At 56.5% G+C, this 68,806-nt stretch overlaps 3 protein-coding genes across 3 annotated transcripts in view; 1 reads left to right on the forward strand and 2 right to left on the reverse strand.

Annotated features, from left to right (window-relative positions):
• The first annotated feature begins 355 nt into the window (after positions 1-355).
• Positions 356-25,828, forward strand: PDXK (pyridoxal kinase). The gene is made up of 11 exons (XM_084873698.1): positions 356-615; positions 11,213-11,267; positions 16,409-16,513; positions 17,070-17,153; positions 18,096-18,142; positions 18,865-18,950; positions 20,454-20,499; positions 22,168-22,279; positions 23,906-24,042; positions 25,347-25,413; positions 25,606-25,828. The coding sequence occupies exons 1-11, from the start codon at positions 529-531 to the stop codon at positions 25,716-25,718; spliced, it is 939 nt and encodes a 312-aa protein (XP_084729824.1). The 5' UTR covers positions 356-528; the 3' UTR covers positions 25,719-25,828.
• A 9,047-nt stretch (positions 25,829-34,875) lies between these two features.
• On the reverse strand, positions 34,876-39,743 carry LOC311617291 (cystatin-B-like). The gene is made up of 3 exons (XM_084873731.1): positions 39,558-39,743; positions 35,796-35,897; positions 34,876-35,226 (listed from the first exon to the last, which is right to left on the reverse strand). Exons 1-3 carry the CDS (start codon positions 39,621-39,623, stop codon positions 35,098-35,100), a joined length of 297 nt encoding a protein of 98 aa, XP_084729857.1. The 5' UTR covers positions 39,624-39,743; the 3' UTR covers positions 34,876-35,097.
• A 16,796-nt stretch (positions 39,744-56,539) lies between these two features.
• Positions 56,540-68,806, reverse strand: part of LOC311617497 (uncharacterized protein) — an 18,125-nt gene continuing 5,858 nt past the window's right edge. The window contains exons 3-7 of the mRNA XM_084873839.1: positions 68,756-68,806; positions 68,061-68,070; positions 64,353-64,526; positions 60,854-60,955; positions 56,540-56,890 (exon numbers count right to left, since the gene is read on the reverse strand). The exon at positions 68,756-68,806 is cut by the window's right edge and continues 77 nt beyond it. Of these exons, the coding sequence (XP_084729965.1) occupies positions 56,762-56,890; positions 60,854-60,955; positions 64,353-64,526; positions 68,061-68,070; positions 68,756-68,806 (466 nt within the window). The 3' untranslated portion in view covers positions 56,540-56,761. The remainder of the gene's footprint in view (positions 56,891-60,853; positions 60,956-64,352; positions 64,527-68,060; positions 68,071-68,755) is intronic.

A 68,806-nucleotide genomic window follows, 5' to 3' on the forward strand; every position in this document is an offset into this window, starting at 1 on the left:
GCCGCTGCAGTGCCCTTCCTGGTGAAATTAAAGGGCAAACCCAGCCTTTTTTTTTGGGGGGGGGAGAGTAGTTGCCCCCCTCTAAGAGGCAGGAGCGCAGAGTGACGTCGGTCGCCCAGATCCGGAGCGGGGAGTAGGAAATAGGGAATGGCTGGGGGCAGCGTGGGAGTGTGCGTGTGCGGTTTCGCTTTTTCTGGTCCCGAGGGCGGGGCCTGAGGGACGGAAGGGGCGGGGCGTGTTCTTAGCCACGCCCCATATCACCCCTGAGCATTCTTGGCCCCGCCCCACCCCTCCCGGCGCGCTCTTAGCCACGCCCCCTCTCACCCAGACGCGCTCTTAGCCCCGCCCCGCCCCGCCCCGGCGCAGCGCGGCGCAGGACCCGCGGGTTTCCAGCCGCGCTGAGGTCACAGGCAGGCGGCCTGGCGGCGTCCGAGCCGAAAGCCTGCGCCGAGCGGGGCCAGAGCGGAGCCCGAGCCGAAGCGGAGCCCGAGCCCCTCCAGCAGCGAGAGGCCGACCCTGCAGGCCGGCATGGAGGAGGAATGCCGGGTGCTCTCCATCCAGAGCCACGTCGTCCGCGGCTACGTGGGGAACCGGGCGGCCACGTTCCCGCTGCAGGTAGGCTTACGTAACCCGCGGGGTCCCCGTGGCCCCCGCCGCCCGCGTGACCTTGGCCTGCCCGCGTCTGGCCAGGAGCACCTGGCGGGTGCCTGCGGGGAGACAGACGGGCTGGGGGGCGCCGGGTTTGGCGGAAGCCTCCGTGCTAGCCTCGCGCACCCGGCGGACCCCACCCCTTCCCGCTGCCTGACCCCTCCCCGTGGGCGAGGCGATGCCCCGCCGTGGCCCGGACCGTGCCCCAGAGCGAACGAGGCAGGATGGGCAGGTGCTTGCAGTGCTCACCTGCCGGGCGCAGTGCTCTGCCCTTGTCCGCTGTGGGTCAGGCTGCCGGACCGAGGAGGTGGAGGAAGAGGAGGAGGAGGAGGAGGAGGAGGAGGAGGAGGAGGAGGAGGAGGAGGAAGAAAAAAGGAAGCTCACGATGAGGTCCCGCCTGCTAGGATGCCCGTCCCCCCCACCCCCATGTGGGCCCCCACACTGCCGCTGACCATTCCGGGAGGTGTCGCTGGAGGGAGATGGGCAGAGAAGGTCAGCCTGCTGGGGCTGGCTCTGGAGAAGAGCCTACAGACCAGTTCAGGCCCCTGCAGGGTTTGGCAAAGAAGCTGCTCTTTCAACCTGTCAGTCTTTCCGTCTGGCCTCCCCCCTGGGTTGCCCTCCTGCTTCATATGGAGGGGCTCACCATCTCCTGTGGCTCGCTGGGCATGCACTGTTTCATATCGCAGCCCTCGGAGGGGCAGGAGGAGGCCTGGGGGCAGTGAGGTGGGCCGCTGGACAACAGGCAGCACCACAGGGCCGGGCACCTTGGCAAGGTGGTGATCCTCCTGGACTGCCCGCCTTTGGTTTGATGTTTGAGCAAGGAACAGGTATGGCAGGCCCCAGGGCTGGCCCCATAGGGCATGAAGGTATGGCAGCGGTGCAGGCTGCCATACCCAAAGCCGGAAGACGAAATAGTGGAGCAAACACTTGCAGGTGGACAGGTACAAAGGTTCAGGTTCAGTGATCAGCAGGCCGTGTCCTGTGAGCAGCTCCACAGGTCTGGTCCTCATCCCTCCTGTTCTGGCCAGCAGAGGGCAGACTCGTGGAGTAGTCACCCTGCAAACTTGGGGTATCCCACAGTCCCCACTCCTGGTCACTACTCTGGAACTCCCCCTCCCTCCTAGCATGTGGGGGGTGGGGGTGGGGTGGAGACTTGGCAGGTAGGTGGCTGTCGGAGTAGGGCCATTGGAGTGGGACTGTGGGGAGGGGAGGAGGGGGGGAAGGTGAAGCTGCAGGGTCCCTGGGGCAGAGCAGGGGCAGCCCAGGGAGGTGGAAGCAGGAGGGCTTTGAGAACAGGTTCTGCTCGCTGCCAAGGGCAGCAGCAGCAAAAGCCTGCACTTGGCAGAAAGTGTGCTGTTAGTTCCCCGCGGCTTCTTTGTGCCCTCTGCCCAGGCCCCCTCCCTTTCTCTGTCCACGGGGCACACTGTGCCCTCCCTCTGCTCACAGGGTCCTGCAGTGATGTCCCTGTTCTTGAACTCCCAGACACATGCCTGCAACTCCCACACCAAAACCGCCCTTTTCCAATCATCCAAGGGAGGCTGCCCTGCAGGCCCCAACCTGGAGAGGTGCCTCTTAAAGACAGAGCTGCGGGGGGGGGGGGGGGGGGGGGGTTGTTTTTAAATATATATTTTATTGATTTTTTTACAGAGAGGAAGAGAGAGAGAGTCAGAAACATCCATGAGAGAGAATCATCGATCAGCTGCCTCTTGCACACCCCCCACTGGGGATGTGCCTGCAACCAAGGTACATGCCCTTCACCGGAATCAAACCTGGGACCTTTCAGTCTGCAGGCCGATGCTCTATCCACTGAGCCAAACCGGTTTTGGCTATTTTTTTGTTTTGTTTTGTTTTTAATATATTTTATTGATTTTTTACAGAGAGGAAGAGAGAGGGATAGAAAGTTAGTAACATTGATGAGAGAAAAACATCGATTAACTGCCTCTTGCACAACCCCTACTGGGGATGTGCCCACAACCAAGGTACATGCCCTTGACTGGAATCGAACCTGGGACCTTTCAGTCTGCAGGCTGACGCTCTATCCATTGAGCCAAACCAGTTTCCCCAGGGCCTACCATCTTTACTTAGGGACACGTGTGCTGGGGCTTATGGGACATAGGCTGGGGGACAAGGGTCATGTCATTTCCTTCCTCCTGTCACGGGCAGGGGTTGGTGACACATATTCCCAGCCTTGCATTCCCCCCGCCCCCTTAAGGTTTCTGGGGCATAGGGGGAGCGTGGCAGGATGGGGGTCATGGAAAGCAGGGACCATTAGGTTAGTGACCTTGAAGAGCCACTTTCTCCATTGAGCCCTCTGGTGTTCAGTTGCCTCATGTACGAATGGGCCTGACGCTTTAGTCGCACTGGTGTTGGGGGCGATGGGGAGTGAGCACAGTTCCCTGAGGCGCCCCCTGTGGAGTGAGGTGGAGCAGCAGCGCCAGGGGGTGTTTTCTTCCCCTCTCCCCAGGCAGACAGTCACGCAGGCCTGAGGCACCACTGTCTGGAGTGGATGTGGGTTGGGGCCCTACTTCCTGGTGTCCTTTGCCCTAATTACTTTCTCTTCCTGATGACAGAAATAAGACCTAGTGAGGAGGGAGGGGAAGGGGAGAGGGATAAGGAAAGGGAGAAAGCCAGGGTGGGTCTCAAAATATGCTTCCTTGTTTCTCCTGGGTTAGAGTACCAGCGCATGCACCCAAGGGTCGCAGGTGTGATTCCCAGTCAAAGGCAAAGGCATGTACCTGGATCGCAGGTTCCATCCCGGCCCTGTGCAGGAGGCAACCAACAATGTGTCTCTCTCATTGATGTTTCTCTATCTCTCTCTCTTCCTCCCTCCCTTCCACTCTCTCTAAAAAAAAAAATCAATGGAAAAAAGTACCTCCGATTGAGGATTAACAACAACAAAAAATAAAAAACATACGCCCTGCAAAGCTGGAACTCAAACAGAACTGCATTAGTCAGTTCAAGTGGCAACAGATACCACAGTCAGGGAGCTCAGAGACAGATGTCTTTTCTTGCCCAGTCCTGGAGGCTGGAAGTCTGAGATCAGTGTGGGAAGGGCTGGTTTCTCTCCAGGCCTCTCTCCTTGGTGTGTGGAGGGAGCCTTCTTCCTGTGTCCTCACATGGTTGTCCCTCTATGTGTGTGTGTCCTAATCTCTTCCTCTTATGAGCGTACCAATCATGCTGGATCTGGGCCGATCCTAGTGGCTTTGTTTAACCGCAGTCACCTCTGTAATGGCTCCATCTGCACTAATAAAAGAGTTAGATGCAAAGTGACCTTACCTTCATGATGCCCACCAGCCAATCAGGAGGGGGTATGCAAATTAACCCAACAAAGCTGGTGGGTTAATTTGCGTACAGGTGCTGAGTAGCTGGGGTGGGGTGGTCCACACTGCCCCAGCTGCTCAGGGCCTCTGGGCAGCATGAGAAGGTGGAGAAGTGGTTCCGGCTGGAGCGAAGGCAGGGCCAGCAGCCAGGGAAAGGAAGGCCCATTCTTGCACAGATCTTCGTGCATCGGGCCTCTAGTCTTTAAATTTCATTCTGAGATGCTAGGGGTCAGGGCTTCCACATATGGATTTTTGGGGGGGACACAGTTCAGAGCATGACAAGAACAGTTTCCAGAAATATCGTAGCTCATTGGACTCTTTCTGCACTTGCCCACTTAGAGTTTCTTTGAGCAGAGCCTGTGCAGGCTTGTTTTGGCCTCGACTTAGTTCCTGTGACGTGATCTGTTAGTACTATGGGGTGCTCCCCACCCCCACGTCTGAGCACCGCTGGAGCAGGGAGAAGCAGGGAGATGGGTGGGATGGCCTACTGATGGGGCTTGAACCAGCCTTTGCCACCACAGGGCAGAGGCATCTCCTAATACTGACCCGGGGCAGCTAGAGACCGCAAAGGCAGGCCCTTTCACAGCGGACTGTGGAAAGAGAACTTGGAAATGACTGGACAGGGTCGGCTCCGGCTGGGCCACACAGATTTGCCCTCTTGCCTCTCAGAGACGGGGACGTGGGTGTGAGGGGGGCTGGGGAGGCTGCCTGTGGGGACTGATTTGTGTCCCCAGTCTCGGGTTTCCGGCCCTCTGAGCCTTCCCAAGCCTCATCTGCAAAGTGATGCCAACAGAACCTTTTGGCTTTGAGCAAAGAGTTTTCACTTGGGCCCAACCGAGGACGGGGAAAGAGGGCTGTGCACAGCAGTGTCGGGGAGTTGCATACACCAAGGACTCAGTGTTTCATCCGGTGGGAGAATGTTCGGACACCACAGGGGCATCCAGCTCCTGGAACTGGGAGTCCTGGCAGGGTCTGGAAGCAGTCGTCAGTTCTACAGATTTACCGGGATGTGGAGAGAGCAGGTATCGCCTTCTCTAACCACTATCTTTTCGTTGGAAATGCTGGGAATATACGTGGCCCGCCCCACGGAAGATGGCGGTTAGGAGCTGACTGTGCTCCCTGGTTACTGGTCAAGTTGAGGCAGCTTAGACACCTTTTCCTTTTTCCATGAGAACAGTCCTCGTGGTGCTCAGCGGGTGCCTGGCTCCCAGGGTGCCATCTGGCCGGAGCTCGGCCCAGGAGCTCCTCAGCCGGCGCTCAGCCTGGTGCCGATCTGTGCCGGCTGGATGTCTGTGAGTCTGCAGGGCGGAGGCTCCCAGACCGTTTTGGCCAGGTCCTGAAGCACACCTTCCACAGCCTGGGGCAGGCCGGCCCGTGGGCTCCACCTTCCCTTCCACAGGCAGAGAAGAACGTTATCCAAGAGAGAGAAGGGCCCTGGCTCGTTTGGCTCAGTGGCTAGTTGGCTCTTGGACCAAGGGTCTTGGGTTTGATTCCCAGTCAAGGGCACATACATGGGGTGCAGGTTTGCTCCTCAGCCCCCATAGGGGTGCGGTAGAGGTGTGTATAGGTCCTATACTATAGGAGGCAACCAGTTGATATATCTCTCATGTGTCTCTCTCTTCCTCTCTTCCCCTCCTTCCCTCCCTCCCTCCCTCCCCCCCTCACTCCCACTCTTTCTGAAAAAGCAATGGAAAAAGTGTCCTCTGGTGAGGATGAACAACAACAAAAAATGTGGGGGGAGCGGGAGAGAGATCCTGCTTTTGGATTCATTTCTGTGCTCCGGTGCAGCGGATCCATAGTACATTTTAATATTGAAGGGAACGTATTAGCCTTAGCAGAAAATCCGTTTAAATATGGTGTCACCAAAACAGGACAGACCACCAGAGGCCCCAAAGACACTTCCTTTTAAAAATATATATATATATATATATTTTTTGATTTCAGAGAGGAAGGGAGAGATAGGAACATCAATGATGAGAGAAGCATTGATTGGCTGCCTCCTGTACGCCCCCTACTGGGGTAAGGGGGATTGAGCCTGCAACCCAGGCATGTGTCCTTGGCTGCAATGGAACTGGGCTCCCTTTAGTACACAGGTCGACGCTCTATCCACTGAGAAAAACCAGCTAGGGCCCCAAAGACCCGCCGGGGGTGGGGGTGACTCAGTTTGGGGCCTGCAGAAAGCAGCCCCGTTCTCTGGCTCTTCGGGCCGATCTGTGCAGGAGAGGTCCGCAGCAGGCGTGTTGAGAGGCCCCGAGGGGAAATCTGGATTCCAGCTCCTTTGGCCGCAGTAGCTGGAGCAGAGGCTGGAGGCCCCTGTGGAAGCTCCAGGGACCTGGGCATGTGAGCCCGCGTGTGCCTGTGGGCGGCTCCCTCCAGCTTCTCCTGGAGGCACCCCTGGGTCCCCAGGGGCCACTGCAGAGCCACAGGGAGCCATTTCCACCTCTTACCTTTGAGAACCCCCTGAGCCCAGGGTGAACTTCTTCAGATGGTCTCTGGTCAGTCCATTAAAGATCTTTACATTTTTTCCCTTAGAGTTCCCAGGATAGAAGGGATTTTCTCTAGCAGAGTTGCATTTGGAAGATGCTGGAAGAATGGCATCCTATCCTTAAAAACAAACAAACAAACAAAACAAAAAAACCAGTTGGTTTTAGAGAGAGAGGAAAGGAGAGAGAGGGAGAGAAACATCGATCGCCTGCTTCCCATACCCGCCCCGACCAGGGATCGAGTCGGCAACCTAGGTAGGTGCCCTGACCAGGAACTGAGCCTGCAACCTTTTTGATAGACGAGAGGACTTTCCAACCAACTGAATGGGGCACCCTGCCCTTTAGTAGACGTAGTTTCTGTCTTAACTGTTTTCATGGTGACTCATCCTTAGCCAACAGTACAAGAGCTGCCATCGAGAAGCACGCCTCCCCCCCACCCCACCCTCCCCTCACAGCCACCATCCTGTCCTGGAGTGACCCGCCGGGTCTGAGACCTCCCGAGTGTCCTCCAGCCGTCCCCGCGTGCTGTCCAGGCCGCACTGACCTGCTCCTCTCCTCTGTGCTGTGTGACTCCCCCATTTCCTTCTGGAATCCCCCGGTCTGATCCAGACGGGCTCCAGGCCTGGAAATTTCGCCAGGAAAGTCCAGAATTGCTTAATATCGTGATTTCTAACTTCTTTCGTAGTTTGGGGTTGAAGTTTCTGCTTCTCTTGGCTGGTCATTAGAGAAAAGCAAGAATTTAATTGGTTCCATTTTCTGACCTTTCCCCCACCGTGTGTGTGTGTGTGTGTGTGTGTGTGTGTGTGTGTGTGGTGTGAGTACGCATGTGCTGTGGGCATAGTTGTGCGTCTGTGTACATATGGGTGCATACGTGCTTGGACATGTGCACGTGCCGTTTTGTTGTGTGGTGTTGCTGTTGTCAGCGTGGGATCCTGTCTTCTGCTTAAGTGACCGCCTCACGGGGAAGGAGAGGGAGCCTCCGCCAGCCGGCGGCTTCCCTGTTGTGGGGCCGATTGTCTCTGCAGCTCATGGGCTTGGCGGCCCCCTTTGCACACCCCACGGAGCTTTTGATCTGGAACCAGCCAGTTCCATTCAGAGTGATCTGGAAGAGGGACGCTGTGGGACAGAGTCAGGGGACTTTCTCAAGGAGAAAGGAAGGCGGCATGGGGACATGGGCCGCCCAGAGCAGACGCCCTGTTAACCATCTGGACGCAGGTGCCACCGGGAGCTTGGTGAGACCCCCTCTCTTGGGGCTTTGCAGTGCCACCCAGCAGACCCTGACCCTGTGCAGGGCCTGGCGGGAGATGGAAGCCAGGGAGCGGGGAGGGGATGGGGTCCAGGCTGTGACAGCTGAGGCAAGGGCGCACACGGGGGACAGCAGTGGCTGAGGCGGACCCAGGAGGCTGCTTCGTGGAAGACGGGGCTGTTTCCAGTAGGAGTTCCCGTTGGAGACCAGAGGATGGGGGGTGGGGGGACCAGCTGAATTGTAAGACTGACCGGTAACCAGTGGTGGGAGGGACAAGGCCGATCAGGATGACAACAGACACGTGACACTCATGTACCCTCTTGACTAATTCTTTTTTTTTTTTTTAAAGGAGAGAGAGAGAGATATCAATGATGAGAATCATCCATTGGCTGCCTCTTGCACACCCTCTACTGGGGATCGAGCCTGCAGCCCGAGAGAGAGAGAGAGAGAGAGAGAGAGAGAGAGAGAGAGAGAGAGAGAGGGAGATATCAATGAGAATCACCCATCAGCCGCCTCCTGCACACCCTCTACTGGGGATCGAGCCTGCAACCCAGGCATGTGCTCTTGGCCAGAATCAAACCTGGGACCCTTCAGTATGCAGGCTGATGCTCTATCCACTGAGCCAAACGGGCTAGGGCTCCTCTTGCCCAATTCTGACTTTCTATGCACGTGGCTAAACGTTTTGCAAACAAGCCACAGTGAGCGTTCTTGAAGGCAGACACGCCTCCTGGTGCCCAACAGGAACTCCCCCCCTAGAGGAACCAGGCGGTCTGGATGGGGTGAGGAGCTGCCCTGGAACATTCCGGCGTTTCTGGGGCCGCTGTGATGAAGGCGGATCGCAGAGCTGCGCCTGCCTCGCAGTTAGCACGGTGCATGGGTGATTCAGCCGCCAAGTGGGTGTGCAGCCGCTGGGGCCTGGATCCCACAGAGGCTGAGAGAAAGAGAAAGAGAAACATCAGCTTGCTGTTTCAGTGAATGTGTGTACTCATTGGTTGATTGGGTGCCCTGACCCAGGTTCAAGCCCACAGCCTTGGTATGGGATAACACTTGCATCTGGGATTTCTCTTTTGTCTTTTCCTTTTTTAAAATTCAAACATAGTATCTTTAAAAAAAAATTTTTTTTTTATTGTTTAAAGCAGTGTTTTTCAACCTTTTTTGGGCAAAGGCACACTTGTTTCATGAAAAAAATCACGAGGCACACCACCATTAGAAAATGTTAAAAAATTTAACTCTGTGCCTATACTGACTATATATAAAGTAATTCTCTTGAATAGGAATCAAATAAACACAAAGAAAGTATTTTATAATTACTTTATTATGAAATATTAAGTAAACAAAATAGTGAAAAATTATAAAATTCTTGTCTTGTCTGCACCTACGGCACACCAGGCAACATCTCGCGGTACACTAGTGTGCCGAGGAACAGCGGTTGAAAAACGCTGGTTTAAAGTATTACATAAGTCTCCATCCCCCCCACCGCATCCCCCATTGATCTCTCCCGGCCGCCCTCACCCCCTTCCTCTTTTTTCTTAAAATGACAGTTTATATCTTTTTACTGTGTGCTGGCAACTATTAATAAACTGGCTTGGGCCCTAGCTGGTTTGGCTCAGTGGATAGAGCGTGAGCCTGTGGACTGAAGGATCCTCAGTTTGATTCTGGTCAAGGGCACGTACCTCAGTTGCAGGCTCGATCCCCAGCCCCAGTTGGGGGCCGTGCGAGAAGCAATCAATTGACGCGTTTCTCTCTCTCTTCCTCTCTCTCTAAAAATCATGGAAAAATATCCTCGGGTGAGGATTAACAGCAGCAGGAAACTGGCTTGAGGTGGGGAGGGTGTGTGCCAGTGTCTGTGGTGTAAGTACTGCCCCTGGCTGAGCCCAGCCCCACAGTGACGTGGTGAGGTGAGGTGAGGTAGTCACCACGTTTGCATTTAACGTGGTTCCCTGTGCGTGTGCTGACTCTGCTGTCAGTGCGGCGGATGCTGCCTGAAGCACAGCTGTGTGGCTCAGCACGCGGCCTCGGTCTTCGAAGCCAGGACGTGCGTGGAGTCCTCTGATCCAGATCGCTCTCTTTCCTGCCCATCAGCCAGAACCCCTGCTCTGAAGGGCGTGTAATTAGACAGACGCGCGTGGACACGCTGCCTTTTGCTGCGAAACAGTCACCTCCTCGGGCTCCCCCGCACTCAGACGGGGTTGTACACGGTGCGCAGGCCCAGGGGGCCCAGGGCGCTGCTTCCTAGGAGCCCGGCGGTAGCTCGGCTCTGCTACAGAGCAACCTGAGCTCACCCCGGGGACCGGCAGTCTGTCCTGCCAGCTGCTCTCCTGTGGGGTGGTCTTGTCAGCCAGCAGGGCGCACCGGCATCTTGGTCTGTTCCCATGTCCTGTGACTTATGTGCAGGCTGTCAAGGGGCATGGAGGGGTGGAGGTTGTTGGTGCCCAGAAGGGGGCGTTGCTGGAGCAGAATGGCAGACGGAGAGGCGGGAGGCCCAGGGCCAGCACGTGCCTGCATTTCTGTCCTCTCCGTTGTTTCTTCCTTATACACTTTCTGCTGCTGCTTGTCTGTCTCACACTGTCTGTCTCTCAGTCTCTGTTTTTTTTAAATATATTTTTATACAGTTCAGAGAGAGAGAAACATCAATGATGAGAGAGAATCATTGATTGGCTGTCTCCTGCACGCCCTGTACTGGGGCTCGAGCCCCCAACCTGACATGTGCCCTGACTGGGAATAGAACCGTGACCTCCTGGTTCATAGGTCGATGCTCACACCCTGAGCCACACTGGCCGGGCTCTCAGTCTCTGTGTTTTTACGTGGTCGCTCTCACTCGCTCTCTCTTGCCCTGTCTCTCTGGGAGACTGTACAGAGGATGGACCCACTTCTGCCCTGTGCCCCCTGTAGGCACTGAGATCTTCAGTTAAAGGCATGGGAAGTGTCTGTTTCAGCTCCTCCACAGTCTGCTGAAGTCTCTCGTCTGCTCCCTTCCGTTGTCTTGTGGGTCAGTGTTACAGAAAGATCCTGTTCTCCGTTGAGCTCGGGAAGGGGAGGTGTGGAGTCCGTGGACCAGGTCGACCAGCAGTCCCGGAGTTGACCCTTTCCTGCTCTGGGCCTCTTGTCCTTATTCACTGGCCTGGTCAGCCACGTCTCCTCGTCCTGTCCCCTCCTCCTCGCCCCGGGCAGGCCACTGGCCTCACCTGTGGCTTCCGGCTTGCCCCTGCTTGTATGGGGGGTGGTCTTGGTTGGTGGCCTCCCGGGTTTCTTTGCGCGCTCCGTTAGTGGGATTTCCAGGAGTGATCCAAAGGCACTGCGTCCTAGCTGGTGGTGAGTGGCCTCTGTGTCGCAGCCCATCACCTGGCACAGACACCACCAGCGTGCGGACACAGAGCCGGGCTCGGGGAGACCCTCTGGGCCCTGCACCTGGGGGCCGCCATGCGTTGGCTCCCCTCCTCCAGGCCAGGGGGGCTGGGACGATCACTGCCAGCCACAGCTCTCTCACACCTGGTCCTTCTCTGTCTGTCTTGCAGGTTTTGGGGTTTGAGATCGACGCCGTGAACTCTGTCCAGTTTTCAAACCACACAGGTAAGGCACAGGCTCAGCTGAGTCCCCTTAGAAATGTGGGGTCTTGTACTCCCATCTGACAGAGCTGGAAGGGCTGCCCTGTGTGAGGGTAGAGGGCTGGGGTCTCCCCTCTGCTGGGGGGACTGCCCACCTGAAGCTCAGCCCCACGCACGGCTTTGCGCTGGCTGGCAGGGGCAGGTGCGGTAACCAGGGCAGGTGGTGCCTCAGTTTCCCCCTGTAAAACAAGGACGTGATCCTAGCACCTGCTCTGTACGTGAGTTGCTCATGCCCCCCGTGAGGCCATGGCTGCGTGGAGGGCCCGTGCTGTGGGTGGACCCTGATTGTCTCTGTTAGGGACCTGTGCCTGGGAGAGCACACGCATGGGGATTTCTGGGCAAACCTTGCAGTGAAGCTGCTGGCTGGAGGGTGTGTGGGGGCAGTGCCTTAGAAGGCCCTGTTTTCAGGGTGAGCCCCCTGCTCCCTGCACCCGCACCCATGCTCCCCACGGCCGCAGAGGCAGGGGGACAAAGCCTCCTTGGTTCTTGGAAGTGCCCCCACATTGAGAGATTGCTCTGAGTCCAGGAAGAACCTCGGCACAGAGGTCTCCGGCCGCCTGGGGCCCCCGGGGGCCCCGAGGGAGGTGCCTGGGCCTCAGCCCTCGGGAGGGATTTCTTGTGACTCTCCTGGCTGCAGTTTTTCCTGGAAGGGAGAGGGGATGATAAGCCATAAAAAAGGAGGGAAGATATTCTGTGTGCGTTTGGATGAAAAAGCTACAATTCGCCCTGGAAGTCCTTTTCTGCTTTCACTTGGCGGAGTGTGCTGGACTCTCTGAAATTTGAAGAAGTCCCAAAAAGTTTGAGTCAATCCAGCAAACTTCCCTGAATCCCACATGTTTTTACTGGCTGTTTCCACCACCCTCCCTTTTTTCTCTTTCTTTCTTTCTTTCTTTCTTTCTTTCTTTCTTTCTTTCTTTCTTTCTTTCAGAATATATTTGTCTATATTTCAGAGAGGAAGGGAGAGGGAGATAGAAACATCCATGATGAGAGAGAATCATCGATCAGCTGCCTCCTGCACGCCTCACGCTGGGGATCAAGCCCGAAGCCAGGGCATGTGCCCTCACCAGGAATTGAACTGTGACCTCGTGCTTCATAGGTGAATGCTCAGCCACGGAGCCTCAGGCTCTTCCTTTTATTTTATTTTATTTTTTATTTTTTAAAATATATTTTTATTAATTTCAGAGAGCAAGAGAGAGGGAGAGAGACAGAAACATCAATGATGAGAGAGAATCATTGATAGGCTGCCTCCTGCTCGCCCCCCACTGGGGATTGAGCCTATAACCCGGGCATGTGCCCTTGACTGGAATTGAACCTGGGACCCTTCAGCCTGCAGGCCGACACTCTATCCACTGAACCAAACCGGCTAAGGGCTTTTTTTGTTTGTTTGTTTAAGTGAATGAGCCAAACTGGCTTGGACACTAAACGATGGAATTAAACTTATTGGTGAATATTATGTTGTGCCATAATGACATTAGCTCAGCATAAGCAACGATGCGGTTCAGAAACTCCTGCTGCCCTTCGCAGGGGTGAGGGGAGGGGCCTTTTGGGCCTTGGTGGTGACGGCTCCAGCCTCCTGTGGACCCCTCAGGTGCCGGTGCTGGCTGTCCTGGAGGGTCTGAAGCAGGGAGGCCTCCGCCTGCCCCGGGCGGGATGGGTGAGGAACTGACCACAGTTTGCCTTAGAGCAGGGGTCCTCAAACTTTTTAAAGTGGGGGCCAGATCACGGTCCCTCAGAGAGCTGGAGGGCCGGACTATATGAACTACTAATTCCTACTGTAACACCTTGGCTGCGCTCACTGCCCAAAAAACCTGGCGGGCAGGATCAGACTCCCCTGGGGGCTGCATGTGGCCCGCGGGCCGTAGTTTGAAGACCCCTGCCTTAGAGTAAGGTGACCAGATGTCCCGCTTTTGGCAGGACAGTCCCGATTTTTAACAATTTGTCCCGCAACATTTTAAAAAAGTCCCGATCTCTCAAAAAATCGGAACTTCTTTAAAACGCTGCGGGCTGAGCTGAAACCGGTTTGGCTCAGTGGTAGAACGTTGGTCTGCGGACTGAAAGGTCCCAGGTTTGATTCCGGTCAGGGGCATGTACATTGGTTGCAGGAACATCCCCGGTAGGGGGTGTGCAGGAGGCAGCTGGTCGATGTTGCTCTCTCATCGACGTTTCTAGCTCTCTATCTCTCTCCTTTCCTCTCTGTAAAAAAATCAATAAAATATATTAAAAATAATAATAATAATAATAAAACGCCGTGTGCCGAAACCGGTTTGGCTCAGTGGATAGAGCATCAGCCTGTGGACTGAAGGGTCCCAGGTTCAATTCCGGTCAAGGGCATGTACCTTGGTTGGGCACATCCCCAAAGGGGGGTGTGCAGGAGGCAGCTGGTCGATGTTTCTCTCTCATCGATGTTTCCAACTCTCTATCCCTCTCTCTTCCTCTCTGTAAAAAAATCAATTAAAAAATATATATATTTTTTAAATATATTTTTTATTGATTTTTTACAGAGAAGAAGGGAGAGAGATAGAGAGCTAGAGGGAGGCACCCCTCTGGCTCCCGGATGGGCCTCCTCGCCCACAGAAAAGAGCCTCCTGCCTCTCATCCAGCCTTTGATGCCGTGTGGGGCCTGCCTGGCTAGAGATCCCCCAGACAGCTCCCCCTGTGGGTGACTCTGAGCACCCTGTCTCTGCAGCCTCATCAGAGGGCCTACAGGGGAAGGTCTCCCCAAGGCCCCCTCTGGGGCTCAGGTGCCAACCCGTCGACCTGGAGTAGCCAGGTGATGCCTCGCCTTGCCCCGAGCCCATCTCTCTTCCCCTCACCCTGCCCACAGCCTGCTGCTCAGAAGCGAGGCTGGTCTGGTTCGCAGACCCACTCCCTGTGGTAGGTAGTGTGGCACGTGGCACCTGGCACCTGAGGCCCAGGAGCTAGTGCTCAGCCCACAGTGTGGTTAGGAAGCTGGTCTCACAGAGGCCGGACTCTGCCGTGGTGCCCGGCGTCTGAGGCCTGGTGGGGGGCTGTGTGTCTCCCCCTCATCACTGCTCCGATGGGCTGAATTGTGTCCCCTCCAATTCATGTGTTGAAGCCTTAACCTCCAGCACCTCAGAGAAGGACTGTATTTGGAGACGGGGTGTGTAGAGGTGATAAGGTTAAATGCGGTCATTGGGATGGTCCTACTCCAGCATGATGGTCGTCCCCATACGAAGAGATCAGGACACAGACAAGCATAGAGGGACAGCCATGTGTGGACACAGGGAAAGGGGTCATCTAATCCCAGGAGAGAGGCCTTGGGAGGGACCAGCCCCGCCCACACCTGGCCCTCAGCCTCCGGCCTCCAGGACTGTGTGGGAGTCGCCCAGTCTGTGGAACTTTGTCTCAGCAGGACTCGAATATGCTACACGTGCAGTGGCAATAAACCAACCCGGGTCGGAAGGGGGTTAGGAAAACGGAGGGGCAGGAAGGACTGTTCTTCCCACTCTGGGCCGGCAGCACTCTTGTGGCGGCCCAGCCTTCCTTGGGCAAACACCTGCCCGGGTCACAGCCAGAGGCTGCCAGCATTTGAACATGAGCGCCGCTGGGGGCAGTCCTGCACTGGGAGATCTTGGACTGGCCCTGCCTGGCCCTCCTGACCCTGCTGACCCCGAGGGTCTCTGATGAATGGGGCCAATCAGGTTCTTCTACTGACAGACTCACCCACCCGTGCCATTCACGCTGGTGTCTTCTCAAGGGACGTACAGATGCGCTTTTGCCCCAGTTGGGTGTCCCAGGGCCACGCTGCCTGCAGAATCGCTTTTTTTTTATATATATATATTTTATTGATTTTGTACAGAGAGGAAGGGAGAGAGACAGAGAAGTAGATACATCGATGAGAGAGAGTCATCGATCAGCTGCCTCCCGCACCCCCCCCCACTGGGGACGCGCCCGCAACCAAGGTACATGCCCCTGACCGGAATCAAACCCGGGACCCTTCAGTTCCCAAGCCGATGCTCTATCCATTGAGCCAAACCGGTTTCGGCATGACAGTTGGAGTTGTTCCAGAATCAGGTTGATTCCTGCTCATGCACACAGGCTGCCAGCAGAGGGCGCTGTCGCCCTTCTCCAGACTGAGCAGCCTGGCTGTGGGCAGTCTGAGTTAGTTCAAATCACCACCCATATGATCTGACAGGTACACCCAGTGGTCCATGCGGAGGGTCGCAGAGATAACTCTCCCGTGGTTTTTACTTACGTGCTTGGAAGCACAGACTTTAGGGCCTCCCACTGCCATAAAAGACACCAGGAGGAATGCTCATGGGTGAAGGGTGGGGTGTCCATGGCGTGGCTCTGCCCCTGGTGAACTGGGAGTCCTTGGCCTGTCCCCATCTGAGCCTCTGGGGCAGGGGCTCCACCTGCAGGCGGGTCCCCTCAGGATGCTCACGTGTCTGTGCACCTGCGTACCTGTCGGGGACGGGAGCAGGTTGAGCACCTGGGCCTATTTCTAATCCATGTTTGGTTCTTGGTCACGATTTGATCCAAGACTTGCTTTGGCCATATTCCAACCTTATGTGGTGGTGGTGGGGGGGGGGGCTGGAATGTGACAAGCCCTTACCTGCCAGGGTGCCCAGATAACAGCGATCAAACAGCTCAGCCTGGATGGGGAAACGTGCTCAGTAGAAGCTGGCAGAGCAGGTGACTGACGTGAGGGGACACATCCCAGGGGATGTGTGAGCCCCGTGTGTCCTTTTTGGCGTGTTCCTCTCCCCATCCTGTCACAGGACACGGGTTCCACAGGTGTCCGTGGCCGGCCCGGAGAGCTGATGCCCTCGCTGCCTTGGGTTCATTCCAGAGGGAACTGGCAGTGGGAGGTGTGACCCCTGATGCCAGGAATAACCACAGACGGTGTCAGCCAGGGTGCTGGCAGGGGCGCTCTGAGGCTGCTGGGCACCCACACGGACCAGCCCACTGAGACACCACGCCTGGGAGGTCTCAGTTAGCCCCGCGTCAGCCCCTGGGGAGGGCACCATCTACCCCACCAGCGTCATCGAGGGTGTCTGGGCTGTGCTGGGCCATCAGGTGGAGCTGTCTCACCCGTGTGCCGTGTGCCGTGTGCCCGGGCCCTGACCGCTCTGCTCTCCCCAGGCTACGCACACTGGAAGGGCCAGGTGCTGAATGCAGACGAGCTCCACGAGGTGTACGAGGGGCTGAAGCTGAACAACGTGAACAAGTATGACTACGTGCTCACGGGTAAGGGCCCGAGGGAGCAGGCGCTGTACCTGCCAGCCTGGCTGCAGCCGGGATGGACCCGGGAAGTCCCAGAGCACCCCACACCCGGCTGGTCCCTGGTCCCTGCCTCCTTCGAGGAGGGAGGCGCCTGCCACCGAGCGCCTGGTCCTGTCCACGCCAAGTCACACTGCCGGACCCACAGGGGGGTTGAGTGCGCGTGGGGTGGGGCCAAGTGGGGTGTTGGGAAGAAGTTGGGGTGAAACGCCCAAGTAGGCAACACTCTGCTGCCTGGTATGTTGGTCTTATTTATACCCACTCCCTTGGTTAAAAAAAAGCACCGTTTGTGTTTATATACGTGGTTAAAAGTGAATTATTGGAATGGACAGGACAGAGAACATCCCCTGTGCACCCATCACCGGGGCCTTCTCCTCCGGGGAAGTGCCGGTGACCCTCTCGGCTGCACCTGTTGGGGGCCCTTGGTCTTCCCCCAGCGCAGCACAGGCTGGTCTGTCTCCCTTTGCCGCGGTCGGTTGCTGGGAGCCTTGTTTGTGAGGGTGGCCTGCTCTCCCTCCCACAGGGTACACGAGGGACAAGTCCTTCCTGACCATGGTGGTGGACATCGTGCGGGAGCTGAAGCAGCAGAACTCCCGGCTGGTGTATGGTAGGCGCTGGGCTGTCACCTGCTGGAGGGGGGGCCCTGGGGCCTGTGCAGGGGTATCCCAACGCCATGGCCCGCCTCCCAGCCTGTTCCCACTGAGCTCAGGGGGTCGGGAAACACCTTCACCAGAAACCCGGTGTCTTCGTGGGGGGCAGGGGGGTCGTAAACGGTGTCACTGTGTCACGGTAACTGCATCTGAGATTTGTGATGTCCCCAGCCCGAGAGGGGTGGGGGTGGGTGGGCACCCCAGGTGGCCCGGATGACAAAGTGGGAAATTCCAGGTAATGAGCGAATAAGAACGGGAGTCCATGCTTCCCCAAGCTATTATTTATTTATTTCATTATTATTATTTTTAAAAAATATTTTTATTGATTTCAGAGAGAAAGGGTGAGGGAGAGAGAGAGAGATAGAGACAACAATGATGAGAGATAATCATTGACTGGCTGCTTCCTGCACACCCCCTGCTGGGGATCGAGCCCGCAACCCAGGCATGTGCCCTTGACCGGAATCAAACCGGGGACCTTCAGTCTGCAGGCAGACGCCCTATCCATTGAGCCAAACTAGCTAGGGCAGCTTCCCCAAGGTTTTAGGTGCAGGTGAAGTTTAACAACAAATATCATGTGGAAAGCCTTGGCCGGTTTGGCTCAGTGGATAGAGCGTTGACCCGAGGATTGAAGGGTCCCGGGTTCGATTGTGGCCAAGAACACGTACCTGGGTTGCAGGCTGGATCCCTGACCCCGAGTGGGATATATGTGGGAGGCCCATCAATCTATTTGTCTCCCATTAATGTTTCTCTCTCTATCTCTCCCCTCCCTAACATTCTCTCTAAAAATCAATGGAAAAATACCCTTGAGTGAGGATTAAGAAAGTAAAAAAGTCCTGTGAAATGCTCTCTGTTCCCCGGCTGCAGCCCTGCCTGACCCGATGCTCTTTTTGTCTCTGCAGTGTGCGACCCGGTGATGGGCGACAAGTGGGAGGGCGAAGGCTCCATGGTGAGTACGTCACGCCGGTGTGGGTGCGGGGTGCGCAGCTAAAGCAGGACACCGACCACTGATCTGCCCTGGGGGAGGCGGGGCCTCTGTCTGAGCGGGCAGGGCTGGCAGAGAGGTTTCCCATAAAAGGGCTAGAGAGTCGGTATCTTAGGGCCTAAGTCTATGATATCAAAGCAGCCAGTTTGCAGACCGACGGACGTGGCTGTTTTCTGGTAAAATTTCATGCATGGACACAGATCTGAATTTTCTGTCATTTCCATGTGTCACGGCATGTGATCCTTCTTTAGACATTTCCCCAACTATTAACCCTTTGCACTCCGCTGTCCCCTCTCAGGGGACATCGGAATTCTAGCATATCACTCAGATGTCCCCTCTCAGGGGACATTGCAGTTTATTAGTGATTACGGGGAATTGAGTTATTTCAACGCACGTTTCCGCCGCAAAGTAGCGTCGAGTAGCTGGTAGCCAATGTCCAGAATGGTTCGGAGTGCAAAGGGTTAAAAAATGTTAACGTTGCTCTCGGCCCATGAGCCGTACACAGACAGGCAGGGGACAGGCCGGGGCTCACTGTCCCCGTGTGGAGCTCTCTGGGTCACCACACGCTGCCTGTCTCCGCAGTGGGGATCCCGGGCTCACGTGGGGTCCCCGAGCTGGACTCGAACGTCCCGGTCTCGTCTCCTCCTCCGTGTGCGTCAGCCTGTCCCTCTCTCCTCTGCCTTCAGTACGTTCCCGAGGATCTCCTTCCTGTGTACAAGGAGAAGGTGGTGCCGGTGGCAGACATCATAACTCCCAACCAGTTCGAGGCAGAGTAAGTGACTAGAAACGGCCAGAGCGTTCAGACCTCCCAGCGGGGACAGACACGGTGCAGGAAGCGTCCCCACTTCCCTCCTGTGGGTTCGGCCTCCCGGAAGGTCCTGCCTCGGGGGAGTGGAGTCTGGCACCGGGGTGGGGGCAGGCCCTCCCGAATCGGAGCCACCTGCCCCGCTGCATGCCGGGGTGATGAGGTGATGAGGTGCCCAGGGCCGGGCCGGCTGCTTTCTGGCGTCAGCAGTGGCCTTTGGGAAGGGACATGTGGCTCTGGCAGGTGGCTGCCACAGGGAGGGAGTCCACGCAGCTGACATGGGCTGTCACCCTGAGCTCTGGAACCCACTCCCCAGACCGGAACGTGAGGTGGGAAGGCGTGTGCAGTCCCCTCTGCCCACTGTCAAAGGGCCCCACCCCATGCACTGAGGAACCCAGCACCCAGGGCGTAAGGGGCGTTTCCGGGCACCATGGTGTGCAGCCAAGTGCCCAGTGGGTGACGATGGGCTCTGGTGGACCATCAGCTTGGTCCCCTCTGTCTTCGAGGCCACTCCTTAAAGTCGGAGTGGGGGGACTCCGGACTCTCGGGTTCCCCTGAGCCAGGCCTGCCCATCGCCCTGAGGGCCTTGGCCTTTGGTGGGCTCCGTGAACGTGCACGCGAGCCACTGGCAGCAGTGACTGTGGATGCGGGTCACCCTGCTGGCCCCGTGTGCCGCGGCGTGGGCCCCTGAGGGGCCGTGTGCTGCTGTCCTTTATGGTGTTACCTGTACACATTCACCACCGTCTGGAGCTTCACCACGCCCTGATGTGTGAGTTCCCGTTTAAAACTAAAGTTGACTTTTTTCTTTTCTTTTTTTTTTCCTTTTTTTAATATATTTTATTGATTTTTTACAGAGAGGAAGAGAGAGGGATAGAATGCTAGAAACATCGATGAGAGAGAAACATCGATGAGAGAGAAACATCGATCAGCTGCCTCTTGTACACTCCCTACTGGGGATGTGCTCACAACCAAGGTACATGCCCTTGACTGGAATCGAACCCGGGACCTTTCAGTCCACAGGCCTAAGCTCTATCCACTGAGCCAAACCGGTTTCTGCTAAAGTTGACTTTTTTAAAAAAATATTTTTTTATTGATTTCAGAGAGGAAGGCAGAAGGAGAAAAAGATAGAAGCATCCATAATTGAGAGAGAATCATTGATCGGCTGCCTCCTGCACACCCCCTCATGGGGATTGAGCCCGCAACATGGGCATGTGCCCTGACTGTTACCTCCTGGTTCATAGGTGGATGCCCAACCACTGAACCATCCCGGCCGGGCCTAAAGTTTGCTCTTGACCGGTCCCCATACACATCATGGTGGCCACTTGGTCCGTGATGGCCAACAGGCTCTGAGTTAGTTCCTTGTGGGGATTGGGAGGGGAGTGGGGAGGGGACCAGTGCTGCTGTCGCTTTGAGGACGTTCCGGGCAGGACCCAGCAAGCAGCGTCTCACCTGTGCGGGCCCGCCTTTCAGGTTGCTGACGGGCAGGAAGATCCACAGCCAGGAGGAAGCCTTAGCGGTAAGGACACCTCCCCGTCCTCAGAGGGACAGGCGGCTGCCCCCTGGGGAGGGGACACTGCTCCTGTGGGGATGGGAGACAGACACCCCAGGGGCCAGCCTCCGGCTGCCTGTCACCTAGCCCCGGGGTCGGCAAACTGCGGCTCGAGAGCCACATGCGGGTCTTCGGCCCCTTGAGTGTGGCTCTTCCACAAAATACCACGGCCTGGGCGAGTCTATGTTGAAGAAGTGGAGTTAGAAGAAGTTTAAGTTTAAAAAATTTAGCTCTCAAAAGAAATTTCAATCGCTGTACTATTGGTATTTGGCTCTGTTGACTAGTGAGTTTGCCGACCACTCACCTAGCCTGAGGGCCAGGAGGATGCATTGTCGGTTTCCTTTCTCACCCCATTGTTCACGTGCAGCTTCAGGCTGGCCAGGTTTGGGTTAACCCGCTGTCTGCTCTGCTCCTGCAGGAGCCCTGTCTGAGCGCACGGGGGCGGCCGGGACACAGTCCCTCAGCGGGAGCAGAGTGGGCGCCTCCTCCCGCTCCGGGGCCTCCGAGTCAGATGACCTGGGTGGGAACGGGACGGGCATGGGTACAGGCACCCCTTGCTTGAGGACTAGAGGAAATCCACAGTGCCCGGGACGGGGAGCTGGCCTGTCCCCTGTGTGCACGTGTGCGCATGTATGTATGTGAGGGGGGGGGGGACACGTCTCCCACGGCCCAAACTCAGCTCTAGAGCAGGGAGTGCCTACTCACATGATCAAAGGCACTGCTCTGAGGCAGCTGCCCAAGGCAGACACGGCCTCCTCCAACTCTTAGAGAAAAGCCCAGGTAAAGCGTGGCCGCGCCTCGTGGCTCTGTGACCCCCAGCCGAGGCCCCGGGCTGAGAGAGGAGGGACACGGCTGCTGGGCTGTGACGGGGAGAGCTGAATCCTAGCCTGTGTCTTAGAGTCCATACTGGTCCCCGGCTCGAGAAGTCCTGAATGTGTGTGCACCACTCATGGTCTGCACGGGAACCTTCCCAGGCCCTCCGGGGGCCCCCATAAGATGGTGGGGCTCCGCTGCCCAGCGCTGCCCATGGGAGGCGGCTGATGCCCCTCCTGCCTCCGCCCAGGTCTCTCCAGGCCTGGCCCCTGCTCGGTTCAGCTGGTTCACTTTCCTGAGGCCCGAGTGGACCTCAGTGGGTATTCTGTCCCAAGGCCTCGTGCCCTGAGGGCAGGGAGCCTCCAGCCCCCAGCACACTGCCGGACACACGGCAGTGGATGTTTGTTGACTAAATAAGCGAGGGAGAGATGGCTTCCCAGAGCGGACAGGTGGTGGGAGCCCAGCATTGCGTGGTGTTTGCTGTGTGTGGAGCCCAGATGAGGAAGGACAACTGGCTCAGCTGGTTGGCACCTTCCTGCAGAAGGTGGGCACCTGTAGGGTGCAGACAGGGGCTGGCAGGTGCGTGCCCCCAGACTTCAAGCCGATCGAAAGGGGACGGTAGCTCTCACCTGGCAAAGCCGTCACTGGGCGGGCAGGGGCCAGCCAGTGGGTCCCGGTTCTCAGCCTCTTCCCGCCCTTAGCCAAACCCTGGCAGAGCGCGTGGGGGTGTGAGTGCCGCTGTGCGTGGCTGTGTGGCTCAGGGGGAGGGGCAGGAGTGCCGGCTCCGGGAGCTGCCTGACTGATGCTGCCTGTGCCTGGCAGGTGATGGACGTGCTGCACTCGATGGGCCCCGACACCGTGGTCATCACCAGCTCCGACCTCTCTTCCCCGCGGGGCAGTGACTACCTGATTGTGCTGGGAAGCCAGAGGATCCGTGAGTCCCACCGCCCCGCCCTGCCCCTCCCCAGCACCGAGCCCCCTTCCCCTTGGGGTAGTGACTGTCTGATTGTGCATTCCCGATTCCCATGCCCGCCCCACCCCTCCCTGCCCCACCCCAGCACTGAGCCCCCTTCCCTGCGGGGCAGTGACTACCTGATTGTGCCGGGAAGCCAGAGGGTCTGAGAGTCCCATCTGCCCCGCCCTGCCCGGCCCCAGCACTGAGCCCCCTTCCCTGCGGGGCAGTGACTACCTGATTGTGCCGGGAAGCCAGAGGGTCTGAGAGTCCCATCTGCCCCACCCTGCCCGGCCCCAGCACTGAGCCCCCTTCCCTGCGGGGTAGTGACTGTCTGATTGTGCATTCCCGAGCCCATGCCCGCCCCACCCCTCCCTGCCCCACCCTAGCACTGAGCCCCCTTCCCTGCGGGGCAGTGACTACCTGATTGTGCTGGGAAGCCAGCGGGTCCGGGAGTCCCAGCTGCCCCGCCCTGCCCGGCCCCAGCACTGAGCCCCCTTCCCCTTGGGGTAGTGACTGCCTGATTGTACATGCCCGCCCCACCCCACTGTACCCGGCACTGAGCTCCCTTCCACACCTTTGCTCTGCACGCCCCTTGAAGCTTCTGAGAAGGTTTGGAATTTCCTGAAGTCCGATCACCCCCAGCCCCAATCCTGAGGAAGATGAGACTAAAAATGAGGAAGGAACCCAGGGATCGGGGGCAGGGGAGCCTGGGGAGCCGCTGCCGCCCAGCAGCCCTCCAGCCCAGCAGCACGATGGGCCGGCAGCATGAGGATAGCGTGCCGACTCACCTCTGGGTCACAGGGAACAGCCCCGCCGGAGCCAGGCTCTCGGGGAATCAGGGGTCCACACGCCTGACCGCCCAGAGCTGGGCTGGGCCGACCTCACTTCGAGCTCTGCTTGCTCATTGATTCCTCCTGCGAGTGCCGCCGGGTGGTGTGCCCGCTCAGCGCTAACCCGACACGGGGCTGGTCACCCCCACTGCCCCTGAGAGCAGCGTCCCCCTGCTCCCTCTGCACTGTGTGCCGGAGCCCACGCACTCACACACGCACTCACACATGCACTCACACACTTGCACATGCTCATTCACAAGCTCACACTCTCGCTTGCACACATGCTCACACGTCAGTAAGTTCACATGGTCCCTCCTCTCCCTCTGCACTGTGTGCAGGAGCCCACGCACTAACACACGCACTCACACACTTGCACATGCTCATTCACAAGCTCACTCCCGCTTGCACACATGCTCACACACGCCAGTAAGTTCACATGGTCCTGACAGCTCCAGGCGCCGTGGTTACGCAGGCTCCCTCCACAGAGCACACGATCCGGCCCCTCATCAGCTGCGCAGTCCCCCCATGCCGTCCTGACTGTGGCCAGCTGGGACTCCCATCTTCCCTTTCTCCGCTGTGGGGTTTTGGGGGCACCGAGGGGGGGGGGGCCCTGAGCCCGGGGTCAGTCGGAGTGAGCCTCCGTGGGTGACATGACCCTTCTGCCGGGTGCCCTGAGCAGTGCAGGGGCTGAGCGGGCAGGAGGGCAGGCTGGGGCCCTGGGCTGGCCCTCGGCTGGTGAGGGTCGGGGGTCCCAGCGGGCCATGCTGTCCCCCAGGGCACCCCGATGGCTCCGTGGCGAAGGAGCGCATCCGCATGGACATCCACAAGGTGGACGCCGTCTTCGTGGGCACCGGGGACCTGTTCGCTGCCATGCTCCTGGCGTGGACGCACAAGCACCCCAACAACCTCAAGGTCAGCAGGGCACGCCCCTCCTGCCCCGTTGACCTCTTCATCTCTGTGGGGAGTGGTCATGTCCCTCCGGAGCGCGGAGGGTGTGAGGGTTCCGTAGCTTTGGTTTCCACGTCCTGCCCCGCAGCCGGCTGAGTCACAGCCCCATCCCTGCTCAGCGTCTCTCTCTCTGGTTCCCAAGCAGGGCGCCAGGCCCAGCGCAGGGAGGCTATGTCAGCAGAAATCGGAGGCTCTGGCTCAGGGCTGAGGTGTGCTGCCTCGGTATCGGGGAGCCTCCGTCAGCAGAGCAGTCAGTGCGAGTGTGTCCTCCAAAGCGGTCACTGGGCTGGTTTGGTAAATTGGGGTGCGGGGGTTTCCTGTGCACCCTGTGGTCCAGCTCAGGGCTCCCGGGCGTGCTCTTTGACCCCCTGCTGTCATATCGTTCTGTCCGATGCCCCATCAGCTGGCAGCCAGGCCTGTGCTCCATCAGGAACCTGAATGTGGGAAGGGCAGACTTCTGCCGCGTGGGGTCCCCTCTAGGAAAGAACAATTCGGAGCTCGGGATCTGGAAACGGATGCCTCTCAGGCTGTCGGCAGAGCCTCTGGAGGGACCCCAGCTGGGCTCTGTGTTTGTGCAATGCAAGGCTCGCCTGGGGTTCCTCCCCTCTCACCCATCGAAGCCAAAATGTGCCATCCCCTGGCTGGCTTCACACCCTCCTGCCCGCCCCCCCCACGCACACCCTCGAAGGCCAGCCTGCTAGAGTGCAGACCTGCCAGCCTAATTGGCAGCAGCGGGAGCTCCATCTGCCCAGGCAGTGGCACCGTGGTGCCCGGAGGCGGGCTCGCTGCTGGGCCTCCGAAGGCCGGGTTGGTTTAGGAGGGGCCCTGGGCCCCGGAGTCGGGCAGGCAGTTCCTGTTTGCTTCCCTGGCACCTGCAGAGCCCCGAGCCTGACTGTGAGACTTAGGCTGTGAGCAATGACCTTGGCCGACCTCGGGGCACAAGTTCTTTCCCATGTAGAGTCTTTATACCTAATTCATCCCAGAAACACTTGCTAAGCATCTACTACGTGCCAGGCAGTATGGACGGCCCTGCGTCTCAGCCCCTCCCCAGAGCCGTCTGGTCCAGAGGGGGCAGGTCGGTGATGCAGGCACCTGCTTAGCTCTCTTATTCTCCGGGGGGAAGGCCCAGCTAGTTGGGGGAGCATGTGCTGGCCAAGCCAGCGCCCTGGTGACTCCGGGTGGAGAGAGTGCCCTCGCGGGCAGCTGTGGGCAGCACGGTGAGCGGACGGTCTCGAGGTGGCCAGGCACAGTGGTCCCCCTCCCCACAGGTGGCCTGTGAGAAGACCGTGTCAGCCATGCACCACGTTCTGCAGCGGACCATCAAGTGTGCGAAAGGTACCACTGCGGGCCCTGGGCGCCTTTGCAATCCCGAGAGCCTCCCGCTTTGGGGCCTCAGGCAGGGCGGTGGGAGGGGGAGAGGTGGCAGCTGCGCAGCTGTGAGTGGGGTCCCCGGGGCTCCCTCCGACGGGGAACTCCGAGGCGCTCTCCCCGCTCCGCCCCGATGCTCACGCACTGTCTGTTCCGCAGCCCAGGCTGGGGAAGGACAGAAGCCCAGCCCGGCCATGCTGGAGCTGAGGATGGTCCAGAGCAAAAGGGACATCGAGAACCCGGAGATCGTCGTCCAGGCCACCGTGCTGTGAGGGCTCCCGCGCCCCCTGCTGGCGCAGCGCCGGCGTCTCCGTCCTCACCCCTGTGAACATGTAACGTCTGCCTTAGAGCTGTGACCGAAACTTGATATTTTTTTCCCTTTCGTGAGTGTCCAGCATCCACTGGTCTTAATTGTGAAAACGTGCCAGTCGTGCTTTTTAACAAATAACACAGTGATCGCAGAAATCTGTAATTTGGAGACCCGGCCCCCCTTTCCCACGAAGGCTCCTGGGCCTCCCTGAACACCAGCTCTGTGGTCACCCCCTTGGGGGGGCGTCCTCCCCAGCTGGGGGGCGGGGGCATGGAGGGAGGGGCTGCTGCCTGCAGTGGTTGCCCCCTGTGCCCCGTGGCCGGGCCGGGGCGGGCCGGTGTCTATGTGTCTCTGAGAACGAGTGTGATGTTCCCATCCGCATCGGACCGTTTATGCCAAGTCCCTTCCTTGTCGTCCCGACCTCTCCCTCCTGGCTCCTGCGTCGGGATTCTGTTTCCTACGTCGCTGCTCGGTGGGTCGTTGGGCATCTCCGATGTCCTGCTCTGTTTCCCCACATGGACAGGTCTGTGCCGGTGGCCCAGACACACACAGGGGTGCACAGTCCCTTTGGCGGGGACCTTCCAGGACCCCGAAAATCGAAGTCCACAGAGTATCAGCGGGACCGTCCTGTAACCCACAAGAGTCTTCAGGGACCAGCTGCACGAGGCGCAGAGATGCCAGGGGAGGGACTGCCGAGGGGTTGGGGAGATGCCACCTGGGCTCCTTTTGGAAATCTCGCCGAGTTGGTGACACAACAGCGTGCCACCGGCTGCTGGTGAGGAGCGCCCCCCGCCAGGGAGATAGCACGCGGACAGCTGCGGGCGCAGAGCTGGGCCTAGGCCCTGACGCCAGTCCAGGTGTCCACTGCCAGCGTGACCGCCTTGGCTCCACTTCTCCAGAGTTTTGGGGTACCCTAGGCTTGAAGATTCAGCCTGCCTGGAACCCACACCCTGCCCCCTAGCCTGGGAGCCCACAGCCTGGAGGGGAGACACAGGGTGTGGGGCCCCGTGGGCTCCTGGGAGAGCAAACTCTCCGAGGCCAGCCCCTGTGCCCGCACGGCTCCTCTGCGGTCCATCCTTCGGTTTGTAGAAAATGCCCGAGAACGAAGAGCGGCCCCTCTCCGTCGAACTCCCGCACCATGGCCCGGTCTCCCTCCCCACTGTGACTTCTGAATGTCTAACTCGCACGCTGTCGTGCTCCCGATGGCCGTGCGCAGGGTCAGGGCGCCATGCCCCTGGCTCCTGGTCCCCAGCACCAGGCTCCTCTGAGCCCCGGGCGTAGCCCGGCCTCCTGGCGCCTGCAGGGCCCAAAGGACCAGGAGGAGGAAGGATGGCCCGCAGCCTGATGGGAGGCAGCCTCTCCGATGGCACTCACAGGGACCAGCCCAAGCCACCCAGGGCCCTGGGTGTGTGCAGCACATTTAATGGGAAATACTGCCACTGCCAAGTAGGGCTGGAGAAAGGCCAACGATAAGGTTTTTTTATTTCAATAGTGAGAGCCAGTGTAGGGCCGGGCAAGGGACCAGGTGTGCCTGCCCTGCAGGAGATGGCGAAACCGCCTGGAAGCAGGTGTGGGTGCTGGGCTTGTTGCTTGTGTGCCGGGAACTTGAAGGGAAGAGCGCGCTGGATGCTCTTCGGTTTTATTTCAGAGGCATGGCCCCACGTGAGGGCTCATTCTCTTACTTCCCACATGCTTCAGAGAATGACGGGATCTGTTCCTCCCAAAGCTTCTGCGGGACCACGGACTCCGGTGCCCCGGAGGCTTGCCCATCGGCTATACAGCCCTGACCACTAGCAGGCAGAGGTCCCCGGCCACGAGGAGACGGAGACGGGCTGGGCTGTCTGTACTCTGAGGAGGGACTTGGGGGCCCGGGAGCCTCTGCAGCGTGCGGGGCTCCCGTGGAAACGTGAGCTCCCGGGGGAGGCCGGGCCCCGCATTCCCAGGCCCGTGTTGCTGTCTGGGTCGTCTCCACACGCTCACGCTCCCCCGCGCTGGCGGCAGAGGCCTGGGCTGCCCACGTGTAGAATTTCCCAACCTTGGTTCCTGGCAGTGCTTTTTGATACAAATTGGGTCCAAATTAGAATTGATTTTTGTTTTTACTTTGCAAAGCTTAGCCACATGCAAACTGATGGCAATTTATGTTCAGGTGGGAGATTGTTGTCAGAGTGCAGATTTCAAACTTTCCAGTGTTTCAAACCTCCTCCTGTAGACCTTCCAGATGGAATTCCAGACGATGATTCCCTCTTCGAATCAGTCGCAAATCATTGCCAAGTCCCGCTGAGGTGACTGTCCGTCTGCGGTCCTTTTGCAGTGTGTGTCAGTTATTGTGAAACGATGCTTTGCTTGTCGTCCTGTTCTTACACTTGTTCCGTTTTCCAATGGCCTGAGCCTGGCCGGGCGCACCTGCTCTGAGTAAGCGGAGGGTGTGTCAGTGTTGGGATTACGGGATTTCCAGGGAACCCGTGTTCACTCCTCCGGTGACATGTACACAACAGGAGGGAAGCGTGTTCTGACCGCTGGGCCGCCACCGCCACGCCCTCTCCTTGTCCTTCCTGCCCTTGGAGGGGATCAGCTACCTGAATGGGTGTCAGGTCCACACCTGTGTGAGTCAGAGACACCGTGTGACTGTATTGTACTCCGTGGGAGAATAGCCAGGAATCCGTGTCTTCCATCTCTGCCGCCATCTAGTCCCGTGGACCTCCTTCACCCACCCCTCTCCCTGGAGACCCCGCCAGTCCCTACCCAGGCTGGGAGGAGGGGAGGGGAGCTTGTGACCGAGCAGAGTGGAGTATGTGCAGCTGGGGACGTTGTGAGTGAGGTCCGCTCTCTGAGTCTGGGTGGGAGCCAGGCGGCCCTGGACTCCACTGTGCCCACCAACAGAGCAGTGGGGTGGAGCCCCACCATTTTGATGCCACATTGGGGTTCCCTTCCCATCATCCTCTGAGGCTCTTGTGTTAGGGCTCCCTGGAGAGCCAGCTCCTGTGCCCCTGGAGGGAGCGCGTCAGGTGTACAAGCTGAGTGGCCCCTCAGAAGGACCCCGAGCCCTGGAGAAGGTGGCTCTGGGAGGCCAGCCCATCGCCCGAAGCCAGGGAAGCTTTAACCTGTGGCCCCGTTGGTCTGGATGGACGTCTTTCCCCCAGGAGACCCCCTGCTGCCGGCAGTTCTCCCCTGAGCACAGGGATCGAGGGTGGCACATGTGGCAGCGTCGGGGGGTGTGTGCTGCGGGCGGCCGCTTTGTGGCGGGTGCAGCATCGGGTAGCCGGCAGGTGTTGTGGTGAGAAGAACATCATGAGAGCCTGTGTTTTTACAGAGACCCTTGTCCTGGCGAAAGAAGGTGTAGAATCTACACCTTCTGGTTTCAGAATCCAGCCACACCCTTCCAGTCTTCGCCAGCAGGGGGACACGGCGAGCCCAGAGGGAGAGGGTGGTGGGCTGGGAGGGGTCTGGGCCCCCCCTTGGTGGATGGCAAACATCAGCTCTGCTTCTGGGGGTGTTTCTTCAGTGTGTCAGTCTCTGTCCGGCGATGGGAGCCAGGCTGTGCATTCTGTGGTGATGCCCAGGACGGGCCCTGCGTGTGTCCCACCCACCATTGTGCTCTGAGGCCCTTGCCAGCATCACCCATCGCCGCTCGGGGTTCTCGTAGCGCATGTGTCTTCCTGTGGGCATCTGCTCTTTATTCTCAGTACAGAGTGTTTCCTCTAACGGATTAAAATACACTGTCTTACAAGCCACATTCCTGCCTTTCATTCGGGATCTGAGCTCACCACATTGTGTTCACTCTGTTGGTAAGACAGAGCTTGGTGAATACTGTGAGGTCTGACTTAGCAGATTTTTAAAGCTGTATTAGCGGGAGGCTCTTCCTAGAGTTGTCTTTTTAGATGCTGGCAGAGGAGATGGGTCTTTTAAAAGCGTTTCCACTGTCCAAGCCCCTCGGAGTCTGTGCTGCAGCGAGGCTTCTGACAGCGTCACTGTGGTCACGGGGACTGGAGCCCCAACCTGCGCCCCGCCTCCGTCCCAGCCCTCCGCCACGGCGGGCAGGTTCTGATCTTCGTGCGGCGGGAAGCCCGTTCGGCAGGAGCTCCTTCCTGTGGGGCACTCGCCATGGCAGGACATCATGCCTGCAGGTCGGCCTCAGGAGAGCAAGGACAGCCCTTCCCCGTGGCACCACCCGAGCCCGCACTGCAGCCCCTGCCCTCGCGATGGAGGTGCAGATGTTACCATTTGGGGAACTGGAAAGGAATCCCCATCTCCGTGTGGACCGGGTGATGGTCTGAATGTTCTAACCTTCTGGCTGTGCACCTGCTAATGTGGAGTTGTGGTCAGCATGTCAATCAATGATTGTAAAACCGGCCCAGCAGGACGGAGCTGTGAGCGGGAGCCCAGCCCACGCTGCCCTGGGCCTCCCAGGCGAGTAGCTCAGGGAGCTCGGATCCTGAGGCTGCTCGGGGTGTGGCCAGCCTGGGAGCGAAGCACAGGCCTCGGGCCCAGCTGTGAGGGGACAATCTCTGTGAGATTCAGTCAGTGGCTGTATCGGGCCTGCGGTGACCAGCCTTGCCCGCTGGGAGAGGGGGCACAGGTCTGTAAATGTAAAACAGCTCACCATTGTAGAGGCCTGTCTGTGTGCTGCTCCTATTGACTTATGATTCTCCACAAATAAATATTTTCATGCAATCGTGGTTTAGCGTGAGGAATTCTTCTTCACGGGATTCCCTTTTGTTAATCATCCGTGCAGTACCCAAGCTGTGGTAACAAGCCGTGGTCACTGCTCTCCCCTCATCATCTCCCTCTTTAAAAAAAATAGGTCCTATTTAATAAAAGAATAATATGCAGATTGACTATCACTCCAACACACAAGATGGCTGCTCCCATGTGGTCAGAGATCCTGCCCCAAGTTGACACAAGATGGCCAACACAAGATGGCCAGCAGGGGAGGGTAGTTGGGAGGGACCAGGCCTGCAAGGGAGGACAGTTGGGGGCAATGAAGCCTGCAGGGGAGGGCAGTTAGGGGCAAATAGGCTGGCAAGGGAGCAGTTAGGGGCAATCAGAAAGGCAGGCAGGTGAGCAGTTGGGAGCCAGCAGTCCTGGATTGTGAGAGGGATGTCCCAGATTGGAGAAGGTGCAGGCTGGGCTGAGGGTCACACACCCCCATGCACAAATTTTGTGCACCGGGCCCCTAGTGTGTGTGTGTGTGTGTGTGTGTGTGTGTGTATTGTGTGTATTTCAGAGAGGAAAGAAGAGGGAGAGAGAGATAGAAACATCAATGATGAGAATCATAGATTGGATGCCTTCTGTATGCCCCCCACCACTGGAGTTAGAGCCTGCAAACTGGGCATGAGCCCTGACCGGGAATCAAACTGACCTCCTGGTTCATAGGTCGATGTTCAAACATGCTGGCTGGGCAAACTTCTCCTTCTTAAAGAAAGGGCCTGCCCTGCTCACCGTGGCCCAAGTCCCCTCCCTGCTAACCCACTCTGGCGCCTTACTCTCAGGGTTTCTGCTGCAACCCCCCGTGATCAGGAGGGTGGGGCTCCCTTTCCTGGCCCATCCCTGCGAGATTCAGAGGACAAGCCCTGGTCATTGATCCGGTGTCACTACCCCTTCTGGGTTCCAATTCCTTCACACCCGGGTGGGGACAGCTCTGGTCCTCTAGTCCAGCAGGTACTATACACCCTCCCACATCTTTGTAGATGAATCCTCCGGTCATCCCCAAGGAACAGGCTTTATGACAAAGGCACCCGACTCTGCCTCTCAACCCACTGTGACCGCCCTGTGACTGTGTCCCTGCATGGATAGCTGGAGAATTAGGGCCTGTGACTCTCAAGGGTGGGCAGGTCCCTATATCGCTGTCTTCTTGGTGCCGGGGAAATAGAAGGCACTGACCAGTGACTGGAGTGCTTAGTAAAAGGGATGGGGTGTCAGCACCTCAGGGGGACGTGGAGGGAAGCTATGCCTGAAGGGCTAACTGGCAGGCCACGTACCAGAATCTAAAAGGCATCCTGTAGAAGGGAGGTCACGGCCAGGAGACCCCAGGTGGTCCCTTGGGAACCAAGGGCAAGGGCATCCCTACAGGTCAGCACCCAGAGCCCAGGGTGGGCAGAGGAGAGGCTGGGCCTGGTGGGAAGAGGGAAGAGCTCAAGCCCAGCATTTGTTCCCCAAATCCTCTGCCAAAGGGTCCCCCCAGACTGGCTCTGGCTTACTGCCTGGTGCTGTTTTTAGTGAGGTGAAATTCATAGGAAGTACACCCAAGTATCTTCAACTGCATAGCCCAGGGCATTTGCACCTGAGCTGTGCAATTATAACTGTCACCTCTTTCCTGTCACAGATGCCTCGTCACCCTGGCTCCACCCACAGCCATTTAACAATCCCCCACTAATCAGGCAGAGCAGGGCATGGCTGTCAGCTCTGCTTAGCACCCTGAATGCCATCTCCCCCGCCGGTCCCAGAAAGTCCCCAGGTGGGAATTGTGTTCGGTCTTCTGTTCAATGCATGAGGGTGTCATGAAAGCTTTATTATTCCAGCTCATGGAGGGTCGGGGATGCATGCCGGGGTTCTTTTCCCCCAGCCTTACAAAGAGTTCAGCATTCTGGAGAAAGGGCTGCACATAGATGATTAAGAAGGAGTCCGTGAATGAAAGATATTTTTGGAAGGCATTGGGGGTCATAGGAGCTTCCAGCTGAAGGAGCCAGAAGACACTCCTTGACCAAGGACCCTGCTTTTATTAAACACAATTTGTCCCAAGGCAAGGTGGAAATATACACTTCAAAGGATATGGTATCAAAGGGTTTACAGGGATTGTCACTTTGGGGAATAGCCTACAACTTGTTCAGGTGTTTGGCCAAAAGAGGCAATAAAATGCCCTGAGCTGTCTGGCAGTTAACAACCATCCTATTCAGGTTTGGGGGAAGTGCCGTTTAGCCCTTAGGTAAACTACATGTGACTCAACCCTGTTGAGCTCCCCAAGCTTCACCCACCCTTTGGAAAAACTCTTGTCATTAATTACATGCTGGAATTGGTTCTCAGCAGACACACACAGGTCACTATGCAGAGATTGCTCACTGCTGCTCTCCAGGCTCCGCATGCTCACCGTCCCGCCCTTCCATGCTCCTGGTGACCTAGGACACAGATAGCCTGACTGTGGCACAAATCTTCACATGCCCCAGGGGAGCCAAGAGGGGCTCAGGAATGTCAGACTGACACTAACCCTCAGGAATACACACTGAGTGGCCAGATTATTATGACCACCTGAGGTTTGTAGGCAAATTGTATACCGCATCGTATGGGATATGGAAGCCGAAGGCCTGTTCCAACACCTTTGCTGTCTGCAGTCACCAAGATAAAAGGTCTCCAATTCGCCTAGGAACACAAGGATTGGACAGTTGACATTGGAAAAAAGTCACGTGGTCCGATGAATCACATTTCCAGTTGCATCATGCAGATGGCAGAGTGAGAATTTCGCAGAAACAGCATGAAAGCATGCCCCCCACAAGCATGAGTACAACCCTTCAAGCTGGTGGGGGCAGTGCTATGGTTTGGCGCATGTTTTCCTGGCATGATTTGAGCCCTTGAATTCGTGTGGAACAATGTCTGAATACCATACCTAAGTATCATTATTGATCAAGTTCATCCTGTCATGTGGATGGTGTATCCCAATGGAGATGGCTTCTTCCAACAAAACAATGTGCCATGCCACGGTGCTTGTATTGTGCATGAGTGGTTTCAAGAACATGAGGGAGACTTTACCTTGCTTAGGTGGCCCCTACAATCATTTGAGCATTTGTGGGACCAAGTTAAAAGAGCCATCAGGCAGCTGGTTCCACAACCATCAAATCTCACAGACTGGACAGGGCTATTCATCAGGTACTGTGTCAGATTCTTCACATCACCTTTCAACATCTCGAGGAGTTAATGCCAAGAAGAATCACCGCAGTACTGAAGGAAAAAGGTGGACCAACGAAGTACTGATGGGGTGGTCATAATAATCTGGCCACTCAGTGTGTGTTCAGTGCATGAATTCGTGCATGGGTGGGGGCCGGCCAGCCTGGCCAAGGGGAGGGGACATGAAAGGTTGGCCGGCCTGCCTGCTAGTCAAACTCCTGTTCAAGGGGACAATTTGCATATTAGCCTTTTATTATATAGGATATACCTGGAGTGGACAGATTATTATTCATTCAGAGATCATAATAATCTGGCCACTCATTGTATTATACTTCGACCCTGAGCCACACAGATAGAAATCTCACCAAACTCATAACCATTATTGCTTGTCTCATTTTCAGTTCTTGTAAGTGTATTTCCAGTATCACATGATCTCACTCATCTAGGGGAAATGATGAACAAGAACAGACCCAGAGACGAGGAGGCATGGATCAGACTGCCAGACCTCAGAGGGAGTGTAGGATGAAAGGGGAGAGATCAACCAAAGGACTTCAGTGCATACATTTGAGCCTAACCAGTGGTCGAGGACAACAAGGGGATGGGGGCATGCGTGGGGATGGATGAGGGATGGGAATGGGGGAATGGGGACAAATATGTAATACCTTAATCAATAAAGAAATGAAAAAGAAAGAAATCTCACCCAACTGTCATTAACCCTATGCTGTCAGGGGCACTCTTTAATTCCACTTCACACAAAAATGGGGCAAGCCAACCAGGTACTGACTGCACGGGTGGGCAGGACCCCTGCTGAAACAGGCAGGCCCTCCCAGATGCTCCGGGTTATAGCAGGCGCCGCACAGCCTCCCAGGCACCTAGTGCTCAGGGTAGCCGGTATGTGCAACCCTTTGTCCCTGCCCTGTGACCGCTGCTACGGAAACACAGTGTGACTGTCTGAGCACATGTAGAACTCACGGTCAAGAATCGGGTTTACTCTAATCCTTTTACTGATGGGGGGCAACCGAGGCCTGGAGACAGAGTGCAGAGTCCAGGCAGCAGGGTGCAGAGCTGTAGTTGGAAAAGACACCTGGGGCCCTGGGTCTTCCACCCATTTGCAGGGACCCGGGGCAACCCCAGTGGGCTCTCCTCCTCAGGTGGAGGGGCCTCAGCTGTCTCAGGCTGGCACGTGGCCATGAATATGGTGGTTATGGCTTCAGATGAAGAAAAAAAATCCACGACAAAGGAAATTTGCAAAAACTTAAAAATGTATTTAGTTAGAGATCACCTAAGCCCTCTTGGAAAGCAATTCCATTAAGATCATTGATTGGGAGGAAAATTACGCTATTACAGTCAGAAGCAGAGACGCCAGATTGGCACAGAGGAGCACAGAGACACCGCTCATTTCGGACCCCGGCACGCGACCACGTGGCACAGAACCACGTGGCAAAGGTTCAGTTCAAGATCCAGAACTAGAAGTAGGTCAGCTCGTCCTGCTTGGTCTTGTTGGTCTGATAGTCGTGCAGGGCCAAGGCCTTGTTTTCGTGAGGGAGAGCCCGATACACGCGGATGTGCACGAAGTCATCATCTGCAACTTGAACCTGGGAAGAGAGAGGCCAGTGAGGGGGGCAGCTGCTGCCTCTGACCCCAAGTCCCCGTGCCTGGCGGGCTGCGTGACAAAGGGCCTGAGAGCCTGGAGGCCGGGTCCCTTCAGGGCATCAGCAGCTAGGGTGGGGACATTCTCATCTTCCTCCTTCGGGTGCAGTGGACACCCAGCACCCCCACCAGCACCCTGGGCACGCTACATTCGCTCCTCAGAGCCCTCAGTTACCTGAAAGGCTCAGTCCTCTCCTCCATGGAGTACATGCACACTCATTTATTTTATTCGTTTAAAAACATTTGTATTGTATTGATTTTTAGAGAGAGATCGATGTGAGAGAGACACATCCTCCATGCATCCCAACTGAGGCCAGGGATTGAACCTGCAACCCAGGTACCAGCCCTTGACCGGGAATCAAACCTGTGGCCCTTAGGTGTGCAGGCTGATGCTCTATCCGTTGAGCGACACCAACCAGGGCTACAGGAACCCCCTTAAACACCCCTGTCCTGGCCCTGATAGGTCCTCCCTCCCCCCAGGTCTGCATGAGCTCTCCAGTAGCGGACACTCCACCTTGATGAAGTAGTTAATCCCCGCGACCATCTGGCTCATGTACTCCGTGGCCTTGAAAGTGGGGTACTTCTTGTTTACCTTCTCCTCCAGCTGGGACTTCACCTAGGGAGCAGGAGAGAGGGGAAACCAGGCCTTCATGAGTGACTGACACGGGAGCTGCGGCCTCGTGTCAGATGTTACCAACTGACCTCTAAGGCCTGCCCTTTACAGATCATTCCCCAATGCAGGACCAAGCATGTCAAACTCGTGGCCAGCACAAGGCATGTGGCCCACCAGCCTCGAGTTTTACATGCTTGCAACTGTTCACGCTAATGGTAAAGTGCAGCAAACAATTCCTGAATTCTACCCAGTTCCAAAAGTATGATTTCAGCAGCTCACTTGCCCTTTTTTTTGAAGGCGCGGTAAGTTTTTTTTTTTTAAATATTTTATTGATTTTTGTACAGAGAGGAAGAGAGAGGGATAGAGAGTTAGAAACATCGATGAGAGAGAATCATCGATCAGCTACCTCTTGCACACCCCCCACTGGGGACGTGCCCGCAACCAAGGTACATGCCCTTGACCGGAATCGAACCCGGGAACTTTCAGTCCGCAGGCCAACGCTCTATCCACTGAGCCAAACCGGTTTTGGCATGAAGGCGCGGTAAGTTTTTATAACTTCAGCATTACTACACTGCCTACAAGTTCATACTCTGCTTTTCTTTTTTTTTTCTTTTTTTTTTTAATTAAAAAAATAACTTATTGATTTTTCTTACAGAGAGGAAGGGAGAGAGATAGAGAGCTAGAAACATCGATGAGAGAGAAACATCGACCAGCTGCTTCTTGCACACCCCCTACCAGGGATCTGCCCGCAACCAATGTACATGCCTTTGACCAGAATCGAACCTGGAACTTTTCAGTCCGCAGACCAATGCTCTACCGCTGAGCCAAACCGGTTTCGGCCCTGTTTTTCTTTTTTACTTAAGACCCAAACAACTCATTTGAACACTGTTATATAATTTTTTAAATGATGCTTTTAAAATGAAAAACGTAAAAGTTTACAATTTTAAACTAAAGTTAATTTTAATTGTAGATTTAACCTTCCATCTTCTAGATGTGCCCGAACTCTCTTAACTTCCCCCTCCTGGACCCTGAGGCTGTGCCCAGTGCTTTTGAAGCAGATGAGGCAGCAGAGAGAGTGCTTTGCAGGTAGAGGTGCTTCCTGCATTGTTAGGTCATTTCCTGAGGACGCCATGCCTTTGGGCAGGTGCTGATCCTGATCCGAGTCTCAGACAGGAACCAAACTTGGGGTTCAATCCCGTCTCTCGGGATCTTGGCCTCTTATTAACCGAGTATCTTCATGGAGGCAGGAGAGAGCAGGTTGGTGCAGGGCCAGACATGGCGGGGATGTCCCTTTTCCGAGTCCCACACGGAAAGAGAGATGAACGAACTGGTTCTAAGTAGAGGCGGCCAGGGATTGAGAAATAATAGAAATAGAGAGAGAAGACACAGAGATAGATTTTAAGCTGGGAGCTGGGTGGGCCGCCATCCTGTCTGCTGGAGAGGCGGGAAGACAAGGACTAACCCTCCCAACACATTTATTTTATAACCCCCATACAGGGAAGTTATCACAACTTATTGGCATTCTTAAGTAGGCCCTAGCATACCTGGATTTACATATCTAGTCCCACCCCTGCACACACCTGGGCTGATATGAAGGCCAAGCTGATTACACTTCCCACCATCTTGGAGAAATGTGCATTGGAGCCTCGGCTCTGCCAGTCTCTGTCTCAGCTGGCAACAGTTAAAAGAATGCCCAGGTGCCTTCCCAGGCGGCCTCTACAGGGTGGTTGGTTTGTTTTTCTTACAGTAAAATCAAAGCTGGTTGCAAGGTCTCTGGCTGCTCTCCAGACTACTGGTAGGCACTGGGGCATGCTGACTTGGCTGGAGTGACTGGACGAGGTGAGGAAAGTTAGAGGACTTTCGTTAACTCAGCTTGATGAGCTGTGGGAGCCCACGGGGATGACTCTCATGACATGCCAGTGAGTCACTGGCCAACGGCACAAAAGCTTCACGGCTGCCCAGCACCTTCAGGGAGGGGCCCTAACCAGGGATAAGAAAGGGGAAGTGGAGTCAGCAGCTAAGGACAGGAGGGAAGGTTAGAAAGGAAGAAAGCAGGCCCCTCCTGCCGCTCCTCTGCCCTCTGCATGTGGCCGGCTGGGTTCTCACCGCAGGCCCAGCTGTCTCAGTACTTACCTGTCCTACAAGGCGCCATGTTTGGTCTGCAGGGATCGGACCCTGCAGACGGTGGACAAGCCTCGGGAGGAGTGACACGCACAAAGCCACAGGGGAGTCTGGGAAGGAATCGCCTCCCTCCTGGCCTGTTTCAGGAGTGGAGGCAGGAAGGCAAGGAATGGGGAGACAACCCAAATGTGGGCGCTGGGACTGGGCACATGGCAGCCTCCAGGCCCTGCCTGTGGTGGCGGGTCACTGGTTTACTGGTGGCCGGGGAACGGTGGGCTGTGCTGGGGCGAAGGGGAGCACGGAAGGCCTGGGGATGGTTAGGAAGTTGCCCGTCACTAACCCTCCAGGGGCCAGGAGACCGCAGAGGGCCAGGAAAGGCCAAGGTGGGGACTGGTGGGTGCTACTGGAGGAGGCTGAGCCAGAATTAGGGACTCTGACATCCTTCTGGCCAGGGCTCCCTCTCTGGCCTCTGTTCTCCTCTCCTGCAGCCCAGAGAGCTTGGGGAGGAGTCAGTGTACACAGGGGAGGCAGCAAGATGTGCCTGCCCTGTCCTCTGGGAGCCACAGGCAAAGCCCGCCCTCCAGGACTGCCTCCCAGCGGGATGGGACTGCCCTCTTACTTGTCACTCTCAAGGGACCATCACCACATTAAGGAGACAGCGACCCCTCTCTCCCGAGTGAGCTGATGCACATTCAAAGTTCACGCAGCAAGTGAGGAATCCCTTAGGCCTGGGAAACCCAACCGCAGGAGAGGCTGGGCTCTGGAGCTGAGGGACAGGAACCTCGCCCACGCTGGCTCGCCTGGCAGTCTCTACAGATTCCCCATTTTCAAAGTCCCATGGGCCTGACTCACCACGCGTTACTGTGGTCAGATGGTCTGAACCACCTGAGCAAAGGGGGTGAAGTGGGGGGAAGGGTACTATCGGGTCAGGGAAGAAGCAGGTTTGTTTGACTTTGTGTCTCCTCGGACCTAAGCCTTCCCGTGTCCCCACCATCTCCCCTTCCGGTGGCCCCACCGTCTCCCCTTCCCCTGGCCCCACCGTCTCTCCTTCCGGTGGCCCCACCGTCTCCCCTTCCCGTGGCCCCTCGGTCTCCCCTTCCCTCCCCCAGAACCTCCGGGGAAGGCACCCAGGGATCCCCACTTTCCAGAGGAGAACACGGAGGCACCGGAGTCCAGCGCTGCCCAGGGTCTGAGCCAGGCTCTGCCTCTGCCTCCCAGCCTGGTTTCTGGTTCTTTTTCTTTTCTTTTTCTTTTTTAACCTTTATTTGGGGATGACTTCAAACGTACACAAGGAGCACTAGAATAAGGGTAGACGTGTAGGATCTCTTCCCCGGGTTCACGGACTGCTACCTTCCATCCCACCTGCCCTGGCTCCCCTCTCTCTCTTGGATTGATTCCCCCCCGAAACCGCCCGAGGACCCACGCCCGGCCCTTCCCTCTGAGCCTGGGCTCTCAGAGCCCGGAGCCCAGGCCCAGGGTCCCGGTCCCAGCGCCCAGGAGGGGCTGCCCCTGTGGGCGGGACGGGAGGCCCGGGCCGCCTACCTGGTCGGCGATGGCCTGGATCTCGGCCGTGGCGGGCTCTACGGCGGAAGGGCCACCAAGCATCATCTTGGCGTAACTGTGGGCAGGGAGCTGGGAGCTGTGGGCACGGAGGAGCTCGGCCTGGGAGGGAGATCAGCAGTGAGACAGCGGCTGCTGAGCTGTGAGCTCGGCCTCCCTCTTAAACCCGTGGGTGGTGCCCCGGGGCGGAGGCGGTCCGACCAGGGGGGGGGCGCCTGGGGCGGTTGGGGGTGGGAGGGGGCGGGGTGGAGTATGGGTGGGGTGCGGGTGGGGTCCGGGTGGGAGGCATCGAGTGGGGTAGGGCGGGGGGGGGGGGGGGGGCGCGGGGAGCTGGGGAATGGACAGGCGCCTTGCACAATCTGGAACCCCGCAGAGGGCGCCGCCTGCGGGCCATAGCGTGCACCTGTTTGGTGTTGGTCTTTTTTATTTCTTTATTTTTTTTTTGATTTTTTACAAAGAGGAAGAGAGAGGGACAGAGAGCTAGAAACATCGATAAGAGAGAATCATTGATCAGCTGCCCCTTGCACACCCCCCACTGGGGATGAGCCCGCAACCAAGGTACATGGCCTTGACCAGAATCGATCCTGTGACCTTTCAGTCTGCAGGCAAGGCTCAATCCACTGAACCAAACCGGTTTCGGCTGGTGTTGGTCTTAGTGGCCTCGGAGGTATGCTGGGTGCCTCCAAACCACGCCACTTTTGCATGTTGATTCTGCTGAGCGGAGGGCAATGAAGACCCAGTCATTGGGGTGGTGAGAACTTTAACCTCGGCCTTCATAGCATGTAGGTACGGCCCTGGCCGGTGTGGCTCAGTCATTAGTAGCTTTCCCCTGTGCACCAAAGGGTCGTGGGTTCAACTTTGTCTTCCATGTCCCCATGGGGCCCTAAACTGTAGACAACTGATCCATGTTTGTCTCTTGCTCTCCCTCTCCCTTCCTCTCTCTAAAATAAAGCGGCGGGGGGAAGGGGGGAGGAGAGGGGAGAGGGGCGAGGAGAGAGACAAAAAATGAAATGATTTCATTAAAATCATGTGGGCAGGGAGCCTGGTCCAGAAAGAGAGCAAAGATCAGAGGTCATTTCCTTTTAAATGTGAGGCTCGCCTGCGTGGCAGGCAGACAGCTGGCCACCACACTTCTGCTCTCCCATCTTCCTGTGATGTGTGCTCCTCCCCTTTGAAGCTGCAGACCCACATCCTGGGCCTTAGCTCTGGAAGCTACAAACTCCGAACTCCGCTGCCACACTGCCGGCAGGGCAGGTTCCGGTGGGAGAGACCCAGAGGTGAGTGGGAGCTGAACTGAGAGTCCCCAAGAGCAGGAGGGAGAGAAGTCTGTGCTCCGGAAGTAGCTGGGGGACAGACCGCCAGGGCATCCTGGAGTCCAGGACCGGGCCCTGCCTGGCCTCACTCCCCTGTGCCTTGGACTGCTCTGCACTCTCATCTGCGAGTCCTGGCCCAGCAGCCAGCTTGCACCAGCCACTCTGGGTGTCACCAGCGTGTGACCCAGGGACACGGTGAAGGGCTGACGTGTGTGAGCAGAGGAGGCACAAAGGAGTCCAGTGAGGAGATGCCTGCCAGGGCCTCAGGTTGGAGTGGGAGTAGCATTCCGGCTGCACCCCTCCCGCACTCCAGGGCTGCACCTCAGGGGATGCTGGGCCTCTCCCGCCCCTGGGTGCTGACTGCAGGAGCAGGCCCAGCCTTGCCTTCTGTAGGGCTCAGTGCGGAACCCCAATGGGAGTGGCCCATGAGCAGGAAAGTGGGAGAGGTAAGCTTTTCTGGTACCTGCCAGGGAAGAGCCTGGTGTGTAATTCCAGGAAGGGTGGGAGGCCAGGTGTGGAGGGGAAGGAGAGACCCCTACAATTCAGTCATGAATGAATGAATGAACGAATGAATGACTCCACGAATATGTGAATAAAAAAGGGACTACATCGCAGAATGGAGAAGCTCGGGGCGCTGCTAGGTGAGCCTGACAGTAACCACAAAGGTGATTCGATAATAAATTCCTAGCTGGGCAGGTCGTGCGGGCAATCACATCCCACACCCATAGCTTCCTGGTGAAGATCAATCTTTACCTTAAGCCCTGCCCATTGTTCTTACGCACCTAGGAAAGATACCTCTGATAAGTCAGCATGAATTTCTTTTCCAAACCCCTTGGAGGCATAACCACACTGGCACCAGTTATGCTGTTGCCCACAAATCATCTCTACTTACTGTAAATGTTAACTATCCTTTACTCACTAATGTCAAGGAAGTGGGTGTTTCTCCATTTTGCATCCTGTGTTCTCCATTTCGACACCTTACACGTGCTGTCAGAGCTCCGTGCTGGGGAGGTAAGTGTGGCCTGTGTGACTTCACCTGGAGAGGATTCTGGAAGCCTCCTCCCGGTGTCTCCTGGACTCTCTCTATATGACCTTTTTCTGTGCTGTTTGCTGTGTGTCCGTTTGCCAAAATAAACCACAGCCCTCCATCTTGGTAGCCTAGTGGGTCAACAGGCTTGGGGTTCCCTGACACGTGGCCCTTAATGTTGAATGGAGCAGAGACCACCCAAGAGGCAGAGACCCCTACCCGGGAAACAACTCCAAATAGCCAATTGCCGAGTCAAATAACAAATTTATTACAGATTCGAATCTGGGCTGCCGCCGCCAGGATGGAGCAGGCAGAGACAGCCGCCAGCAGTTACAAATCCAGCTTTTTATATACATTTCAAAAAAAGGGGGGTGGAGGTCCACGGGGCTGGAGCTAACTGGTTTCTATATTGCTTAACCTTGCGGTTGTATGTATCGGCCAGATGGCCTAATCTCCCTTCTTGGTTCGTTCTCTTCTTTTAGCCTTGACTAACCCAGACTGTTGATTTGGCCTTCAGGTCCAGGAGGGGGAGGGATGAGTAACTTTCTACCCTCCAGGCAAGGTCAGAAATTTCCCACTCCTCAGCAAGTAATCAAAGGCCGAAGTCAGATAGCAAAGCTAAAATTCAAACAGCAGTTTTTACCAAAGTATGGTTGCCACTATATTTCACTTAACAGGAAAACTCTGCTGAGTCCATTCTGCATGAACATAAACACATAAACACAACATTGTCACACCTAAGAAAATAACAAAATTATTCTGCACTATAGTCCAACATCTAGTCTATATGAAAGCTTTCCCAATTGACCCCCTCAAAAAACTTATAGAGTCTTTTCTTTGAACCAGCATCCAATCAAGATTTGTATATGCAACTATGTGAAGGAGTATATCCCCTCTTCCATATAGGCATTCATCCCTTCCTTCATCCATGACTTTAACTCTGAAGATATTAGAATGATTGTCTTGCCAACTGTCCCAGACCAGGGTTGTGATTGTCTTCTTGTGCACCCTGCTCAGCCTTCCTATGTCCTGAAAGCCAGGGTGCAGCCCTGAAGGCTGGATGAGGGTCAGCCTTGACTGCCCACAGGTGCTGCTACTGCGTGGGAGGGGCCACCCGCACACAGGGGCAGGCCATTTGGGGGGGGAACTGATAGCTGGGACCACCTTTCTTTAGCCCTTGTGCCATTTTCTGACGACTTTCGCCCTGAATCAAAGATTTACTAGGAGCTGCACAGATTTTTCTCCAATTCCACCATTCCTTCCATCTGTGCTCGCTGGCATTCTTTGCTAAAGAACCTTCTGTCATCAACCAGGTTAAACTACCGCCCCCCTAAAATGCAGGTACATGCTTAGTGACCTTTTAATTACAACTGTCTAGTGCTGTCATTGCGGTGTCCGGCCATTACGGGGCAGTGGCGTGCGGCCGGGGAGAGGCCCTTCTACGCGCCCGTAGTCAGAGAGCGCGCCCGGGCCAGGCCGGCGCGGTCGTGTGACGTCACACCGCGCGACAGGGAGAAGCGTGGCGGCGCGGGCGCAGGTACCTGGAGTTCTAGGTGCGACAGCCATGGTTCCGCAGCTCCCCCCTGAGATCCAGCTGGCGCAGCGCCTGGCAGGGAACGAGCAGGTGACCCGGGACCGGGCGGTGAGGAAGCTCCAGAAATACATCGTCGCCAGGACTCAGCGGGCTGCAGGTTGGCGCGTGGCCGGCGGGGCCGCCCCGGGGACTGGGCCTGCCGGGTGGGGGCGCGGGGCGGCGGGGGCGGTCCCGGCTGGGTGGCCTCCGAACCACGTGGCATTTGTCACTTGTCACTGTAATGCTCCTTGTGTAAGTGTTGGGCTGTCATTTGAGTTTCACTGGTGCGTACGCTCCGCCAGAGCGGAGAACATGCTTGTTAACTGGTCTCTGCTGTAACAGTGGTTCTCAAAGTGTGGTACCCCATCGTCAACTTCGGCGTCGCCGGACGTTCGTTGGAAATGCAATTACTTTTTAAATTTAAAATACATATTTTATTGATTTTTTTACAGAGAGAAAGAAAGAGGGATAGAGAGTTAGAAACAACGATGAGAGAGATGATCCCTTGACCAGAATCGATCCCAGGACCTTTCAGTCCACAGACTGATGCTCTATCCACTGATCCAAACCGGTTTCGTCATCAGCAGGGTTTTGTGTTTGGTTGGTTAGTACGGCCAGAGGGGCAAGAGGCGAGGTCCTGCATGGGTGTCAGGGAGGCCGAGGGCCCGGGAGGAAGTGGCCTGAGCAGCCTCCTTTCTTGCTGCTGGCTTTGCAGGCTCTCTGCACCTGCTCTTCAGAGAATGTGGCCGCCACGCAGAGTTGTAGGGGAGCTCTGCTTTTCCTTCTGAGGTTCCTCATTGCTCCATCTCTAAGCCACATTCTCAGCTCAGCAGACTCAGACTGAGAATGGCAGGGGTTGGTTGCACACAACGTCCTGACCAGTTTCTCATGATTCTGTCCCTTTACTTTCCAAAGTGGCTTCTGTAGCCCTCCGTGATTCTCTTATGGCCCGTTTTCCTCCCCAGAGCACCTGTTCCTTCAGACCTTCTGGACAAGTTCTACCTGGTGAGGAAGCAGCCTGCGCCCCTCGGCCAGGTCCCCTGCAGTGCCAGAGTGGTGGGGGGAGCACTCTGAGCACCCAGAGAGTTGGGGAAGGCGGGCTGGAGGTGCAGCATAGAGCAGTCTGGCCTTTGAGCCTCCACCCCAACATGGCAGAGCTAAAGGCTTCTGGTCAGTGCGGCCACCCTGACCGCTGACCCATTAGCCTGGTGGTCGAACGGGGAGCCTAGGTCTTGTTCGGGGGGCACAAGCCTAGGATTGTGCAGTACTTGACCCGTCTCTGAAGGTTGGCAAATAGGCACAGAGTTCGTCATTGGAGCACAGCACAGACAGACGTTCAGTTCAGCGGGGAAGGTTACAGCTACCCTCCTCGGGAGTTGGGAAGCGGTGGATGCCAGCGGAGCTGTGGACTCGTGCCTCGGTGGAGGCTCTTGGGATGCCTGGTGCTAGCGGACAGCTATCCAATTGTCATGTGCAGGATCCCTTCCCCCTCCTGTGAATTTATTTTACTGATTTGCCTTTAGAAACGGCTCTCCCCCCCCCCCTCCCCCCGACCTGTGGAACTGTGGTGTGGTTACTACAGTGGTGTTCGCTGGGACTTGGGACAGTCCCCAGAAGAAGGGCCAGGGCTGTTGTCAGAGCGGTTGGTCCAGTGGGCACCCTGAACAGGCGGTGGCTGAGCCTCACCGAGGACGCCTCCCCTCAGGGCAGCAGCTCGTGTGTGATTCTGTCACTCAGCTCAGCTCAGACGTGGCCCAGGGTTACGTGGACACCGCCTGGCCGATAGTAAAGTGGACCAGCTGGTGGGCCAGGCAGAGAGCTGCGGAGGGAAGGGATGGGCATGCGGGCAGAGGAGCAGGGCCGGGCCAGGCTCTGCACTTTGACAAAGTCAGGTTTGTCAGGCGGAGGAGCCTGTGAGGCAGGCGCTCAGGTAGGATGGATTCGGTTGCTTTTTGAGGCCCATTTCCCTGGTCCCCCCTTGTGACCACGTCTGGCAGCACAGCCCCCTTTGGTGGTCCTGCAGGTAGGGAATGATGTAGGACAGGTCTCCACTGTCCTGGGGACAGGCGTCCTGGCTGCTGGGAGTGCTCAGTACTGTCCTCTCACCTCTGACCATGGCTGGATGGCAGAAAAACTGGGCCGGAAATGCTGTGAGCAATGTCCTAGTTGTTTGGGGACAGGGATTGGGGTTGATTTAAACGATGAGGTTTAAGGATGAGTTTATTGCATGGAGATCAGAAAGAAAGATGTTCTCAGTTGTCGGACCCGGTTTTTACGGGGCCTCTGCCCCTCTGGGGGCCTGTGCTTCAGTTCCGTTCTTACTGGTGAAACAGGGCCCAGCCCACCTCAGCTGCAGTTGCCACCCAGGTGTCCTCTGTGAGCCTGACTTCCTGGTGCGCTCGGAAAGCTGGGCATCCCAGCCCCGGGTTCTGAGGGCTTGTGTCCTTCCTCCTCCAGCTCTGGGGCCTGCTGTGTGTTTGGGGCTCGCAGACGGGCAGAGGGGCAGTCTGGGGGGGGGGGGGTTTGGGCAGAGGGGCAGTCTGGGGGGGGGGGTTGGGCAGAAGGGCAGTCTGGGGGGGTTGGGCAGAGGGGCAGTCTGGGGGAGTGTTGGGCAGAAGGGCGGACTGGGGGGGTTGGGCAGAGGGGCAGTCTGGGGGGGTTGGGCTGAGGGGCAGTCTGGGGGGGGTTGGGCAGAGGGACAGTCTGGGGGGGTTGGGCAGAGGGGCAGTCGGGGGGGTTGGGCAGAGGGGCAGTCTGGGGGGGGTTGGGCAGAGGGGCAGTCTGGGGGGGTTGGGCAGAGGGGCAGTCTGGGGGGGGTTGGGCAGAGGGGCAGTCTGGGGAGGGTTGGGCAGAGGGGCAGTCTGGGGGGGGGTTGGGCAGAGGGGCAGACTGGGGGGGTTGGGCAGAGGGGCAGACTGGGGGGGTTGGGCAGAGGGGCAGTCTGGGGGGGTTGGGCAGAGGGACAGTCTGGGGGGGGGTTGGGCAGAGGGGCAGACTGGGGGGGTTGGGCAGAGGGGCAGTCTGGGGGGGTTGGGCAGAGGGGCAGTCTGGGGGGGGTTGGGCAGAGGGGCAGTCTGGGGAGGGTTGGGCAGAGGGGCAGTCTCGGGGGGGTTGGGCAGAGGGGCAGACTGGGGGGGTTGGGCAGAGGGGCAGACTGGGGGGGTTGGGCAGAGGGGCAGTCAGGGGGGTTGGGCAGGGGGGCAGTCTGGTTGCGCTGCACTAACGGCCTCCTCCTGTGCACAGCTCATGCGGCTGGTCCTGAAGGAGTCCTTCAAGGCCCTGAGAATGCGGGCGTGGGAGGAAAGGTCAGTATCGCAGCGCGTCCTCAGGCTGCTGCTCGTGGCCTGTCCGGGTTTCTGTCGGGGGATCGGGTTCACGGCTTCTCTCTCAGTTATTAGTTGTAAAGGAGACGTCACCCTAACATTAAAGAGTGACCGATGGCACTTACAATGAAGGTCATTGAAAAATTGCAGTTTGCGTGTGTTCATGTAAATATTTGTTTTCAACCTTGATGCTAAGTTGTGAATTAGAATTGAGTTCTCACATAAAAAATACCGTGTATTCATGTTTAGCTCTTATCAAAGATCATTGCTCCCGGTTCTAGAAATAGTTGCCCAGACTCCTCACTGTGCCAGTCGTGCTTGTGCTGGGGTAATGTGTGTCCTCTAACCTGCAAGGGGCCTCCGTTCCCGCTGGCACAGGCAGAGCCGCTCTGCCGCGTGGGCGGCCTGGGCTCTGCTGGGCTCTGCTCTTCCGGCCCCTCCTGGGACCGGGCAGGGCCCTCCAGCCGCCTGGCCTGGAGCTGTGCGTCCAGCTGAGGGGGAGCAGGTTTCTAACCTCGGGGGGGGGGGGGGCAGACTGAGACCCACCACACACAGTGGGTTTCTGAATGTTCACTTAAAATTTTTTTTTAATTAATTTAAAATTTGGTTTCTTTATAATTGTTTTCCAATTTCGAGAGTGATACACGTTTATATGAAGAACTCAGAATTTATAAGACGTTAAAAAGCGACTTTAACTCCAACAGACACTTTTTAAGATGCTACATTGCTTTGTGCACATGGTACAAACGTGGTGTCATTGAAACATGACATCTGCAGGCTGCTCTTTATTTTACTGAGGATGCACAAGAAACATCCTGCCCGATTGTAGGGCAGGGGTGGGGAAGACAGGAGGAAAGGGGCTCAGAAACAGAGTATTTTGAACTGATTTATAAGTTAAAGTGTACATTAAAGGAGTTAATTTCAAGTACGTGTATACCAAAACCAGTCCCCAGATGCTAGAATGGCTACCGAACCAGAGACTTCAGCTCACAGCCCCCGGTGTGGTTGGACTTTTTTTTTTTTTTTTAAATATTTTTTTATTGATTTTTTAAAGGGAGGAAGGGAGAGAGATAGAGAGCTAGAAACATCGATGAGAGAGAAACATCGACCAGCTGCCTCTTGCACACCCCCTACCAGGGATCTGCCCGCAACCAAGGTACATGCCCTTGACCAGAATCGAACCCAGGACCTTTCAGTCTGCAGACCGACGCTCTACCACTGAGTCAAACCCGTTTCGGCTGCTTGGACTTTTTACCTTTGGAAAACAACGTTAGCAAAACCTTGGCCCTGCCCATTTATCCCATGTAAAAAAGATCAGGAGGAGTTGGACTGTAGTTAGCTGATTGTTTGTTTGTTTGTTTGTTTGTTTGTTTAGAGGCCTCAGATCTCAGGAGTATCAGCGGGACCTGTGACCCATGAGTGTCCTTAGGGACCAGCTGCTCAAGGTGCAGAGATGCCAGTGTAGGGACGGCTGTTGCTGGGCCGAGGGGTCGGGAGAAGCCTCGTGAGCTCCTTTTGGAAAGCTTACCGAGTGGGTGACACACCAGTGTGAGCACTGCGTGTGTGCCACCGGCTGCTGGTGAGGAGCGCGCCCCGCCAGGGAGATAGCACGCGGAAAGGTGCGGGCACAGAGCTGGGCCTAGGCCCCGACACCAGTCCAGGTGTCCACTGCCAGCGTGACCGCCTTGGCTCCACTTCTCCAGAGTTTTGGGGTACCCTAGGCTTGAAGATTCGGCCTGCCTGGAGCCCACACCCTGCCCCCTAGCCTGGAGCCCACAGCCTGGAGGGGAGACACAGTGTGTGGGGCCCCGTGGGCTCCTGGGAGAGCAAACTCTCCGAGGCCAGCCCCTGTGCCCGCACGGCTCCTCGGCGGTCCATCCTTCGGTTTGTAGAAAATGCCCGAGAACGAAGAGCGGCCCCTCTCCGTCGAACTCCCGCACCATGGCCCGGTCTCCCTCCCCACTGTGACTTCTGAATGTCTAACTCGCACGCTGTCGTGCTCGCGATGGCCGTGCACAGGGTCAGGGCGCCGTGCCCCTGGCTCCTGGTCCCCAGCACCAGGCTCCTCTGAGCCCCGGGCATAGCCCGGCCTCCTGGCGCCTGCAGGGCCCAAAGGACCAGGAGGAGGAAGGATGGCCCGCAGCCTGATGGGAGGCAGCCTCTCCGATGGCACTCACAGGGACCAGCCCCTGCCACCCAGGGCCCTGGGTGTGTGCAGGACATTTAATGGGAAATACTGCCACTGCCAAGTAGGGCTGGAGAAAGGCCAACGGTAAGGTTTTTTTATTTCAATAGTGAGAGCCAGTGTAGGGCCGGGCAAGGGACCAGGTGTGCCTGCCCTGCAGGAGATGGCGAAACCGCCTGGAAGCAGGTGTGGGTGCTGGGCTTGTTGCTTGTGTGCCGGGAACTTGAAGGGAAGAGCGGGCTGGATGCTCTTCGGTTTTATTTCAGAGGCATGGCCCCACGTGAGGGCTCATTCTCTTACTTCCCACATGCTTCAGAGAATGACGGGATCTGTTCCTCCCAAAGCTTCTGCGGGACCACGGACTCCGGTGTCCCGGAGGCTTGCCCATCGGCTATACAGCCCTGACCACTAGCAGGCAGAGATCCCCGGCCACGAGGAGACGGAGACGGGCTGGGCTGTCTGTACTGTGAGGAGGGACTTGGGGGCCCGGGAGCCTCTGCAGTGTGCGGGGCTCCCGTGGGAGGCCGGGCCCCGCATTCCCAGGCCCCTGTTGCTGTCTGGGTCGTCTCCACACGCTCACGCTCCCCCGCGCTGGCGGCAGAGGCCTGGGCTGCCACGTGTAGAATTTCCCAACCTTGGTTCCTGGCAGTGCTTTTTGATACAAATTGGGTCCAAATTAGAATTGATTTTTGTTTTTACTTTGCAAAGCTTAGCCACATGCAAACTGATGGCAATTTATGTTCAGGTGGGAGATTGTTGTCAGAGTGCAGATTTCAAACTTTCCAGTGTTTCAAACCTCCTCCTGTAGACCTTCCAGATGGAATTCCAGACGATGATTCCCTCTTCGAATCAGTCGCAAATCATTGCCAAGTCCCCTGAGGTGACTGTTCGTCTGCGGTCCTTTTGCAGTATGTGTCAGTGATTGTGAAACGATGCTTCGCTTGTCTTCCTGTTCTTACACTTGTTCCGTTTTCCAATGGTCTGAGCCTGGCCGGGCGCACCTGCTCTGAGTAAGCGGAGGGTGTGTCAGTGTTGGGATTACGGGATATCCAGGGAACCCGTGTTCACTCCTCGGGTGACATGTACACAACAGGAGGGAAGCGTGTTCTGACCGCTGGGCCGCCACCGCCACGCCCTCTCCTTGTCCTTCCTGCCCTTGGAGGGGATCAGCTACCTGAATGGGTGTCGGGTCCACACCTGTGTGAGTCAGAGACACCGTGTGACTGTACTGTACTCCTTGGGAGAATAGCCAGGAATCTGTCTTCCTTCTCTGCCGCCATCTAGTCCCGTGGACCTCCTTCACCCACCCCTCTCTCTGGAGCCCCCGCCAGTCCCTACCCGGGCTGGGAGGAGGGAGGGGAGTTTGTGACCGAGCAGAGTGGAGTATGTGCAGATGGGGACGTTGTGAGTGAGGTCCGCTCTCTGAGTCTGGGTGGGAGCTAGGCGGCCCTGGACTCCATTGTGCCCACCAACAGAGCAGTGGGGTGGAGCCTGCCCGTTTGATGCCACATTGGGGTTCCCTTCCCATCATCCTCTGAGGCTCTTGTGTTAGGGCTCCCTGGAGAGCCAGCTCCTGTGCCCCTGGAGGGAGCCCGTCAGGTGTACAAGCTGAGTGGCCCCTCAGAAGGACCCCGAGCCCTAGAGAAGGTGGCTCTGGGAGGCCAGCCCATCGCCCGAAGCCAGGGAAGCCTTAACCTGTGGCCCCGTTGGTCTGGATGGACGTCTTTCCCCCAGGAGACCCCCTGCTGCCGGCAGTTCTCCCCTGAGCACAGGGATCGAGGGTGGCGCATGTGGCAGTGTCGGGGGGTGTGTGCTGCCGGCGGCCGCTTTGTGGCGGGTGCAGCATCGAGTACCCGGCAGGTGTTGTGGTGAGAAGAACAACATGAGAGCCTGTGTTTTTACAGAGACCCTTGTCCTGGCCAAGGGAGGTGTAGATTCTGGTTTCAGAATCGAGCCACACATTTACAGTCTGTGCCAGCAGGGGGACACGGCGAGTGCAGAGGGAGAGGGTGATGGGCTGGGAAGGGTCTGGGCCGCCCTTGGTGGATGGCAAACATCAGCTCTGCTTCTGGGGGTGTTTCTTCAGTATGTCAGTCTCTCTCCCGCGATGGGAGCCAGGCTGTGCATTCTGTGGTGATGCCCAGGACGGGCCCTGCGTGTGTCCCACCCCCCATTGTGCTCAGGCTCCTGCCAGCATCACCCATCGCCGCTCGGGGTTCTCGTAGCGCATGTGTCTTCCTGTGGGCATCTGCACTTTCTTCTCAGTACACAGTGTTTCCTCTAACGGATTAAAATACAATGTCTTACAAGCCACATTCCTGCCTTTCATTCGGGATCTGAGCTCACCACATTGTGTTCACTCTGTTGGTAAGACAGAGCTTGGTGAATACTGTGAGGTCTGACTTAGCGGATTTTTAAAGCTATATTAGCGGGAGGCTCTTCCTAGAGTTGTCTTTTTAGATGCTGGCAGAGGAGACGGGTCTTTTAAAAGCCATTTCCACTGTCCAAGCCCGGTGGAGTCTGTGCTGCAGCGAGGCTTCTGACAGCGTCACTGTGGTCACGGTGACTGGAGCCCCAACCTGCGCCCCGCCTCCGTCCCAGCCCTCCGCCATGGCAGGCAGGTTCTGATCTTCGTGTGGCGGGAAGCCCGTTCGGCAGGAGCTCCTTCCTGTGGGGCACTCGCCATGGCAGGACATCATGCCTGCAGGTCGGCCTCTGGAGAGCAAGGCCAGCCCTTCCCCGTGGCACCACCCGAGCCCCCACTGCAGCCCCTGCCCTCGCGATGGAGGTGCAGATGTTACCATTTAGGGAACTGGAAAGGAATCTCCATCTCTGTGTGGACCGGGGGTGGTTTGAATGTTCTAACCTTCTGGCTGTGCACCTGCTAATGTGGAGTTGTGGTCAGCATGTCAATCAATGATTGTAAAACCGGCCCAGCAGGATGGAGCTGTGACTGGGAGCCCAGCCCACGCTGCCCTGGGCCTCCCAGGCGAGGAGCTTGGATCCAGAGGCTGCTTGGGGTGTGGCCAGCCTGGGAGCGAAGCACAGGCCCCGGCCCATCTGTGAGGGGACGATCTCTGTGAGATTCAGTCAGTGGCTGCATCGGCCTCACGGTGACCAGCCCTGCCCGCTGGGAGAGGGGGCCCGTGTGTGTAAATGTAAAACAGCTCACCATTGTAGAGGCCTGTCTGTGTGCTGCTCCTGTTGATTTATGATTCTCCACAAATAAATATTTTCATGCAATCATGGTGAAGCATGAGTAATTCTTCTCCACGGGATTCCCTTTTATTAATCATCCGTACATTGTGGTCACAAACCATGGTCACTGCTTTCCCCTCGACATCCCCCTCTTTAAAAAATATATATTGTATCTAATAAAAGAGTAATATGCAGATTGACCATCACTCGAACACACAAGATGGCTGCTCCCATGTGGTCAAAAATCCTGGCCCCAGGTGGGAGGGACCAGGCAGGTCTGCAAGGGAAGGCATTTGGGAGTGATCAAGCCTGCAAGAGAGGGCAGTTAGGGGTGACCAGGCTGGCAGGGGAGTGGTTAAGGGGTGATCAGGCTGGCAGGCAGAAGCAGTTAGGGCAATCAGGAAGGCAGGCAGACAAGCAGTTGGGAGCCAGCAGTCCTGGATTGTGAGAGGGTGCAGGCTGGGCTGAGGGACACACACCCCTGTGCATGAATTTTATGCACCGGGCCTCTAGTGTATTTGTGTGTTGTGAGTGTGTGTGTGTGTGTGTGTGTGTGTGACACACACAGAAAAGAGAGGGAGAGGGGAAAGAAGAGGGAGAGAGATAGAACCACCAATGATGAGAATCATAGATTCGCTGCCTCCTGCATGTCCCCACCACTGGGGATGGAGCCTGCAACCTGGGCATGAGCCCTGACCGAGAATCAAACTGACCTCCTGGTTCATAGATCAATGTTCAAATGCTGAGCAATGCAGGCTGAGCAAAACCTCCCTCTTAAAGAAAGGGCTGCCCTGCCCTGCCCTGCCCTGCTCACTGTGGCCCCAGTTCCCTCCCTGCCAACCCACTGTGGTGCCCTACCCTCTCAGGGTTTCTGCAAGACTTCCCCCCACCCAAACCCCGGATCAGGAGGGTGGGGCTCCCTTTCCTGGCCCATCCCTGCGAGATTCAGAGGACAAGCCCTGGTCATCGATCAGATGTCACTACCCCTTCTGGGTTCCAATTACTTCACACCCGGGTGGGGACAGCTCTGGTTCTACTAACCCAGCAGGTACTATACACCCTCCCACATCTTTGTAGATGAATCCTCAGGTCATCTCTAAGTAACAGGCTTTATGACAAAGGCACCGACTCTGCCTCTCAAACCCACTGTGACCGCCCTGTGACTGTGTCCCTGCATGGATAGCTGGAGAATTAGGGCCTGTGACTCTCAAGGGTGGGCAGGTCCCTTTATTGCTGCGTTCTTGGTGCTGGGGAAATAGAAGGCACTGACCAGTGACTGGAGTGCTTAGTAAAACGGATGGGGTGTCAGCACCCCTTGGAAGACATGGAGGGAAGCTATGCCTGAAGGGCTAACTGGCAGGCCACATACCAGAATCTAAAAGGCATCCTGTAGAAGGGAGGTCGCTGCCAGGAGACCCCAGGTGGTCCCTGGGGAACCAAGGGCAAGGGCGTCCCTACAGGTCAGCACCCAGAGCCCAGGGTGGGCAGAGGAGAGGCTGGGCCTGGTGGGCAGATGGAAGAGCTCAAGCCCAGCATTTGTTCCCCAAATCCTCTGCCAAAGGGTTCCCCCAGACTGGCTCTGGCTTACTGCCTGGTGCTGTTTTTAGTGAGGTGAAATTCACAGGAAGTACACCCAAGTATCTTCAACTGCATAGCCCAGGGCATTTGCACCTGAGCTGTGCAATTATAACTGTCACCTCTTTCCTGTCACAGATGCCTCGTCACCCTGGCTCCACCCACAGCCATTTAACAATCCCCCACTAATCAGGCAGAGCAGGGCATGGCTGTCAGCTCTGCTTAGCACCCTGAATGCCATCTCCCCCGCCGGTCCCAGAAAGTCCCCAGGTGGGAATTGTGTTCGGTCTTCTGTTCAATGCATGAGGGTGTCATGAAAGCTTTATTATTCCAGCTCATGGAGGGTCGGGGATGCATGCCGGGGTTCTTTTCCCCCAGCCTTACAAAGGGTTCAGCATTCTGGAGAAAGGGCTGCACATAGATGATTAAGAAGGAGTCCGTGAATGAAAGATATTTTTGGAAGGCATTGGGGGTCATAGGAGCTTCCAGCTGAAGGAGCCAGAAGACACTCCTTGACCAAGGACCCTGCTTTTATTAAACACAATTTGTCCCAAGGCAAGGTGGAAATATACACTTCAAAGGATATGGTATCAAAGGGTTTACAGGGATTGTCACTTTGGGGAATAGCCTACTGCTTGTTCAGGTATTTGGCCAAAAGCGGCAATAAAATGCCCTGCGCTGTCTGGCAGTTAACAACCATCCTATTCAGGTTTGGGGGAAGTGCCGTTTAGCCCTTAGGTAAACTATATGTGACTCAACCCTGTTGAGCTCCCCAAGCTTCACCCACCCTTTGGAAAAACTCTTGTCATTAATTACATGCTGGAATTGGTTCTCAGCAGACACACACAGGTCACTATGCAGAGATTGCTCACTGCTGCTCTCCAGGCTCCACATGCTCACCGTCCCGCCCTTCCATGCTCCTGGTGACCTAAGACAGGGGTGCTGGCTCCCAACTGCTTGCCTGCCTGCCTTCCTGATTGCCCTAACTGCTTCTGCCTGCCAGCCTGATCACCCCTAACAGATAGCCTGACTGTGGCACAAATCTTCACATGCCCCAGGGGAGCCAAGAGGGGCTCAGGAATGTCAGACTGACACTAACCCTCAGGAACACACACTGAGTGGCCAGATTATTATGACCACCTGACCTTTAGGCAAATTAGCCGTACACGGCATCGTATGGGATATGGAAGCCGAAGGCCTGTTCCAACACCTTTGCTGTCTGCAGTCACCAAGATAAAACGTGTCCAATTCGCACAGGACCACAGGGATTGGACAGTTGAGCATTGGAAAAAAGTCACGTGGTCCGATGAATCACGTTTCCAGTTGCATCATGCAGATGGCAGAGTGAGAATTTCGCAGAAACAGCATGAAAGCATGCCCCCCACATGCATGAGTACAACCCTTCAAGCTGGTGGGGGCAGTGTTATGGTTTGGGGCATGTTTTTGTGGCATGATTTGAGCCCTTGAATTCGTGTGGAACAATGTCTGAATACCATACCTAAGTATCATTATTGATCAAGTTCATCCTGTCATGTGGATGGTGTATCCTAATGGAGATGGCTTCTTCCAACAAGACAATGTGCCATGCCACGGTGCTTGTATTGTGCATGAGTGGTTCAAGAACATGAGGGAGACTTTACCTTGCTTAGGTGGCCCCTACAATCATTTGAGCATTTGTGGGACCAAGTTTAAAGAGCCATCAGGCAGCTGGTTCCACAACCATCAAATCTCACAGACTGGACAGGGCTATTCATCAGGTACTGTGTCAGATTCTTCACATCACCTTTCAACATCTCGAGGAGTTAATACCAAGAAGAATCACCGAAGTACTGAAGGAAAAAGGTGGACCAACGAAGTACTGATGGGGTGGTCATAATAATCTGGCCACTCAGTGTGTGTTCAGTGCATGAATTTGTGCATGTTGCTTGTCTCATTTTCAGTTCTTGTAAGTGTATTTCCAGTATCACATGATCTCACTCATCTAGGGAAATGATGAACAACAACAGACCCAGAGACGAGGAGGCATGGATCAGATGCCAGACCTCAGAGGGAGTGTAGGGGAGGGTGGGGATGAAGGGGAGAGATCAACCAAAGGACTTGAGTGCATACATTTGAGCCTAACCAGTGGTCGAGGACAACAAGGGGATGGGGGCATGCGTGGGGATGGATGAGGGATGGGAATGGGGTGATGAGGACAAATATGTAATACCTTAATCAATAAAATTAGAAAGAAAGAAATCTCACCCAACTGTCATTAACCCTATGCTGTCAGGGGCCCTCTTTAATTCTATTTCACACAAATACAGAGCAAACCAACCAGGTACTGAGTGCACGGGTGGGCAGGACTCCTGTTGAAACGGGCAGGCCCTCCCAGATGCTCCGGCTTTGAGCAGATGCCGCGCAGCCTCCCAGGCCAACAGTGCTCAGGGCAGCCGGTGTGCACAACCCTTAATCCATGCTCTGGGACCGCTGCTACGGAAACACAGTGTGACTGAGCACATGTCAAACTCACGGTCAAGAATCGGGTTTACTCGAATCCTTTTACTGATGGGGGGCAACCGAGGCCTGGAGACAGAGTGCAGAGTCCAGGCAGCAGGGTGCAGAGCTGTAGTTGGAAAAGACACCTGGGGCCCTGGGTCTTCCACCCACTTGGTGGGACCTGGGGCAACCCCGCTGGGCTCTCCTCCTCAGCTGGCTCAGGCTGGCACGTGGTCGTGAATATGGTGGTTATGGCTTCAGATGAAGAGAAAAAAATTCACGACAAAGGAAATTTGCAAAAACTTAAAAATGTATTTATTTAGAGATCACTTAAGCCCTCTTGGAAAGCAATTCCGTTAAGATCATTGATTGGGAGGAAAATCACGCTATTAGAGTCAGAAGCAGAGACTCCAGATTGGCGCAGAGGAGCGCAGAGACGCCGCTCATTTAGGACCCCGGCACGCGACCACGTGGCAGAGAACCACGTTGCGAAGGTTGAGTTCAAGATCCAGAACTAGAAGTAGGTCAGCTCGTCCTGCTTGGTCTTGTTGGTCTGATAGTCGTGCAGGGCCAAGGCCTTGTTTTCCTGAGGGAGACTCTCATACACGCGGATGTGCACGAAGTCATCATCTGCAACTTGAACCTGGGAAGAGAGAGTCGAGTGAGGGGGGCAGGTGCTACCTCTGACCCCCAAGTCTCCGTGCCTGGAGGGCTGCGTGACAAAGGGCCTGAGAGCCTGGAGGCCAGGTCCCTTCAGGGCATCAGCAGCTAGGGTGGGGACATTCTCATCTTCCTCCTTCGGGTGCAGTGGACACCCAGCACCCCCACCAGCACCCTGAGCACGCTACATTCGCTCCTCAGAGCCCTCAGTTGCCAGATAGGCTCAGTGCTCTCCTCAATGGAGTGCATGCACACTCATTTATTTTATTCGTTTAAAAATATTTGTATTGGAGGATCCAAGATGGCTGCTCGGGTATACACCTAGCCGCAGCAGCTCACAACAATTTCAAGGGAATACAACTAAAATGTAGAGTGGACATTGCCCAGAGCTACAGGTAGTCGACTGACTGAAAACTCTACAATAGGAAGGAGGGAGAAAACCAGAAGGAAAATCAGAGGAGCTGAAAAAAAGCCTAAGGTACGGAGACATGCTGCGCGCTCGCACGCACGCGCGCGCGGAGAGGTCGCAGCCGGAGAGGAGGAGAGGGCTGGGTGCTGCCTGGCGTTCCCTAGCAGGAAGGAAATAGAATCCCCAGCCTGGGCTGAACCCCCGAACCGGCAGCGCTGAGCCCCAAGTTATGTGCCAGACCCTGGGGACCCAGGCTCCGGCAGGGGGAGACAATCCCGGGGGACGGCGAAATGCGGGGCCCCCGGAGTCGCGCGCACATGGCGCGCAGAGGACTGAATGTTGACTCTGATGCTGGATTACCCTAGCCGGAAGAAACAAAGCCTCCGGCGGCAGCTCTGAGCCTCAGTCCAGACCGCCCAGAACTCCAGGTCTGGGCCAGTCCCTGGGGACCCAGGCTCGGGCAGGGGGAGACGGAGCTGTGAGGTGGAGTCCTGGGAGCGCGGCGAAAGGCCGAGCCCCCGGAGTCGCGCACACTGTGCGCAGAGGACAGTCTGTTGACTCTGATCCTGGACTCCCCTAGTGGGAGGGAGAAAGAAAGCTCCAGACTGGAGGAACGCCACGAGGAGCAGGAGCCCCTGCCGGACACCGGCCAGCCGGGCGCCAGCAAGGAGCCGGGCGACGGGGCCCCCAGGGGGGGGGGTGCCCCTGAGCCTTCGACTGCTGAGCGCTGGCAACGGAGCCAAGGACGGGGGCTGCTTCCTGGGCTGCGCCAACCCCGGCAACAGGCTGGAGCAGCGTGGGAGCCCGCGGAGAACAAAGGGGTGCCACAAGCCAACCTGCTGAGCTCCCAGGACAAGGAGGAAGAAACCAAAGAAGTTCTCAATGTGAAGAAATCAAGTGAGAGCAAATGATAGTAAAATTACTTAAGAAAGAATACAAAGAAGATCTTGAAAAATCAAAGACTAAGTCAGAACTCAACGCACCAGCCAACATTGCAACATAAATGCGTTGTTTTTTTTTAAAAAAAAAGAAGAAAAAAAAAAAGAGAAAAAAGGGACAGAATGTTGGAACAGCGGCGACCAGGCCTAGAGTGGCCAGACACAAGGCAGTGACAGCTGGGCCTGGAGCAGCAGTGGCCAGGCCCCAGAGCAGCAGCAGCCAGAACAAGAGCATCAACGGCCAGCACTGGAGCAGCCAGACCTGGGGCAGTGGCAGCCAGGCCTGAGGCAGAGGCGGCCAAGCCCAGGGTGGCCAGTCCAGGAACACCCAGACACGGAGTGGCCGGGCCCGGAGAAGCCCGGTCCAGAGCAGCCGGGTTGGGAGCAGCCAGGCCCAGAACAGCAGTAGCCAAGCACGGAGCATCCAGGCTGGGAGCGGCCAGGCTCGGAGCAGCCGGGTCGGGTGCGGCCAGGCCCGGAGCAGCGGCGGCCAGGCTGGGAGCGGCCAGGCCCGGAGCAGCAGCTGCCAGGCTGGGAGCAGCCAGGTCCGGAGCAGCCGGGTCTGGTGTGGCCAGGCCCGGAGCAGCGGCTGCAAGGCTGGGAGCGGCCAGGCCCAGAGCAACAGCTGCCAGGCTGGGAGCGGCCAGGCCCGGAGCAGCCGGGTCTGGTGTGGCCAGGCCCGGAGCAGCGACTGCCAGGCTGGGAGCGGCCAGGCCCGGAGCAGCCGGGTCTGGTGCGGCCAGGCCCGGAGCAGCAGCTGCCAGGCTGGGAGCGGCCAGGCCCGGAGCAGCCGGGTCTGGTGCGGCCAGGTCCGGAGCAGCGACTGCTAGGCTGGGAGCGGCCAGGCCCGGAGCAGCCGGGTCTGGTGCGGCCAGGCCAGGAGCAGCAGCTGCCAGGGTGGGAGCAGCCAGGCCCGGAGCAGCCGGGTCTGGTGCGGCCAGGCCCGGAGCAGCGGCTGCCAGGCTGGGAGCGGCCAGGCCCAGAGCAACAGCTGCCAGGCTGGGAGCGGCCAGGCCCGGAGCAGCCGGGTCTGGTGCGGCCAGGCCCGGAGCAGCGACTGCCAGGCTGGGAGCGGCCAGGCCCGGAGCAGCCGGGACTGGTGCGGCCAGGCCCGGAGCAGCGGCTGCCAGGCTGGGAGCGGCCAGGCCCGGAGCAGCTGGGTCTGGTGCGGCCAGGCCCGGAGCAGCGGCTGCCAGGCTGGGAGCGGCCAGGCCCGGAGCAGCCGGGTCTGGTGCGGCCAGGCCAGGAGCAGCGGCTGCCAGGCTGGGAGCGGCCAGGCTCGGAGCAGCAGCTGCCAGGCTGGGAGCGGCCAGGCCCGGAGCAGCCCGGTCTTGTGCGGCCAGGCCCGGAGCATCGACTGCCAGGCTGGGAGCGGCCAGGCCCGGAGCAGCCGGGTCTGGTGCGGCCAGGCCCGGAGCAGCAGCTGCCAGGCTGGGAGCGGCCAGGCCCGGAGCAGCCGGGTCTTGTGCGGCCAGGCCAGGAGCAGCGGCTGCCAGGCTGGGAGCGGCCAGGCCCGGAGCAGCAGCTGCCAGGCTGGGAGCGGCCAGGCCCGGAGCAGCCGGGTCTGGTGCGGCCAGGCCAGGAGCAGTGGCTGCCAGGCTGGGAGCAGCGAGGCCCGGATCAGCGGCTGACAGGCTGGGAGCGGCCAGGCCCGGAGCGGCCGGGACCGGAGCAACCGGGCCCAGAGCAGCCGGGTCGGGTGCGTCCAGGCCTGTAGCAGCAACAGCCAAGTCCAGAGCAACTAGGTCGGGAGCGGCAGTGACCAGACCCGGAGCAGCTGGTTGTGGAACGAACCAGAGCAACAGAGGCCAGGCCCGGAGCAGCCAGGCCCGAAACAGCTCGCTCCTCGCCTGTCCCTGCCCACGGCTGCCTCTCAGACATGGCTGGAAACTTTTGCGGGAACTTGAGGGTCTGCTGAATCAAGTGATGAAGGCTTAGATCTGGATGTGTTGAGTTAGTATAGCGCTGGGGTGTTGATCTGTGAGTGCCTTGGGTGGGGCCTGGATGAGGCTGGTTGACCTATTTGAAAATGTCTTTTGTGTGAAGTGTATCCTTGGGCATGTGGAGGTATTATTGATATGAGAAAATGCTAAGTAACAGATTTACTATCTGAAAAGGGATTTACTATCGGGGAAAGGGAGGGAGGAAGAGACTGAACATAAACTGTGCACCTATGGATGAGGACAATGGGGGATGGGGAGGGGGCAGAGGGTGGGGTGGGAACCTGGTGGAGGGGGGAAGAAATGAGGAACCTTTGTAATAATATGAACAATAAAGACTGATTTAAAAAAATAAAAAAATAAAAAAAAAAACATTTGTATTAATTTTTAGAGAGAAAGAGAGAGGGAGAGAGACATCGATGTGAGAGAGACACATCCTATATGCATCCCAACTGAGGCTAGGGATCAAACCTGCAACCCAGGTACCAGCCCTTGACCAGGAATCAAACCTGAGGCCCTTAGGTGTGCAGGCTGATGCCCTATCCGTTGTGCCACACCAGCCAGGGCTACAGGAACCCCCTTAAGCACCCCTGTCCTGGCCCTTATAGGTCCTCCCTCCCCCCAGGTCTGCATGAGCTCCCCAGTAGCGGACACTCCACCTTGATGAAGTAGTTAGTCCCCTGGACCAGCTGGCTCATGTACTCCGTGGCCTTGAAAGTGGGGTACTTCTTCTTTACCTTCTCCTCCAGCTGGGACTTCACCTAGGGGGCAGGAGAGAGGGGAAACCGGTCCTGCATGAGTGACTGACAGGGAATGTTACTAACTGACCTCTAAGGCCCACCCTTTACAGATCATTCCTCAATGCAGGACCAAGCATGTCAAACTCGTGGCCGGCACAAGGCATGTGGCCCAACAGCGAGTATGACATGCTTGTGACTAATGGTAAAGTGCAGCAAACAATTCCTTAATTTAACCCAGTTCCAAAGGTATGATTTCAGCATCTCACTTGCCCTTTCTTTTCTAGGCGCAGTAAGTTTTTATAACTTCATCATTGCTACACTGCCTACAAGTTCATACCCTGCTTTTCTTTTTTCTTTTCTTTTTTTATTAAAAAAATATTTTATTGATTTTTCTTAGAGAGAGGAAGGGAGAGGGATAGAGAGCTAGAAAAATCGATGAGAGAGAAACATCGACCAGCTGCCTCTTGCACACCCCCTACCGGGGTTGTGCCCGCAACCAATGTACATGCCCTTGACCAGAATCGAACCTAGGACCCTTCAGTCCGCAGACTGACGCTCTACCTCTGAGCCAAACCTGTTTCGGCCCTGCTTTTCTTTTTTATTTAAAACCCAAACAACTCATTTGAACAATGTTATGTAATTTTTAATGACGCTTTTAAAATGAAAAACGTAAAAGTTTACAATTTTAAACTAAAGTTAATTTTAATTTTAGATTTAACCTTCCATGTTATAGAAGTGCCCGAACTCTTAACTTCCCCCTCCTGGGCCCTGAGGCTGTGCCCAGTGCTTTTGAAGCAGATGAGGCAGCAGAGAGAGTGCTTTGCAGGTAGAGGTGCTTCCTGCATTGATAGGTCATTTCCTGAGGACGCCATGCCTTTGGGCAGATGTTGATCCTGATCAGAGTCTCAGACAGGAATCAAACTTGGGGTTCAATCCTGTCCCCCGGGATCTTGGCCTCTTATTAACCGAGTATCTTCATGGAGGCAGGAGAGAGCAGGTTGGTGCGGGGCCAGACATGGCGGGGATCTCCCTTTTCCGAGTCCCACACGGAAAGAGAGAGGAGCGAATTGGATCTAAGTGGAGGCGGCCAGGGATTGAAAAATATTAGAAATAGAGAAGACACAGAGATAGATTTTAAGTTGGGAGCTGGGTGGGCCGCCATCCTGTCTGCTGGAGAGGCGGGAAGACTACAATCCTCCCAGGACATTTATTTTATACCCCCATACCAGGAAGTTATCACAACTTATTGGCATTCTTAAGTAGGCTCTAGGATGCCTGGATTTACATATCTAGACCCGCCCCTGCGCACACCTGGGTTGTTATGAAGGCCAAGCTGATTACACTTCCCACCATCTCGGGCAAATGTGCATCGGAGCCTTGGCTCTGCCAGTCTCTGTCTCAGCTGGTAACAGTTAAAAGAATGCCCAGGTGCCTTCCCAGGAGGCCCTCTACAGGGTGGTTGGTTTGATTTTCTTACAGTAAAATCAAAGCTGGTTGCAAGGTCTCTGGCTGCTCTCCAGACTACTGGTAGGCACTGGGGCATGCTGACTTGGCTGGAGTGACTGGACGCGGTGAGGAAAGTTAGAGGACTTTCGTTAACTCAGCTTGATGAGCTGTGGGAGCCCATGGGGATGACTCTCATGACATGCCAGTGAGTCACTGGCTAACAGCACAAAGGCTTCATGGCTGCCCTGCACCTTCAGGGAGGGGCCCTAACCAGGGATAAGAAAGGAGGGGAAATGGAGTCAGCAGCTAAGGACAGGAGGGAGGGTCAGGAAGGGAGAAGGCAGGCCCCTCCTGCCGCTTCTCTGCCCTCTGCATGTGGCCGGCTGGGTTCTCACTGCAGGCCCAGCTGTCTCAGTGCTTACCTGTCCTGCAAGGCGCCATGTTTGGTCTGCAGGGATCTGACCCTGCAGATGATGGACAAGCCTCGGGAGGAGTGACACGCACACAGGGGAGTCTGGGAAGGAATCAGACTGGGAAGGAATTGGCCTGTTTCAGGAGTGGAGGCAGGAAGGCAAGGAATGGGGAGACAACCCAAATGTGGGCGCTGGGACTGGGCACGTGGCAGCCTCCAGGCCCTGCCTGTGGTGGCGGGTCACTGGTTTACTGGTGGCCGGGGAACGGTGGGCTGTGCTGGGGCGAAGGGGAGCACGGAAGGCCTGGGGATGGTTAGGAAGTTGCCCGTCACTAACCCTCCAGGGGCCAGGAGACCGCAGAGGGCCAGGAAAGGCCAAGGTGGGGACTGGTGGGTGCTACTGGAGGAGGCTGAGCCAGAATTAGGGACTCTGACATCCTTCTGGCCAGGGCTCCCTCTCTGGCCTCTGTTCTCCTCTCCTGCAGCCCAGAGAGCTTGGGGAGGAGTCAGTGTACACAGGGGAGGCAGCAAGATGTGCCTGCCCTGTCCTCTGGGAGCCACAGGCAAAGCCCGCCCTCCAGAACTGCCTCCCAGCGGGGATGGGACTGCCGTCTTACTTGTCACTCTCAAGGGACCATCACCACATTAAGGAGACAGCGACCCTTCTCTCCCGAGTGAGCTGATGCACATTCAAAGTTCACGCAGCAAGTGAGGAATCCCTTGGGCCCGGGAAACTGAACAGCAGGAGAGGTTGGGCTCGGGAGCTGAGGGAGAGGAACCTCGCCCACGCTGGCTCGCCTGGCAGTCTCTACAGATTCCTCATTTTCAAAGTCCCATGGGCCTGATTCACCACGCGTTACTGTGGTCGGATGGTCTGAACCACCTGAGCTAAGGAGTTGGGATCAGGGAGGGGTACTATGAGGTCAGGGAAGAAACAGGTTTGTTTGACTTTGTGTCACCTCCGAACCTGAGCCTTCCCCAGGCCCCACCCTCTCCCCTTCCTATTGCCCCACGGGCTCCCCTTCCTGTTGCCCCACGGGCTCCCCTTCCCGTGGCCCCACCGTCTCCCCTTCCTGTTGCCCCACGGGCTCCACTTCCCGTGGCCCCACCTTCTCCCTGTCCTGTGGCCCCTCGGTCTCCCCTTCGCTCCCCCAGAACCTCCGGGGAAGGCACCCAGGGATGCCCACTTTCCAGAGGAGAACACGGAGAAACCGGAGTCCAGCGCTGCCCAGGATCTGAGCCAGGCTCTGCCTCTGCCTCCCAGCCTGGTTTCTGGTTCTTTTTCTTTTCTTTTTCTTTTTTAACATTTATTTGGGGATGACTTCAAAGGTACACAAGGAGCACTAGAATAAGGATGGGTCGACGTGTAGGATCTCTTCCCTCCCTCCCTCCCTCTCTCCCTCTCTCTCTCTGATTGATTTCTCCCGGAACCGCCCAAGGACCCACACCTGGCCCTTCCCTCTAAGCCTGGTCTCGCAGAGCCCAGAGCCCAGGCCCAGGGTCCTTCCAGTGCCCCAGCGGGGCTGCCCCTGTGCTGCTGGGCGGCCCTGGTCCTCCTACCTTGTCAGCGATGGCCTGGATCTCCGCCGTGGCGGGCTTAGTGGCCGAGGTGCCACCGAGTGCATTGCACTGCATCTTGGTGGAGCTGAGGGCCCTGAGCTGGGAGCAGAGGCCTGGGAGGGAGATCAGCAGGGAGACACAGGGAGACAATGGCTGCTGAGCTGAGAGTAGGGCCTCCTTTTAAACTGCCTTCAGCTGACGTGGGCGGAGCCGCAGGGAGGAGGAGGTCTGGCCGGCGGGGCCCCCGGGCCACTTGGGGGTGGGGTAGGGTGGAGTATGGGTGGGGTGCTGGTGGGGTCCGGGTGGGGTGCATCGAGTGGGATGGGGGAGGGGGGACGAACCTGGGGGAGGGACAGGTGCTTTGCACAATCTGGAACCCCGCAAAAAGCCACCTGCGGGCCATGGCGTGTGCTGCATGCAGTGTGTGCACCTGTTTGGTGTTGGTCTTAAAAAAAAAATTTAATTGATTTTTTACAGAGAGGGACAGAGAACTAGAAACAACGATGAGAGAGAAACATCGATCAGAGCTGCCCCTTGCACAGCCCCCACTGGAGATGTGCCCACAACCAAGGTACATGCCCTTGACCAGAATGGAACCTGTGACCTTTCAGTCCGCAGGCCAACACTCTATCCACTAAGCCAAACCGGTTTAAACTGGTGTTCGTATTATTGGCCTCAAAGATATGCCGGGCGCCTCCAAACCATGCTGCTTTCCCATGTTGATTCTGGTGAGCACAGGGCAATGAAGACCCTGCCATTGGGGTGGGGAGACCTTTCACCTCTCCCTTCATAGCATATAGGTACGACCCTGGCCGGTGTGGCTCAGTCGTTAGTAGCTTTCCCCTGTGCACCAAAGGGTCGTGAGTTCAACTTCGTGTTCCATGTCCCCATGGGGCCCTAAACTGTAGACAACTGATCCATGTTCCTCTCTTGCTCTCCCTCTCCCTTCCTCTCTCTAAAATAAAGCGGCGGGGGGAAGGGGAGAGGAGAGGGGAGAGAGACAAAAAATACGATGATTCCATTAAAATCATGTGGTAGGGAGCCTGGTCCAGAAAGAGAGCAAAGGTCAGAGGTCATTTCTTTTTAAATGTGAGGCTCGCCTGCGTGGCAGGCAGACAGCTGGCCACCACACTTCTGCTCTCCCATCTTCCTATGATCTGTCCTCCTCCCCTTTGAAGCTGCAGACCCACATCCTGGGCCTTAGCTCTGGAAGCTACGAACTCCGAACTCCGCTGCCACTGCCGGCAGGGCAGGTTCCGGTGGGAGAGACCAGAGGTGAGTGGGAGCCGGACCTGAGCGTCCCCAAGAGCAGGAGGGAGAGAAGTCTGTGCTCCGGAAGTAGCTGGGGGACAGACCGCCAGGGCATCCTGGAGTCCGGGACCGGGCCCTGCCTGGCCTCACTCCCCTGTGCCTTGGACTGCTCTGCACTCCTCATCTGTGAGACCTGACCCAGCAGCCAGCTTGCACCAGCCACTCCGGGTGTCACCAGCGTGTGACCCAGGGACTCGGTGAAGGGCTGATGTGTGTGAGCAGAGGAGGCACAAAGGAGTCCAGTGAGGAGATGCCTGCCAGGGCCTCAGGTTGGAGTGGGAGCAGCATTCCGGCTGCACCCCTCCCGCACTCCAGGGCTGCACCTCAGGGGATGCTGGGCCTCTCCCGCCCCTGGGTGCTGACTGCAGGAGCAGGCCCAGCCTTGCCTTCTGTAGGGCTCAGTGCGGAACCCCAATGGGAGTGGCCCATGAGCAGGAAAGTGGGAGAGGTAAGCTTTTCTGGTACCTGCCAGGGAAGAGCCTGGTTTGTAATTCCAGGAAGGATGGGAGGCCAGGTGTGGAGGGGAAGGAGAGACCCCTACAATTCAGTCATGAATGAATGACAGAATGAATGAATGACGGAATGAATGAATGTGTGAATGAAAAAGGGGCTACACAGCAGACCGGACAAGCTCTGGGCGCTGGGTGAGCCTGACAGTAACCACAAAGGTGATTCAATAATAAATTCCTAGTTTGCAGGTCATGCGGGCAATCACATCCCACGCCCATTGTTTCCTGGTGAAGATCAATCTTTTGCCGAAACCGGTTTGGCTCAGAGGTAGAGCGTTGGTCTGCAGACTGAAAGGTCCCAGGTTCGATTCCGGTCAAGGGCATGTACCCGGTAGGGGGTTTGAAGGAGGCAGCTGGTCGATGTTTCTCCCTCATCGACGTTTCTACCTCGCTCTCTCTCCCTTCCTCTCTGTAAAAAATAAATAAAAATATATTTAAAGAAAAAAGAAAAGTTCAATCTTTACCTTAAGCAAGCCCTGCCCATTGTTCTTATGCACCTAGGAAAGATACCTCTGATAAGTCAGCGTGAATTTCTTTTCCAAACCCCTCGGAGGCATAACCACACTGGCACCAGTTATGGTGTTGCCCACAATTCATCTCTACTTACTGTAAATGTTAACTATCCTTTACTCACTAATGTAAAGGAAGTGGGTCTTTCTCCATTGTGCGTCCTGTGTTCTCCATTTCGACACCTTACAGGTGCTGTCAGAGCTCCGTGCTGGGGAGGTAAGTGTGGCCTGTGTGACTTCACCTGGAGAGGATTCTGGAAGCCTCCTCCCGGTGTCTCCTGGACTCACTCTATATGACCGTTTCCTGTGCTGTTTGCTGTGTGTCCGTTTGCCATAATAAACCACAGCCCTGGGAGACTTTACCTTGCTTAGGTGGCCCCCACAATCACCAGATCTCCATCCAATAGAGCATTTGTGGGACAAAGTTAAAAGAGCCATCAGGCAGCTGGTTCCACAACCATCAAATCTCACAGAACTAGACAGTGCTACTCATCAGGCACTGTGTCAGACTCCTCACACCACCTTTCGACATCTTGTGGAGTCAATGCCAAGAAGAATCACCGCAGTTTTGAAGGCAAAAGGTGGACTAACGAAGTACTAATGGGGTGGTCATAGTAATCTGGCCACTGAGTGTGTGTTCAGTGCATGAATTCGTGCATGGGTGGGGGCCGGCCAGCCTGGCCAGGGGGAGGGGACATGAGGGGTTGGGTGGCCTGCCTGCTGGTCAAACTCCAGTTAAAGGGGACAATTTTCATATTTGTCTTTTATTATATAGGATATACACAGAGTGGCCAGATTATTATGCATTCAGAGATCATAATAATCTGGCCACTCATTGTATTCTATCTAAACCGTGAGCCACACAGAAATCTCACCAAACTCATAACCATTATCGCTTGTCTCATTTTTGGTTACTATAAGTGTATTTCCAGTATCACATGATCTCACTCATCTAGGGGAAAGGATGAACAACATAGACTGATGAACAAGAACAGATCCAGGAAAAACAATTGTAATAATCTGAGCAATAAAGATTTATTAAAAAAAAAAAAAAAAAAAAAAAGAACAGACCCAGAGACAAGGAGGCATGGATCAGACTGCCAGACCTCAGAGGTAGTGTAGGGGAGGGTGGGGATGAAGGGGAGAGATCAACCAAAGGACTTGGGTGCATACATATGAGCCTAACCAGTGGTCAAGGACAATAGTGGTTTGAGGCACAAGTGGGGATGGATGGGGGATGGGAATGAGGGGGTGAGGACAAATATGTAATACCTTAATCGATAAAGAAATTAGAAAGAAATCTCACCCAACTGTTCTTAACCCTATGCTGTCAGGGGCACTCTTTAATTCTATTTCACATAAATACGGAGCAAACCAACCAGGTACTGACTGCACAGGTGGGCAGGACTCTGGTTGAAACGGGCAGGCCCTCCCAGATGCTCCGGCTTGGAGCAGACACCGCGCAGCCTCCCAGGCCGCCAGTGCTCAGGGCAGCTGTGTGCGCAACCCTTTGTCCCGTCCTGTGACTGCTGCTACGGAAACACAGTGTGACTGTCTGAGCACATGTCTAACTCATGGTCAAGAATCGGGTTTACTCGAATCCTTTTACTTATGAGGGGCAACCCAGGCCTGGAGACAGAGTGCAGAGTCCAGGCAGTGGGGTGCAGAGCTGTAGCTGGAACAGACTCCTGGGGCCCTGGGTCTACCACCCACTTGCTGGGACCTGGGGCAACCCCGCTGGGCTCTCCTCCTCAGCTGGCTCAGGCTGGCGCGTGGCCATGAAAGACCTTTGTAAACACGTCTGTATGGTGGTTATGGTTTCAAATGAAGAAAAAAATATCCACGACAAAGGAATTTTGCAAAAACGTAAAAATGTATTTAGTTAGAGATCAGCTAAGCACTCTTGGAAAGCAATTCCGTTAAGATCATTGGGAGGAAAAACACGCTATTACAGTCAGAAGCAGAGACTCCAGGTTGGCCCAGAGGAGCACAGAGACACCACTCATTTAGGACCCCAGCACGTTACCACGTGGCAGAGAACCACGTGGCGAAGGTTGAGTTCAAGATCCAGAACTAGAAGTAGGTCAGCTCGTCCTGCTTGGTCTTGTTGATCTGATAGTTGCTC

Source organism: Pipistrellus hanaki (assembly GCF_964339955.1).
Source record: "Pipistrellus hanaki genome assembly, chromosome: 2".
Classification (NCBI taxonomy): domain Eukaryota; kingdom Metazoa; phylum Chordata; class Mammalia; order Chiroptera; family Vespertilionidae; genus Pipistrellus; species Pipistrellus hanaki.

Bases quoted from the DNA above. Each gene is read 5' to 3' on its own strand.
- PDXK (XM_084873698.1), top strand. From the start codon at position 529: ATGGAGGAGGAATGCCGGGTGCTCTCCATCCAGAGCCACGTCGTCCGC. The intron at 11,268-16,408 runs GTAAGGCACAGG...TGCTCTCCCCAG, and splicing joins CCAGTTTTCAAACCACACAG to GCTACGCACACTGGAAGGGC. The intron at 18,143-18,864 runs GTGAGTACGTCA...CTCTGCCTTCAG, and splicing joins GGGAGGGCGAAGGCTCCATG to TACGTTCCCGAGGATCTCCT.
- LOC311617291 (XM_084873731.1), bottom strand. From the start codon at position 39,623: ATGATGCTTGGTGGCCCTTCCGCCGTAGAGCCCGCCACGGCCGAGATC. The intron at 35,898-39,557 runs GTAGGCGGCCCG...CCTGCTCCCTAG, and splicing joins TCCAGGCCATCGCCGACCAG to GTGAAGTCCCAGCTGGAGGA. The intron at 35,227-35,795 runs GTGGAGTGTCCG...CTCTCTTCCCAG, and splicing joins GGATTAACTACTTCATCAAG to GTTCAAGTTGCAGATGATGA.